Source organism: Pararge aegeria, chromosome 26 (assembly GCF_905163445.1).
Source record: "Pararge aegeria chromosome 26, ilParAegt1.1, whole genome shotgun sequence".
Lineage (NCBI taxonomy): Eukaryota > Metazoa > Arthropoda > Insecta > Lepidoptera > Nymphalidae > Pararge > Pararge aegeria.
The window spans coordinates 4,908,676-4,980,764 of NC_053205.1; the positions used below are offsets into that span (position 1 = coordinate 4,908,676).

Here is a 72,089-nt window from a genome sequence, read left to right on the forward strand (position 1 = left end):
ATCTTAACTTTTTTTATGTGTAACATCGTGTTGCCTTCAACCATTATTTGTTACTGACATTAATCGAGTGCTGCACACCATATTTAAATCCCTTCTTGGGGACATATACTACACAGTCATTAGTAGAGGGGTCAATTTTAGTTTTAAAACGACATGTGTCATTTGTATTTTGTTTCAAATCAACCATTAAGTAGCCATGAGGTTCCACAGTTGCATCTTTATAGGCCTCTTCAACAAATTTTGAATTATCTGGAAACACCTGGCGTGCTAAATGACGTATTTGCGTCCGGTCTCTGGGATTTTTGAAGTAAATAATATAGCTTGTATTCAGAGACATATCTCGTTGTCCTCTACCTTGATGAAATAAATTTTGTGTAATGTAAAACACGCATAAATTTCTGTGATGACTACCTTTAGTAAAAATATCAACGATGCGGCCATCAGACTCTCGCATGAGATCGTCAATTATTACTAAACGTGGTTGATGACCATCAAACATACTCATTTCAGGAATTCCTTGTACATACGTTACATTTTCTAAATTATAAAGAGGTTGCGGTTGGAGGTTCATCATAACACCATAAAACTTGAGAAAAATGTGTACTGCATACATTACTACAGTTTTTTTTAATTATTACAAAGTTTGATTTACCACAACCACTTTGACCTGCTACTATAGCAGTAAATGGATATAAAAAATGATTCATTTGTGAAGTGGTACGTGCTGTCTTGGTTATGGTAGAACAGGGAATGGGTAAAAAAAATAATAAAACAGCATTTTAAAGTCAACTATAATATGCTTAATAAAATGTTAATATTACAATGAAATCGATTTTATACACCTTTAATACATAATACAGTACGCGCGGCGAGAGTTTGGCTTTGACCTTCGGGTGGAGGGGATTACTGCGCATGGGTACTGTCACGCACACAATACTTTTCCTTTTTTATGTACCAGGTTGGATATTTGAGTGGGTCAAAATTCATGTACAGTGGTAATAATGCTAGAAAATAATACGAAATAGATAAACTTCTTCATTTATTAAAACTATTGATAGTTATTTTACTTATATAAAATGTTTATTTCCTTTTAAAGTTTACAGAGACAGCGATGAAAATTCTAAATAATTGTTTTTTAATAAAATTATTTATTCCAAGATACATGTAAAATTGGTACATACAAACAAATAAAACTTAAAATAATTATTAAATACAAAAGTTAACATTAAAAAAAAGTCTTAGCAGCAGTGCTATTCAGATTCTGAATCAGTTAAAGGTTTAACGCCTTCTATGAAATCACCGCATGGTCCAGTGGTGCTGCCGCGACACGAAATTGTGCAACGTCTTTTGCTTGTTGAGGGTCCGGGTTCAGGGCTTCCTCGGTTGCAGTTGTCATCATCATCATCTTCATAACCATCATCAGAATCATCGTCTTCGGAACTATCATCGACGCGAATTATAAATTGCTCGGTAAGTAAATCAACTACATGGTCACTCTTGACGTACTCTTCTTCTATATCTTTTACCTTTTTACATATTTTTCCCCATTCCTGAGCACCCATTAAGGATACTTTTTCTTTGATAAGTTTGGTACATTCTTGTAAATTCCATTTAACATTTTTGCTAGCTACATATTGTTTAATAGTAGCCCATGCCATTTCTATGGGGTTGAGGTCTGGATGGTAAGGCGGTAATCTCAATATGCTATGGTTTGCTTCTGCTAAAATTTGATCTATTGAAAAAGTTTTAAATCTTTCTTTATTAGCTTTTATCAAGTTGTACAATTGTGGCTTGAGCATTGTTGAATCATATTGTATGCCTTTATCAGTTAGCCAATTCTGCATATCGGCTTTTTTGGTATTGGAGGACGGTGCTAAATCCCATTGTTTATTGTGGTATGAAGCGTTGTCGACAACCACTACAGAATTGGGTGGTAAGTTGGGAATTAATTGTGTCCTAAGCCATTTTTCATAATTCTCGTAATTCATGTTGTCGTGATAGTCCCCTGTTTTGGTGGCGGCTTTAAAATTTAATAAAGCATTTGGTATAAACCCAGCTTCAGATCCTGCGTGGACTATCACGACTCGTTGTCCTTTAGAAATGGGTTTTTTAGTCCTTCCGTAGGGCCATCGCTCCAGGCATTGGTTGTTGAGTGCGATGAATCTACGTAGGATTCATCTGTGTAAACAATGGGTCTTCCTTCTTGTCGATATTTTCTTATTTTACTTAAATATTCAATGCGTTGTAATCGGATATTCGATGTTTCTATTAGTAATTTACGGTTGTTTTCTGTTTTTTACCAGCGAAATCCTAACTCCTTTACAATTAGTGGGAAGTTCATTATTCGTCTTGTGAAAATTGTGTATACATCTTTTTATAATACCTTGGTCAAAATTATCAATATTCGTAACTGGTTTAGCTCTGGGACGTTTTTTTCCAGGTGTTCTGAAAGTAATTAGCAAATCGGAACTCTTGGCTTGATTTGCGATATTTTTTACAGTTCCAATTGAAGTCTTAGTGGCCTCCGATGTCCGTTTTTGAATTTTAGCTAATTTACTGACTACACAATTTAATTTAGAAACAGTTTCCGTTTTCATTACCTGCATAGTCTGTATAGTTTGGTTATTCTCCGACTGACTGAGTAAAGAAGCAACTTCCTCAATCTGACTTCGAATTTGCTTCAATGAATCGACACATTCGTCAGCTTCTTTCTTTAAAAAACAATTCACGTCATATATCATTTTCCGTGCTTGCCTTTTTAAAACAATGTTTTTTTTACGCATTTTCAAATCACTTTTTAATATTTAACAAAAAAAACTTAACTGACAAACTTAAACTAACAAACTCAACAAATAATAACAATCGACAACAATAAACAATTAACGAAAATAGCAATTCACTTGTGAACGTGATTGTACAACAGGAGTGCGCGGTACGTCGTATCGATGCGAGAGGCAGGGAACGACTGGAGCGCCAATCAGAGCACCGCGTGCGCCTACACACCCGCCCCACACCCCGCTAATTGCCCGTTGATACCCAATTTCTGATTTCTGCGCAATAACGGTCAAAGCCAAACTCTCGCCGCGCGTACTGTACAATTATTTGTAGTCTACATTATTTACAGTTTTAATACATCTCTGTATGTCAGCTAAATTATTCATCAATATTAACGATTAAAGAACTTTATAGCTAACACGGCTTTCCTTTTATTTATTACTAGCTGACCCGACAGACTTCGTCCTGTCAAAAAGATTTGTAATGTGGCAGTTCTTGTGCCTACGTACTTTAAAAAATTCTCCTGAACAGAACCGTCACCCTGGTGATAGGGCGTTGTGAATAAAAAATAATTAAATAAAACATATATAAGGATTTAAAAGTAAGTAATCGCTTTATTGTAAATCATGTGAATCATAATTATTATTATTATCATTGTAGTGCTTTGTGGTATACGATGTTTTTTGTTTGATTACCTTGCGCATAGATAAACAAATCTGATGGTTTTCCAACACGGGAACAGGCAACATACAATTGACCATGTGAGAAACATGGGTTTTCTAGATTAATACCACAAACACTTAATGATTGCCCCTGGGACTTGTTTATAGTCATAGCAAAAGCAAGCCGCACTGGAAACTGTAGTCGTTTAAACTCAAATGGCACATCAGTCGGAATAATTGGGATGCGCGGTATAAGAACATCTTCTCCTTTATACTTTCCTTTGAGTATAGTTGCTTCTATCACATTGTTTAGTAATTTTTTTATCGCTAACCGTGTACCGTTGCAAAGACGCGGTTGGTTGATATTTCGCAACATTATAACCACCGATCTAACCTTTAATTGAAGATTGTGAGGTGGCAATCCTGGCAAATCCAGCGAGTTTAAAAATTCCGGTGGATAGTTGACTACATCATCTTGATTAGTAGCCGAATCAACTGATTTATATATCCTCAATTCGCCTGTAATTTGTTCTTGAATTTTGAAATTTAATTCATTTACATCTATGTTTTTTGCAGCCAGTATAGCTCGTTCGCTCAACCAATCATGGTTTTTGTAATTTTGAGAAACATCTGGAAACACCTTCTGAATAAGTTCATCTTTTGATCGAGTTAACTGACAAAAACTTTGAGGAAAGTTAATACAGCCAGTCAACATGTCTATAGGAAATTTGCCATTACCAATGTCAATGAGTTGTTTAGAGAATATGTTTCCAGATTGGTCATTTTGCAACTCGACACGCATATTCTTGCTTAAATGAAGTACTTTGACATGTTTCCACAAATTGGAGGACTTTAGACATGCATTGAGTTCATCAGCTGGTGTTGATTGTGGAATCACTGGCAATTTTTGACGAAAATCTCCTGCTAATAAAATCATTGCACCACCAAATCGGTTATTATTGCTCCGTAGATCTTTTAAGGTTCTGTCTAAAGCCTCCAAAGATTTTTTATGTGCCATCGTGCATTCATCCCAAACAATCAATTTACATTGCTGCAAAACCTTTGCCATTGCAGAGTTCTTCGAAACGTTGCAGGTTGGAGTTTCATTGCTTTGCATATTTAATGGCAATTTTAGTGCTGAATGGGCTGTTCGACCACCTTCAAGCAAAGTTGCTGCGATTCCCGACGAAGCGAGTGCAAGTGCAATTTTATTTTGTGAGCGAATTGTTGCTAATATTAATGAAATCAAAAAAGTTTTTCCTGTACCACCAGGTGCATCTAAGAAGTAAATCCCTCCAGTTTCATCATTTGTTACTTTCATAAGAGTTTCAAATACATACTTCTGTTGTTCATTTAACAGTGGAAGATTTGTTTGAATTAATTCTTTCAAAGCGTTGAGATCGTACAGTTTTTCTCGATGCAACTCTTGGTTATAAGCGTCATGCATTGGACGATTGGGCGCGGTCAGGCCTAATTGAATTAATAGTTTGTTTGACATTATCAAGCACATGTCCTCAATTGAAATCAATGCTTCATTGTAAATTTCTTCACTGATTTGTATATTTGGATTTCCCATTCTATTCCGTATTTGATACAAAATATCATCACACATATAATCTTTGTACTTGATCCACAAATCAATTGGGTTTGATGGGAAGCATGTAGATATGATTATAGAAAACAATGTTCGTATTTGATGAGCGTGTGATGATATTACAGCATCATTGAGAGTTTGATCCCAATGAGCGTCATTTTCAAGCAATTGCAAACGTTGACAGGCTTCTCTGTAGGATCCACACAATTCACCATCAACAGTTCGTAACTGTTGGAATGATGTTGGGCCACGTACATTGACTAATAGCAGTCGTAAATAAAAACATTCATCATTGCTTGGATGTACTGAATAAATCCGACCAATCGCATCGGTCTAATATACATCTGTATATCCTAGAACTGGTTTTCCTTGTTTCCGTCGTATAAATCTCCTTGAGGATTGATTCCAGGTATAATATTTTGGCATTTCAGAATATAGCAATGTTTTTGCGAAATCATCGTTTTGGCATGTTTCAAAAAAACTGGTTAATGTAGTAGATGGTGGCTGAGCAGCTCTTTGTACTGCGTTCTGTGCTGTAAAATACACTCTTTGTCCATTTTCTAAATGCACAGCTAAGTGAACAACAGAAGGGTGTCTCTCATGAATAGGAAAAGAAAATATTCGCCAAACTGCTTCATTACTACTGACATAGCGGCCCATTTGGTATTGGGTAACTTCATCATTGGAATTCTCTGCACCAATTCCAATCACAGCCATATCACTCCCTTTGGTTACATATTTGCAAATGTATTTAATAGATTTCACTGAATGGCAAGATTCAACGTTGATGTGTGCTTTGAATGTCTTTGATAAAATGGGTGAATATGGAACAATCCAACGATTATCTATTTCAATATCTTGTTGATTTAATTTGACAATTGTTGATTTTCCATTGTCTGCTGTCGATCTGCGACGATACAATGGATAACCGTCATTACCAGTAATTGTTTCCGATATTAATGTCCGTGGATATCGTTTTGAACATTTACCATCCATCATACACGGTGAATTTTGATTAAGAGTTCCACATGGACCATGTATCATGTTTTTGATAACTACCTCATGCAATCCAGGATCTACTTGTACATTAGGGATTTCAGCTGATATCACTGCATCAACTTCATTTGGCCTTATCTTTTCAACCAACCAAATCAAAATGTGTGCATGTGGCAATCCTCGTTTCTGCCACTCCACAGAATACATCCAGCAGCGTGTCTCACCAAACACATTATGTTTTACGATGAAATCCATTAAAGATTTCAACTTTTGTCTAAAGACTCTGGCTGTAATATCATGACGATCAATGGGTGATTGCCCAGGGAATAACTCCTGCTTGATTTCTATCCATTGCGGATTGCATGTAAATGTGATGATCAAATCTGCTGTACCATAATGTCGAACATACGACATGGCATCTTGAGCATATTCGTGCATATGCCGAGGGCTTCCGATGTATGTCGCTGGAAGAATAGTCATCCGACCGACATTCTGTGCATTTCCATCAGTATTAATCGCATCTCGAAGGTGAATATACTCTTCAGATCGGAGTTTGGTTTGATTCAACCTGATGAATGTTAATCTCTCCGTTTCAATTTTAACATTCATGTCAACAACATATTTGTGATATAATCGCCGACATTTCAATATGTGATTATCTTCATTTTCCCGAATCATTAGGCGGTATGAATAATAGTTCATTGAACTGACTTTTTTGTTGGTTTCAGAACCTGTAAATAGATTTTGTTTTAATAACATTCAAATATAAAATTAAAATACATAATATAATGACTGAGATATTATCGCCATAGCTAAACTAATATTTTAGTTACCTGTAATGGGATTTATCATTTTTATTGAGAAATCGTAGCCATCTTCACCTTGCCAAAATATAATGGGATATTGCAGTGCATCATATGAGCGGTGTGTTTCCTTTATACGTTGTAATTGATCATTCCGACGATGTAAAACAATATCACGGGATTCCAAGTTTTCTCCAACTACAACGATAGCAACTTCATCAATAGTTGGTGCATTAAAACGTCTTGTATGTTGACCTGCAGGTGTTTTATCAGCTCTGATTACAATTTTGTGATTATCGGATGGCATCAGATCCAGGGCAGTTTTAAACAATATAATCAATTGATTGTGTTGATGAAATAAAGTTTGTAATTGTTCTACAATAGACCTCTTTACTAAATTGTTATGTGCACAACGCAGATCAATTTCTTGTGGTGAATTGCCCATAAAATAAATTTGCAGGAATTTGTTGTCGCTATCTGACACTGGTAACAGTGAACCTGCTCTGTGATATATTTGCCCTTGTATCTGTAAATAAAAAAAAAATATTATGGTGTGGTATAAATTAATGGATTGTCAGTGATCAAACTTAAATAATATTTGATCTTAAAAAGTATATATTTAGTTTTAACTAATATGTATCAAATATAAAATATAATAAAAGTGTCACTGAAACTGAATCACCATATAATATGATGACTAAGTGATATATAAGTGATTAAGAAATTGAAGATTAGTGACACATCTTAACTTTGGTTACAGAAAATTTTGTTCGCTAAAATAATTATGAGTAACTGCTATAATACATACTTTGAAAGTTGGCATAAAATTTTCCCGAACTACATTTGTTGCCCCCAAATGAAGTCATTTGAAAGCAATTGTTATATTGTTGGATATGTGTCAAAAAGTGTATAGAATCTGTTCCTATTCCTGAAACCAATGAGTACAATGGTTCTGGTGGTGGATCCAATGGTATCAATTTCACTTTACCATTTGCGCAACACAATCCATTGGCTTCGTTTTTGTATTTTAATGCCTTACAGTGTGAGCAAACTGAGTTCATAGAACCAATAACAACACATTGATAGTTACTGTAGTCAATAGACACATCGTAACTGAAAGCAGCTCGATTCAAACTTTCGCGATTATTAGTTGTATCTCGCGCTCGCGCTTCACGCGTTTGTGATATCCGAATTCTTTCACGTTCATTTCCGTCGTCACGTTCTTGTGCAGTACGATTAGATCGGTAATTAGCTTGGTTTGTAGCATTTCTGGTTCTTCTACCTAAATTGCTTCGTCTTATAGGAGGCATATCGAATATAAATTATTTTTTCATTAATCACGAACTAAACAAACACTAACTAACTAAACACTCTGCACAAAACACGATAACGAATTTGTTTCGTGTATCAGTTGACAAAAGCAAACTCATTAGATTAGGTAACAGACAACTTTTTTTTTTTTAAATTTGATATGACTTGAAGTCAAATCCTTTTAAGCCGTACGAATTGTTTTATATTTATTTAAAATTTGGATATTAAAAATAGCAAAACACTGTTGGTAACGCGATTTTTGTTTGACTGATGTAATGACGTGGAAACTGATGCATTTTATCTCGCGTGCCGAAACTAATAAAAAGAAACGCGAGTTTCGGAACGCGACATTAAACTCCTCCAACTATGTATTCTGTGCTCCAACGCACACACGCACATTGTTTTGATAGATATGATCTTTTACGTTAGGAACACACCTACATTGCTTAGACAACAGTGAGTGCTTGTAATTTAATATGAACTTTATACCATAGCAATAAAGCTCAAATTGACTACGTTTTAGTTACAAATCATTTGTATGGGAAAAAGAAAAGGGCTATTTTTACGGTTTTTCAAGCAATAATTCTAATTTTTCTCGCCGTAAAAACCATCCTTGAACTTCAACGAACATTTTAAAAAAATATTTGGCCAAATTGGTCCAGGCGTTGTTGAGTTATGCGCTTACCAACACATTTTGCGATTCATTTTTATATTATAGATATTTTTCATAGCCTTGCTCTGTTGAAAGTAAAAAAAAATACATTACTAATAATAATCAATTACATTATATAATAATAGTATATAATTTTATATATTTTATTAATACTTACTTTATCAAATACATTAAAAAAAAATTATAACAAATAAGTTTATTAAGTATAGAGAAAACTTGTTCTACAAACAAATACCATCGATAAAACTCATGATTCAGTATTGAGCAAATTAATTTTGTAGTGACCCCAAGCTAATGTTTCAGTAGAGTTATTGATAAAAAATCGTTTTGTATCAGAATGTGAAAGTGATATTTTATTATTTTTTTGGGTAAATATAACATGTTTTATTGATCGAAATCTATACATTTCACATATCTCATTTTTCTTTTCGAATAGAACTGTTTTATAATTTTCCATTTGGAATGTTTTAGTAACTGATTTGTTAACTCCTTTTGCTTTTGCAACGAATTTATCTAATGAATTTATGACATACATTTTTGATCTTAAACCAACAAATTCTGTGAAAATTGTCCCGTTATTATCATCTTTAAAATAGCCAATTTTTTTTTTATTTAATAAAGGAAAACCATATGTGTTATTAGAACAGTAGTTTGAAGTATCAAAATATTTGTTTAAATCAGGTATAATATCAGCATAAAAATTGTCAGTAAAAATTTGATATATGAAGCTGTCAGTGTCAGTATACAACATTTTACAATTGGATCCATATTTTTTTTTCATGTAGTTATAGTGGAAATCATACATGAGGGTTTTAGAAATATCTACAATGCAAAGTCCTAAATATATGGGTTTATTGTAAAATAGTTTTGTTTTTTTAAGTTGAATAGCGACAAAATTTTCTGAGAATATTGAAAGGCTATGAAACTCAGGTCTCGCAATAAGTTTTTGAGCACCTCTGACTTTACCCCTATCTTCCCAATGCATACATAATTTAACATCCACTCGTTTTTCAATGTTTTCCATAGTTTTTCCAAATATTGAATTATTCATTAGTTTATAATAGTCTTTTTCAAAATCGGAATGAGCAGATGTACGTAGTTTTGTATTTAAATCAATATATTTTTGTAATCAAGGACTCTGTTGAAATTTTTATATTCTATGGACTTTTTTAGTTTTAACCCCATTTCAAGAGATTGTTTAAGGTTTCTGTAATGAATAACATATTTATTTTTATCATATAAATTTGGAACTAATTTTAAATGCTTGCTCCCTCCAGCTAAAATATTCTCTGGGCATAGTGGAAAATCGGAATGCAGATCAAGCAAATCTTGTGGATATTCTAAATCGACTTCAAGAATATATCCTACATCAGAATCAATCGGAATATTAAAATCAGTATTACAATCCACCCATTCAAAACCACACGTAGGAAGATACTGAGACATAGCCCAACCATATAAATTGTTAGCATCTAAGTATGTAATATAAGATGATTGAACTTTCTCATCAAAGTTAGGCAAAAATTTATTATTAGCTTGTGCATAACGGTTGCTGCATTGGGAGACACCACCATGTATACCGGATTCTAGAAAAGCTATTTTATCAAAATCTGTTAGTAGCTCTAATGTCACTTGTGTATACTTCAACATTGCATCCCAACTAAGTCCCGGTGCTGTATAATATTGAACGGGATCTAAATCATATGTTTTAATACATACGTTTCTAAAATTTTCAAATATATCTGTTAAAAGAAGTACATCTGTTTTTAGGTATAAGTCTGAATAGTCACCCATATCACGACATTTAAAATGAACCCAAACTTCCGTAGCATGTCTATAATCCTCATTTGATACTGCACTGTTAGTGTATTAAAAAACTGTTCTTGTGTGGGAAGTGACGTTAACTTTAAAGATTCAAATGAAGTCATAAAATCATAGGGATATATACCTTTACGTTTTAAATAACGAAGATCATCAATATTTTGAAAATTCCTACTCAGTTCAGTAAGAATTTGAATTTGAGGTCGGGGCTTTAAAATTCTCCAAGATATCAACTGTAGTTTATTGTAAAATTGAATACAATTTCCTTTAAATGTTTTTTTTTTTTTTAATAACTGAAATTAATATTTATAATAAATATAAGCAGTCTAACGGTTCACTTATGGGCATGGTACCCAAAATGCTGGCGCTATTGCCCCTTTTTATAGCTAGACTTAGCCGTTGGGCTAAATAAGCGCCAGCTCTTGGGTCACCAGACGTAAGGACCAATTTTTGTGATACTATGTTAATAAAATTTTTCGTGTCCGAAGAACATGGCCCTAGAGTCTCAAACGCAAGCGCCGCAAAAACGTAGTCATTACAAATAACGGAGTATTTACGGCGCTTAAGCATTTGAGCAGATTCGGCAGCTGCTGCCGCTTTTTGGGACGTACTCGGCAAGTGTGAAGCTGCCAACGTATCAACGCAGGTCGCATCCCACACCAGCGCACGCCCCATCGACCACGGTACTATAGTCATACCGTCTGGTCTCTTGCCATCATCCCTGAACAACCCGGGAGGTTCCAATTGTGCAGGAATAGGCGCAGAGGCCAGAGCGCGACGGACTATATCATTGATAGCGCCGTGACGATACAAACGGCCAGCACTTCGATTACAACTGAGCCCATGGTGACCCAATTGATCCACACGAATGCCACAAGGGCAGTAATGAGGCTCGCATACCTTAATTCCCAAGCGTAAATATACGGCCACACGAAGCGATGTCCAGTCGAGTATCGTCCCTAAGCTGTGAGATGGCAAAGCGTGTAGCCAGTGACCTGACTCCTTTTCGGATACCACTGTAATTCGCGCCTCATCCGATGCCGACGTGCACTGTGCGACGAGACCCGCGTGTGCTAAGATAACACGCGGTTTATCCCAAAGGCCTTGACATTCACCAGCAGAAAGCTTTCACCAGGACAAGAAGCACTCCAGGCTGACCTCGCATCCACAAGACTCTGCACCACAACATCAGACGGACATGACAGATTAAGGATCTGACTGATGAGTGGGGCAGAACCAGAAGCGGAAGATAGGAATGCTGGGAGTGCTACGCTTGTAATGGAGCGTATGACTAAGCCCCCGTATTTAATAGGAAGGCTGGCTTGAGTCCAAGCGCGGTCATCGAAATGTAAATTTAAAATTTTGCATAGAGTGTCCTTAAGAGAAGCATCTAAAATGGATGTCAAAACAGGATATTTCCAAAAGGGACAGCAACGTGAGAGGTACATAAATTTTGGGGCAAACAAACATAAACGTAATATATAAATGGCCATGTGTGGTTTTATGTCCAATAGGCGGTACGAATATGTCTTAAAATAAAGCAATTTAGAATTTAACAAAGGAGAAAATGCATCGTCGAAAATAGGGGCACCAAGAAGAGATAATTTATTTTTGGAAACTAATGAAATGTTTGGAATTAAAGAATTTAAACTATCAATGATCTTGTTTTTGTTGTCCAGTGAAACCAAATCCGAGAAGTATACCTCACACTTCGAGGAATTCAGATTTAAACCGATCTTGGCAAATCTTCATTGTTTTTTACATTAATTATAGCCCGCTTATGTTTAATGTCTAAAGGTAAATCTATATAAGAAGATCCTTTTAATGGGTTAAATTTATTAATGTTTATATCAATTGCGAAAGTGAATTTTTCTGGTATTCCGCAAGTCACTTTTGATGGGTCTCTGCTGCCTTATAGCAAAACTGTGAAAAACCTAGGCATTCTCATGGACAGCAGTTTATCTTGGAGGCCGCAAGTAGCCCGTGTAAGCCAGAAAGTTTTTAGTGCCTTTGGGTCCTTAAAAAGATGGAAAAATATCAAGACTAAGATTTTATTAGCCAATAACCTTCTTCTTCCTATTTTAGATTATGCCGATGCCTGTTATTTAGACTTGACTGAGGACCTTCTGGATAAGCTGGAGCGACTACAAAACTTATGCATAAGATTCATATTTGGTCTCAGGAAATATGATCACATCTCTGAGTATCGCAAAAAATTGAAGTGGCTTCCTATTAGGCATCGGCGTAATCTGCATGTCCTTTCAATCCTGTATTCTACTCTTTTTCATCCTTGGACACCACTCTACCTTAAACAACGCTTTCATTTCCTTTGCCCGTGTCCATCTCAAGGATCTCAGCGTTCTGCTAGGGAGAATATTCTCCGAATGATGAAATGTAAGTCTCAAAGTTACTCGGAATCCTTCACAATAAAAGCTGCAACGCTGTGGAATGCACTCCCTGACGATATTCGTCGCTCTAAATCCCTAGCTCTTTCAAAAGCCGTGTTAGACATCACTATTTGTCATTATAATTTTGTTGTTCGTATATGTGTACTTATGTATCTATAGTAAATATATATAAATATTTGTTAAAATATATATATATATATATATATATATTTATTTATATCTTATTTTATTTATCTCTTTTAATAATTTATTATATTAGTTATTAGTAGTATGTACTTAAGTGTGTAAATTTACATTAATTATAGCCCGCTTATGTTTAATGTCTAAAGGTAAATCTATATAAGAAGATCCTTTTAATGGGTTAAATTTATTAATGTTTATATCAATATACTTTATTTTTTTAAGACTCCATCCACTGTCTTTCTTTTCAAAATTACTTACTTTATTTGAAATTTCTGTACTGCTACTAGAATAAATAACACTAATGTCATCACCTAAACAAAACATATAATTAAATGTTTGAAAATCAAAAGTATTTTCTATATTTTTTGTTGGTTGTACAAAATCTCCTTGTAAAATAAAATTTACTTTTATTGTAGTATGCTCTTTTAAAGCATTATCAAGCAAATTATATACAGTATTTTTAATTATGTTAAGAAAGAGCTCAGGAGTTTCGAATATAGAATTAGTTTTAGTAGAATTGGGGATTCTGTACGTTACTATCCGCCGTCCGAAAGCAGTTTCTATTGAAGATTATTTAAGTTGGGATTTAAACTTAGAACATTTTTGCTATGAGTCTTGCTTTTAAGATGATTGGTATAATATTTCCTGTTAACATATACTTTGCAGTTAGGGCATTCGATAGTATTATTGTTTGTAGAACTTACAGATTTAGTTGTTTCTTCCTGTATTGGGTTCGTTGTTACCACCGCAGCAGATGTTGAAGGCTCTTGAGAACATGGACGCTTACTCGAAGAATATTTAGTGACAGCAATTTTTCTTTTTACACCTCCTCCACTTTGTCTTGATCTGAAAATAATTAAAATGATAAAATCAAATAACATATCTTAAAACGCAATAGCATTACTAATACACTAGTAATAATTTACCATTTTTTATACACATTACGCAGTACGCCATCATAGGAAACACGCCATCAATTTCATCGCTTGAAATGGATCACGCGGAAGTAAAGTGATCCGTACAAGGGGTATAAAAAGGTTTTATGTCTGGATCTTCTAACAACCAACTCGGAAGTTTATCACTTATGTACCACAATCGTATATACCTATGCATCTTATTAACCACAAATGGTTTAGTGAATACACTAATGTCATCGTTGGTTAAAGATTCCATAGTGATTTTTTGCTTTCACAGTTTACCACTCAATGAGTAAAACTAAGAATCATCCGAACATTTATATAAGGCACGCCCCACTCTCAGAACAGACAAGATGCAATAAGTATTCTTATGTAACTTAAACAATAATGAAAATATACTCACAAAGCAGCTTGATCGGTTTCTACTTGTATACACAGGTTCACTAAGTCAAATTCAACTTCCGCTGCTTGACATAGCTCAACCATTTCTTCTTCGTAAACAAAGTCGTTGAGTTCGACAGTCATTGTGCAGTTTTGTGTGGTAACTTAGAATATGAAGTACATTTAGTGTGTGTGTGGATTCGAAATGTTAGTAGCTGTGAACCTTAAGATGCGATTCCACCAATGTGCCGAACTGTGCGGCACTGTAACGCACAGTGTATGACACAAATGTTCACGCTTGTCGACTCACTCCGACAAACAATAACAAAATGTGCGCGAACATTTTAGAAATGTTCGCGCACATCTGTATACTTTTGTGCGCGCACACATGCATGCAATGGACTCCTGTCGACGCGTACACGCTTGTTGTTCGCGAACTCAGTCTTGCTTCCGCTACCGGAGCGAAAACATTTATGTGTACGCGCACATTGTTTGATTAAGTTAAGTATGGATTGGACGAATGATAAAATTATAAAATTTATTCAAGCAATTGAAACTTATCCTCTACTATGGGATTCCAGTCACAATGATTATAAAAATAGAAACAAAAAACACGATGCCACTCTAGAGTTGGCTCAAAGTTTCAATTGTGACTCGATTGAGATAATGAGAAAATGGAAAATTATTTTGGCTCAATATCGAAGAGAAAAGAAGAAAATCGCGGAATCAAAATCTTCAGGTTCTGGTATATCAAACATATACAAGCCAAAATGGTTTGGTTATGCATATTTGAATTTCTTTCATGGAAGGGACGAACCGAATGCCAGTGTGAACTCACTGGACGAAATAAATGAACAGGTACGTTTAAATTTTTTATTTTCAAACCTCTGCTTTTATTTTTAGTTATGCTTTTTACGCTAGTGTTTCTTGCCATGCCACCATTCCGATGCCAGTTTGGAAATAATGTGCAAATTCTTCTCGTATGTCTTTCGCATCACCAGATGGTCTTCTTCCGATATGTCTTAAGGGTAGTAAGTTTGCCATGGGTGCATCGCGCCGCCAACTTCCATCGATAGTGCTATGAGTAATTTGGTTCTCAGTATCAAAACTGCCAAAAGAAGTATAAAGTTGCGCAGACGACTTTTGTGTCATCAAAAAATTATGCAAGTAACAACATGTCAATGTTATTAATTGTGCCTTTTCTGGAGCTAACAGTATAGGTTTTCTGAGTACGCGAAATACAGCGGACAAAATGCCAAATACATTTTCCACAACACGTCTCGCTCTGCTCAACCGATAGTTAAATGTTCTTTCTTTTGATCTTTTGTCATGTTGACCGGGATATGGTTTCATTAAATTTATATCTAATGCAAAAGCATCATCTGCCACAATGACATGTGGAATTGGTTTGTTCCTTCCGGGTAGCGCATAAGGTGGAGGCAAATTTAATTTTCCTTGCTGAAGATTAGCATAGAATCCAGTATTTTTGAAGACACCACCATCCGATATTCTTCCTTTACAACCGACATCTACGTACGTAAATTTATAATTTGCATCAACCAGTGCTAAAAGTACAATGCTGAAATCACCTTTGTAATTAAAAAAGTCACTTCCAGTATTCTTTGGAGCTTGAACAACAACATGTTTGCCATCCATAGCCCCAATGCAATGAGGGAAATTCCATAGATGGTCAAATTGACGTTCTATCATCATCCATTCTTCTGAAGTGTTAGGCATCTGAAAAAAGAAATCTTATTATTATTTCAGCTAACACAAGATATCCAGGAACACACAGTGAATGAAGATCAAGAATCTCCTCATGAAAGGCCAGTCGAAAAGTTTAAAGCTCCGAAGAACTCGCAGAAACGTCGTGCTGTCGATGAAGACCCGAGAATTGCTCATGCTTTGTCCATTATGGATAACGTAAACAAGCAGATGGAAGCAAAAAAACATGATGATGACGACATTTTTGCTGCAGCCGTCGCAACGAAGTTAAGGAAAATTAAAGATGAGCGGACGAAGATTTTAGTGCAAAGAGATATTGATAATTTATTGTATGATGCTATTATTGGTACTGGAAAATATACTGCGACTCCAATGCCTTCACCGTATTCAGATTCGTCGAATTCTCAGATCCGAGTTTCAAGTTTTCAGATCCGTGATAATGATGACTCAGATCTTTTACGCCAGAATGACAGCGAAATATTAACTTGGCATGATATGTAATGCAATAAAAGTAACTAAAATTAAATGTCATTTTATTTTCTTACCTTAATATTTTCATTCAACACGCTTATCAACGCCTTACAGGTTTCAGGTACAATCCGAGCAATAAGTTCTTTTGAAACTTTAAATAAATACATTAAACTTGCAAAAGAATCTCCAGTAGCAAGATATCTTAAAGTAATTGCAAGCCTTATTGAAACAGGGACACATTTTCTGTAGTTTGTATCTTGCTTAGCAATAAGAGGACTAACTGCATTGACCAGCAACTCAAAATCTTCGCACGATATTCGAGTGAAATTTTTAAATCCACTCAATGGATCTATTTTTATTTCTTCTACAAATCTATTCGTTTCTTCATTTCGTCGCTGTAGGAAAGGCCTCACCCAACAACGCGGTTTCTTTCTTCGTTTCTTTTTAAGAAGACTTAATAAAACACAAGCTGCAGCACAAAGCACTACGTTTTCCCGCCCGTCCATATTAACAACTGAAGACAGACAACTCTTCTCAGTGAACATGTTCGTGCACAAGTGTGCCATATTGTGCGTTTACAAAAGTTACGCACAACCTTGCCGGTGGAGACAGCAGCTAGACACGATTACCAGCTTAGTACGTGCACTGCTGGAGTTTTGCACAAAATGTTTGTAAACAAATGTGCTGCACACTATTTTGGTGGAATCGTACCATTACGGGTTACAACAGCGTCACCGGTGGGTCGGGGCGAGCGCGTAGCGTGATGATGAAGGGTTTTGAGCCCCAGGGCTCGATGAATATCGGGGTGACGTCTACCTAGGGGCGTCTCCTGCGAGACTCGGACCTCGGCTTAGGCGGACGTCGGAATTTGGAGGACTGATCGGACGGTGATTAGTCCTTACGTCCCCGTGGCCGTGGATTGTGTCCACGTCCGGGTAACGTAAAGCTTCATACATACGTAACGATTTATCGTAGCGATTTCAGACTGTGCAGATAAATCGAACGTTCCTAGTGCCTCCACACGCCTCCGATATCGACGTCCTCCACTAATAAAGAAACAAGACACTGTAATGAGAGAAGCTATAAGTCCTCATGAAAGATTAACTGCTACACTGCGATTTCTAGCTACAGGACGTTCCTACCAATGTATGAAGTTTTCTACAATAATATCACCGCAAGCTCTTAGCCAAATAATCCCTGAAACCTGTGATGCTCTGTACGAGGTTCTACGGAAAGATTACTTAAAGGTAAGGAATGAAAAATACTATATTAATCAACAAATTATTTATTAATTAAGCTTTTAGGACGTATTGAAGAACATTTTACGAATAAGTTAAGTACTTTTTTATTAATCATTAACATTACGTAAATAGGAAGTAATTGTATTATCAGATTGTGTATGGTCTGGCTCTAATGGTGATGTAAATTCTATTGATGATTGAGTGTGTGGTTGAGTGTAAATGATTTGAGTGTGTGGTTGAGTGAAAAGATTTTGAGTGTGTGGTTGAGTGTAAATGACTTGAGTGTGTGACTGAGTGTGTGACTCAGTGGAAAGGTTTTGAATTTGTGGCTGAGTGGAAAGGTTTTGTATGTGTGGCTCAGAGGAAAAGTTTTGAATGTGTGGCTGTGTGGAAAAAGTAGTATTTGCAAAGTCATCATATTTTCTTACAGTGTGTGATATAGTTAAGCTACCCATTTCAGCCAAGAACAGAGTTTCATTAATTATTTTTTCTGCTATAATTCTCTGTTCTTTTGGTAACTCTTGTAGTTTCATCCCAACATTTTTGCCAAAAACTTCAAAACGATTATCGGGTTGTTTAGGCCTTTTAAAATGATCATTTACGGACTTAAGTACGTCTTCAGTTAATGTATTTTTTTTTGGTCTTGGCCGAACACGACCCGAGATTGATGTAGCTCGTTCGCTGTCAGAACGGTTTGCCGGGGTCGGTGTGTCTGATTCGTTGTCGGAATAGGCCAGTGTTGGTGTGTCTCGATCGGTGTCTGGACAATCGTAGCTCGTTGAGCTAATGCCGGTGGTTGACTGCGTCTGTAAAATAGAAGAACTATTATATTCCTGAAACTACTATACTAATCATGTACTCATTTTGTTACAGTTTCCAAAAAGAGAAGAAGAGTGGAGAATAATAGCGAGAGAATTTGAGCAGAAGTGGAACTTTCCTCACTGTTTAGGTGCTATTGATGGCAAGCACGTTGAAATCGTGCCCCCAAGTAACAGTGGCTCGTTTTATTATAACTATAAACATAGACACAGTATGGTATTACTAGCAATCGTTGATGCAAAATACAGATTCCTGTTAGTTGATTTTGGGACAAATGGAAGGGTTTCCGATGGCGGAGTATTGTTGAATACAAAATTTTATGAAAAACTTGAAAAAAAGGCGTTAAATATTCCTACAGAAGAAAGGTTACATAATAGTCCACGAATACTGCCATATGTATTTGTAGCTGATGACGCGTTTCCTCTAAGAAAGGACATGATGAAGCCATTTCGGCAAAGTGACTTAGATAGTAGAATTAAGAAGATATATAATTATCGGACATCGCGAGCACGCCGTATAGTCGAAAACGCTTTTGGTATACTAGCGGCGAGGTTCAGAATTTACAGAACACAAATGAATATGTCGCCTGAAACTATTGGGTCAGTCGTAAGAGCAACCTGTGCTTTGCATAATTATTTGATGTCATCATCGCTTAATTCATACGCTCCTTCAGAATGTTTCGATAGTGAACATTATGAGGAAGGTACGATAACGTCAGGATTCACAACCAACGACTCAACACTTGAACCATTACAAAGAACTACACAAGGCCGTACAATTCAAACAGCAAATCAGATAAGAAGTCAATTTATGACGTATTTTGTAACTGAAGGGAAAGTTCCTTGGCAAGACAATTTTGTTCATTAATGTCAAAATACAGGACTTGTATTCGAGTAATATAATTAAGCAATAAATATTTTTTCAGAAATAAAAACTTACCTCATTTTCGTCATCATCAATATTCGATGTAGATGGTCTTGGTACTTCTTGATCGTATAAAAAACTCAATAACTCAAAGTACCATAAACGAGGTTTATAAATCTCGTCAGTCCCTGCTCCAGATTTACACGATTTTTTTATTTTATTGAGCTCTTTTTTATATGTAGTTCGAAGATTATTAATCTTCTTAACCACTGTATCCCTGGTGGCATTTGGATCTATGGGTTTGTATTTTTCGATTAGCCTGTCGTAGGCGGCATTTTTTTTGTTGCGGTCGTGGTAATCCTTACTTGTAGTCTTCCAAAGGCAAGTTTCGTTTCTGTAGCTTTCTATAAAATCTTGAAGTAGTTCGCGCTGTCCAACTCTTTCGTCTTCCGACATGTTTCTGTGAAAGCGATGTGCACGTGCGCACACTAGCAAGCTCCGTGAAGTACTGCCGAACTGAGCGATCGCCGTCCACACGCAACGATAAAACTGTGCAAATGTAATCGACAACGATTTATCTGATAGAAATTGCAACTGCCACCGACGAACGATTATCGACAACGATTTTTCATACACACGATCGACAAAACTGCGCAAACTGGTCTGCACAGATTTATCGCTACGATAAATCGTTACGTATGTATGAGGAAGAAATCGGGGACCTCGTCTTCGCCGGCGAAGACGCTGTGTCGTTGTAAAGGTGGGTACAGATTGGTGCAATGCAACATGTAATGTAATATTCTGCCTTACATTGCATGTTCCCTGCTGCCTTGTACGTGTGGCGCGCGCGGTACGCGCATTGACTACGAATCATTCGAGAACATCTGTTCCCGCATTTCGTAACTGGCCCTCGTCACACGTGTTCTTTTCTTTGGCCACATCACTCTACTTAAGTCGATATACTTACGAATCATGGAGTCTGAAGACAGCCTTCTTGCTCTGACGATTATCAGTGCTTCATTGTTAATCATTCATCGACTTTTAAAAAAACCCCAAAGACCCCGACGTTGGTGGCGCACAGAATTATATAAACGGAGAGAAGGCAGAGAACTGCTTACAGATACGAATTTCCAGCATATAAGTGGTCAATACAAAAGTTTTACTAGGATGACGCCAACAGATTTTGAAAATTTACTCGCGATAGTCGGACCAAGAATAAGTCGAAAATATTCAAATTTAAGAGCTCCAATTTCAGCCCAAGATAGACTAGCGATTACTCTTCGATTTTTAAGCTCCGGGGACTCTTACACAAGTCTACAGTATACATTTAGAGTATCTAAACAATCTATTAGTGGAATTGTTCCTGAAGTGTGCTCTGCTATAATTGAAGAATTAAAAGAAAACATTAAGGTACGTATAATCAAAATCTTTATTTTTCTTTGTTAACTAAATTAAATCAGTAAAATCATCTATAGAAGAGTGCTGTGAGTCTTGTGAAGAGACCGACGAAGGCTGCTGGTTGATTGAGTAGTCAGCAGCGTCTACATTTTCTGCTGTGGTATAACCGTAGGATACTGAAGTTGAGGGACGATTGGAGTATGGTTCTGTATATGCATTTGGTTGATGTTGCCAAGATTCATAATATCCCCTGTCGGCTTTCATAATAATTTCAAATATTGCGTGTTCAACCGAAATCCTAGTCTGAGAGGAATAGTTACTCATTTTAGCTCCTAGAAATGAAACAAAACTTTTAGTTAAGTCAGGAATGCTTGATTTACTGTCCAATTTCTGTGCAGTGGTTTTCAATATCCCCACTACATCGGTAAGAACATTGTTTTCGTCTCTTCTGGATCGTTTCGGTTCCTGTAGACCATGCTCATTTGGTGGTGCTGGAGGGGTGAACTCATGTTGCGTGGCTTCGGTGGCATTGTTTTTGGAGACTGAGCGTTGAATGGACTCCTGGAAATAATTATAACGATATAAGTATTTTTTTTTAAGGTACCCACGACTGCCAACGCCTGGTTGAAGATAAGCAAGGAGTTTGAAGACCGGTGGAACTTCCCACACTGTATAGGGGCATTGGACGGGAAGCACGTTTTACTTCAAGCCCCTATTAAAAGTGGAACCGAGTTTTATAATTATAAACAACATTTTAGCATCGTTTTGTTTGCTCTAGTTGATGCAGACTATAATTTTCTATTCGTAGACGTTGGTTGTCAAGGGAGGATTTCTGATGGCGGAGTTTTCAAAGATACCCAATTATATGATAAGATAGAAAATCGAACATTAGACCTGCCAGTCACGTCCCCTATCCGATAGAAATGTTTCTATACCATATTTTTTTTTAGGCGATAGTGCGTTTGCTTTAAGTGAATACTTGATGAAGCCATATGCTGGGATACATCCAAAGGGTTCATCGAAGAGAATATTTAATTATAGATTAAGCAGAGCTAGACGGGTTGTTGAAAACGTATTTGGCATTGTATCGTCTGTGTTCAGAGTTTTAAGAAAACCAATGCTTTTACAACCCCATAAAGCTGAATTGGTAGTTATGGCAATCACTCTTTTGCACAATTATTTAAAACGTCACTCTACAAACGTGTACATGATTCCAGGGTTAGTTGATAGGGAGGAAGATGGAAATTTAAATGAAGGTACGTGGAGGCAAAATAATAATAACATCACATCAATACTGCCTGTAAGAAATATCCCTAGACGATCACCTGCGCATCTTAATGCTATCAGAGACGAATTAGCTGATTATTTTATGAATGAAGGAAAGGTTTCTTGGCAAGACAGATGCTCTTAGTTTAAATCTTACCGTATTTTTTCTCTTTCTTGGTGTGTTTCTATCGTCCAAGAACTTTAAAGCATTGTAGGCAAACCATCGACTTGTGTATGTGTCCGAAGTACCTGCAATAAAACACACATACATTAATACACTTTTATTTATTTACTAGCTTTACTTTAATTATTGACCTATAGTTAGTTACTGCACATAATTCTTTTAATAATAAACTATGTTATTTAATGCATAATAGCAATACTATTCTAGCTCCTACAAAACGTACAATATTGAATTTAAACAAATAAATTAAAAATAAATCCCTTGGCAGCCACATTTAACTATCAACTTTTTATTATTTAATCGGGTTAAAACATCCTGTATAAATTGAATATAAATATGTTTTTATTCGCTAGGTACCTAGGTATAAATAGTTTATGCTACTACCTAGATTTATAAACTCCATTGTACTTTTTTTCTAATTTGATTTTATTATCTAAGTAGGTACCTTAATTTTTTGATGACTTAAATTGTAATAAATACCTATATAAAAACAAATAAAATGCGTTATTCTTACCTTTTCCAGTCCCCTTGGATTTTTTTTCCTTTCCTTTTTCACGGCGGTAAGAAGAGAGAAGACTTATCATTTTGTTATTGCACTTTTCTGCTGTTATTTTCAATACATTTCCGATTTCGTCCCACGCATCTTTCTTTAAATTTTGTTTATAAAAGTTTTCATTTTGAGGGTTCCATAAAACTTCCCTTGTTCTGTATTCCTCTATCAATAAAAGTGACTCGTCATCACTCCACGCACCCTCTTTCACCGCCATGATCGTTGCGCATGTGAACGAAACGAACGACCGTCCACGGCTGAGTCCTGCGTACACTGCGCGCCCCTTTGTGTTCGTACTAAAAACCGACAAATCTCGGATCGAGCCGCGCACAAGTTGTAACGCTCGGAACGTGCGCGACCCAGGCGCAGTACGTGCGCGCGAGGCGTCCACAGTATGGGAATTCTGTTACATTACATGATACATTGCAGCAATGTGGACCTCAAATTCTTACATTGCATGTTGCATTACATGTTGCATTGCACCAATCTGTACCCACCTTAATTGTGTATTCGGTGTGTAGCCCTAAGGCCCTAACATAAGGAGCGTTGTCCGTCGTTATGTCGTCGTCGGGGTCGTCAAGGACGTGTCTGGGTCGTCTCCTATTAGGATTGACGTTTGGATTGGGCGTGTAAGAACACGCCTTCACCACTAAGAGCCTGTCCAGATGAGGCGTTTTACGCGCGAGTGAACTCGCGCGTTTCAATTTATATTGCGTCCAGATATCACGTGTTACGCGCGTTCCTACGCTGGGAGGCATTCAGTTATAAACATGGACTCGGACACAGCGGTTGTGTTGTGGCTTGCATACTGTCGATGGAAACGTCGTAAACGAAGAGAAAGTCGACGATTTAACGTGCATCCAATTCTACGTGACAGAATGACGCATAGTATGTTCATAACATTATATCCAAAGCTCAGAGAACACAGCGAAAAATTTTTCAACTACTTTCGAATGTCAATAACATCTTTTGATGATTTACTGGAAATTATTCAAGAAGATTTAACTCCATGTCAAAATTATGTGGTACGGGATACTGTTTCTGCAGAAGAAAAACTCGTGATTACTTTAAGGTAAGTGATAATTTTTATTGTTTTATTATAAAATGTATGAATAATAGTTTTGTAATTTAGAGGTACTTAATACTTTTAATTATTTTAATATCAACCTAACTTTTGTACTTTTGACGTAAGAAAGAATCAATTTAACAAAAAATTATGAATCATTAAAAAACATTCTAACAAACTAGTAGGTTATTTAACCTTAATTAATTATTGTATAGCTCCATTAATTCAGATTCTTGCGAATCTTGTGTAGATGCCGGTGATGGTGTTGTTGGAAGAGTGTTTTGGGCGAGAGTATTCCGTGGCGTAGTGAAATAACCTCGATTATAAGTTGCAGGGGACAACGAAGATGTTAAAGATTCTGTTGTGTTATATCCTGTTTCTTCAAAATAATCTCTCTGTCCACGTTGTGTTAGCCCTACTTGGTAATGATATTGTGTAGAAGGTTGGTAGGCAGATCGAACAGCTGAAGGTTTATCATACATGGTTTGTTGAGCTTGAAGCACTTTCATTAATTCAATTTTTGTTTGAAGTCTGTTTTCCTCTGGTATTTTAATAAGCTCCTTGTGTAATGACATGCAGAATAATTTGTCATCATCTGACTCCATTTGGTTTGATGTCTGTGGCTGATTTCTAGATGTTAAATTTTTGTTTATGATGGCGAGAAATTCTTCATCAGCTGCGTTCAGCTTTTTTTTTCTTTTTCACCTGACTAAGCGGAGGTCTCATTACATCTTCCCCATCGCCAGAAAATTCTTGTTCTTCAGCTGTTACAGACGTGGTGTTGATATTGCTTTCAGTAGCTTTATTCCGTGTCGATCGTTCGAGGAACATCAAACGTTCAAAATAAATATATTTGGCTTTGCTGGAGGCTCCTGATCCAGACGGTGTGGTTTTCATCTTCTTCATTTCTCTAACAAAGCCATCACGCAATCCTTTCCACTTCTTTTGCAATGAAATGCCTGAAATCAATAATAAACGTATTGAAATGGTCAAAAGAAATATTTATGTTTGTATATGTATAATTTTTTGTATCTACAAAATAAATAGAAAAATACAATTACAAATAGTGCTATTTAAAGGGTGACCGGTAATTCAACCTATTCCTTGAAGGAGGTTAAACTAGGGATCATTTGCCACAAATTAACCCATATCTCCCAGTTGATAAAGGTTAATTTGTGGCAAATGATCCCTATTTTAACCTTCTTCAAGGAATAGGTCAAATTACTGGTCACTCTGTATGCAGACATGCATATAAATACATGAATATAAATAAATACTGTACATATTATAAGAATTTAATGGACAATATTTAATAATATTAACTTTTTTTCAGATATTTGGCCACAGGATGTTATTTTGCGGACCTGCATTATGCCTACAGACTAGGAAAGTCTACAGTTATCGGAATAGTACAGAAAACCTGTTACGTTATGTGGCAAAAACTACAAAATATAGTAATGAGAGAACCCACGAAGGCTGAATGGGAAGAGATTTCAAAACAGTTTCAAAAATATGCAAATTTCCCAAATTGCATCGGTGCCATCGACGGCAAGCATATCCGTATTATAAAACCCAACGATTCTGGGTCTCTTTTTTATAACTATAAAAATTATTTTTCGACTGTTTTACTGGCTGTATGCGATGCAAATTATTGTTTTATTTCAGTAGACATCGGCGCATATGGAAAAAGTAACGACTCCTCAATTTTTAAAGACTCAGTTTTGTATAAAAAACTTGTCGAGAAAACTTTAGATATTCCAGATCCAAAGCCAATATCGCAAACAGATTCAACTCCCTTACCCCATGTGATAGTAGGAGATGAAGCGTTCAGTCTGTCTGAAAACATTATGCGCCCTTATTGCGGTAAATCTCTAACAATCAAGAAAAAAATATTCAACTACCGCTTATCCAGAGCCCGGCGTTACATTGAATGTTGCTTTGGTATCTTGGTAAATAAATGGAGAGTTTTTCATAGACCGTTGAATGTAGACTTAGAGTTTGCAGAAAACATAATTAAAGCTTGTTGTGTTCTTCATAATTACGTCAGGTTAAGGGATGGTTATAGGTATGACCACACTCTGTACGAAACATCTTTGAATAGTTTGAACACTGAGGTAGTAAGGCCTAATGCAAGATCGCGAAATACAAGAGACAAATTCGCGGATTATTTTGTTAACGAAGGCAAACTCCCTTGGCAAGATAAAATGCTATAGTAAAATTAATGTTATCTAAGAAATAATATTATTAAATAAACTATCGTTTACTTACCTAAAGCTTTTTTCTTTTCTTGGGAATCGCCAGGTTCACAAAAAATTTCGACTATTTCTTCCCAGTTCCTACGTTTTATTACTCTATTGGAATAGTCTGAAGATTCCATATCCCATATGGCTACTCTTTTTTCAATTTCGTCTATAAAAAGTTCAGTATCGAAGTTATCACGCTCCATTTTTAGTACGTCCACTCGCTACAGATTCGCGCGTAGTACTGGACGCAGTAACGGCGTTCGAGTACCTCGACTCGCGCGTTCTACGCGCGTAGAACGCGCGAGTCGAGAGTCTCGCTCGTTACCGGCGTTTTACGCGCGAGTGAGGAAACGCGCGTCATCATCTGGACGGAATATATGTAGCTGTAGTATCTCGGGAACGCGCGAGTGTCTACGCGCGCGTCGACTCGCGCGTAAAACGCCTCATCTGGACAGGCTCTAACGGGTTGGGATGAGACTCGGTTCTCTTAAAGTAACTTTTAGAGAGCCGTTTGAAATAACTAGCTATCGTAGGGAGGTCTAGGTCCCTATGAAGGTCCGAGTTGCGCACGAACCACGGGCAGTTGGTGGCCATGCGCATGAATTTGTTTTGCAGCTTTTGTAAGCTGCTAAACGATCTGTGCGGGAGATGTGCAAACACGGGACTCGCGTAGGTCATTATAGGGCGAATACAGATTTTATACAAGGTGACCTTGTGTCTGAGGGACACTTTTGCCGCTAATCATAGGGTAGAGACGACTTAGCACAAACGCGGCCTTTTTACGGACCCTGCGAATGTGCGCTGCGAAGCTCATATGCTTATCGAAGGTGACTCCTAGGTACTTGACTTTATCTTGCCAAGGACGGGGCGCCCGTAGAGGGTTATCTGTTTGCGATTCCATAGGGGATACCTTCTGAAACCAGAGAAGAGCACCGCTGCGCTCTTCTCCGGGTTCACCTCGATCCTCCAACGCTGGAACCAATCGCCTAGGCGGTCGGCCGCGTTCTGGAGGCGAGACCTAATGGTGTTGGGATTAATGTCTGTGGCGTAGACGGCGGTGTCGTCCGCGAATTGGGCGATGTGGACTTTGTGAAAGTCCTGTGGAATGTCGCTAGTGAAGAGTGCATAGAGTAAGGGGGAGAGCGAGGAGCCCTGAGGGACTCCCGCTCTTATCGGCCTGGCAGTGGATAACGTACCGTCTATTATTATTATTATTATAGCCTCTTTATTTCCATAATACATTTTTGACAATTATTAATACATTATAATATATGCATGTGCTAAAAAAATATAAAGAATGGAAGACCCAGGTATTCAGATATTCACTATAATACCCACAATGTTCAGGATGGCACTTAGATCTTTCATTAATTAACAGTATTATTGAAGCTAAATACCTAGTTTCTTAGCAGTACTTATTTATTCTCATGACTATTATTCTTCCTTCCTATTAAGGTATTAAATTTATAAAAGACATCATTAAATCCCACCAACCTGCTTTAGAGCAGTGTTGTGGGTCTGTACTCTATAAACCTGACTTCCCAAGGAGTGAAATAAAACAACTGGACTGACTCTAATACTGTATATTAGGCTTCTCTATAATTCATATTACTTGTTACCTTCAAATGACTCTACTACCAGTTCGGAATGCTGTCTTCGGCAGAGAAGACCACTGGCAAGAAACTCTACCGTTGCTCTTTTATTCAATCAATTAAAAAGACTTATAAACACAATTACAACATTGTAAGGGCACAATAACAACAGGGCCTAGCGTTATATGTAATAACGCTAGGCCCTTTGATACAAGACATATTTTAAGACAGTTAAAACATAACTACTATGATCACTTATAACATCAGGACTTTTGGAACAAGTTGTTTGTATAGAGCAACCTCTGCTACATAAACTGTGTGTGTAAAATAATGCTAGGGCTCCATATATGATACCAATAAATAACCCAAAGGATGAGATATACTTATCTGATGCAACATCAGGTACAACCATAGTACCAACAACTTTTAACAACTTATCTCAACTCCATCACCAGTATATATTGGGTTGTTCGGAAAGTCATTTCGTTTTTTTTGGGGAACATGAAAGACAGTTTTCGTATAATGAATAAATATTTTATTAAATTATATATTGGCCATTCTGGTCCAACACCTTTTGCCATCTTTCTGGCAGTAACATAATTCCCCTCTCATAAAAGTTTTTGTCCTTGCTGGCAAAAAACTCGTCCAGGTGGTTTTTGACATCTTCATTTGAGGTAAAGGTTTTGCCATCCAAAAAATTTTGCAGGGACCGGAACAAATAGTAGTCGGAAGGTGCCAGATCTGGAGAATATGGTGGATGTTGCAGTACGTCCCATTCAAGCTGTAAAAGTTTTTGGCGAGTGACCAAACTTGTGTGAGGTCTCGCATTATCCTGGTGGAACACTACACCCTTCCTGTTGATTAATTCGGGCCTCTTCTCTTTAAGTGAATCATTCAATTTGTCCAGCTGATGACAATAGACTTCTGAATTAATCGTTGTATTGTCCGGCAAAAGCTCAAAAAAAACGATTCCTTTGACATCCCACCAAACGGAGAGCATCACCTTTTTTTGGTGAATGTTGGCTTTTTCAAAGCGTGCTTTGAGCCGGTTCATCTTTTCTGCTCCATGACCTCTTGCGTTTAACATTGTTGTATACAACCCATTTTTCGTCCCCAGTAATAATCCGCTTCAAAAATGGATCATTTTCTAGACGTTTGAGGAGCGAATCACACGCGTCAACACGACGACACAAATTTCGCTCGGTAAGGACATGGGGCACCCACACATCGAGCTTAGAGGTTAAGTCCATGCCTTTCAAATGGCCATAAACAGTTGAATTCGACAAATTTAACCTCTCACCGATCTCTCGTGTGGTGATTCGCCGATTTGCATCAACTAATGCCTTTATCGCATCTTTGTCAGCTTCGACCGGCCTTCCAGACCGTGGTGCATCTTCGACATCAAAATTGCCGGATCGAAATTTTGCAAACCAGTTCTGGCACTGGCGTACTGTTAACACGCCTTCTCCATACACATCCGTCAATTTTTTTCTCGCTTGGACAGCATTTTTACCTTTTCTGAAGTTAAAAAGTAAAATATGACGAAAATGCTGCTTATTGCTCTCCATATTTAAAAGGGCACCAACCAAAAACTACTGGGTAGAATTAATAGAACTTTTTCACACACAAGCCTTGCAATATCAGCTCTCAAGACATATAATGGTTATGGGGCTTAAGTGTGAAGTTAGTTTCGAAAAAACGTAATTAAGTCCTCTGGCGGGAAAAAACGAAATGACTTTCCGAACAACCTAATACAACTCTTGTTCCGCCACAACAGTATTTCGTTACGTTTATCGTTTCCATTATAAATCATCTATTCCCAATTTGTAACGTTCTATCCACAATACTTTACTTAATCACCTTTTCTCAATTCATTACTTTAAATCCGTCCTCACTTTTCTTTCCCGCCAATCTAACTTGTCAAACTCGCGTCTCCCGCCATAGATCCTATATTTTTCTTTGACAGTCTACTAAAGGCCATTATTCTATTTTCTATACACTTTCAATGAGTATACAAACTATGATTTGTTGATATATTTAATATAATCATCGGGTTTATCATAGATAAAGTGCTATAATTCCCTATTTCCTAACACATGCATAAAAATGATATCTATATATATATATATTAAATTCTTAGTTATAAATAATAAAATCAATTTTCACTATGGACCCCTATACGGGTGAAGGCCTCCTCCATTTTTCCCCACGACTGTCTGTCCTTTGCTTTAGTTAACCAATATTCACCGGCTTTTCTTATTATTTCGTCAACCCATCTTTCTTTCGGTCTACCTCTTTTCCTTTTGCTTGTTGGACCTTGCCAGGTGGTTACTCTATTTGTCCATTTTTCCTTGTCCATACGTGCAATATGACCCGCCCATTTCCATTTTAGTTTTTGAGAATGTTCTAAAGCATCTATTATTTTTGTTGTTTTTCTTATTTCTGTATTTCTTATTCTGTGTATTCGTTTTATATTCAGCAAACTCCTTTCCATCGCTCTCTGACATACTTGTATTTTATTTTTAGTTTTATTATTATAAATCCATGTTTGGCAGCCATACGTAAGACAGGGTAATAAACAAGAGTCCATTATTTTTTTCTTTAGCTTTAAAGGGATTTTTGACTTTAAAGTTTCTTTATTGCTCCAGAATTTATTCCAAGTTATGTTAACTCGTCTTTTAACTTCATCTTCGAGTCTGGTCTTAGAGAAAGATATTAGTTGTCCCAGGTAAACATAGCTTAGAACGTATTCTAAGGTGTTGTTATTAACCTTTATCGGTATAACTTGGTGATTTGTCATGACCTTGGTTTTCAGAGTATTTAGTTCTAAGCCGATCGTATTGCTGACATTATTTAGTTCATTAATCATTTCCTGTAATTGAGATGCTGTTTCAGAGAAGAGTATGATGTCATCTGCAAATCGGAGATTACTGAGTAGTTTCCCATTAATATTGATTCCTTTTCTATCCCAGTTTAAAGTTTTCATTATACTTTGGAGCACAGTTATAAAAATTCTAGGCGAGAGGGGGTCACCCTGTCTGGCGCCTCTACAAATGTCTATTTCAGGGCCATGTCTCTCTAACTTTACGCGGCTTTTGCTTTTGCAGTATATGTCCTTTATGAGATCTATAGTTTCCGATGGTACCTCGCACTCCTGTAGAGCCTTCCATATGCTTTTATGTGATATAGAGTCGAAGGCTTTGGCATAGTCAATAAAAGCTAGGTAGAGTGGTCTATTTTGCTCTATATATTTCTCTATTATCAAATTTAAAGTGTGGATGTGATCTGTTGTTGAGAAGTTTTTTTTGAAGCCTGCTTGTTCCGGTGGTTGAAACTTCTCTGTGAATATTGCAAGGCGGTTCTCAAGACAAGAAGCAAATAATTTGTACATGTTTGGTTGTAGGCTTATTGGTCTGTAGTTACTAATATTGGCAGGGTCTCCTTTCTTATAAAGCAGGATTATATCAGATTGTGCCCATTCGTTGGGTATTGTTCTGTCATTTAAAATCTTGTTAAATAAAGTTGTTATATATGGCGCTAGTATAATTTTTCCCAATTTTAGTGCTTCATTTGGAATTCCATCGGGTCCGTTGCTTTTGTCGGTTTTTAGCGATTCAATTTTTTTTGTTAACTCATGTGTAGAGAATCTATCAAGAGTAGTAGAGTTCTGGTTGGTCGTTTCGAGTTCAGTGGGAGCATCTTTTGACGAGTATAAGTTGCGGAAAAATTTTGTTGCGTTTTCTAATATTTTAAATCTTGTTGATATTTTCGTGCCAGTTATATCTTCTTTTATATAAGGTATCCAATGTTTCGAGGTATCAAGATTTTTGAGACCTCTCTTTAAACTTCCGGTTGATTCAAGATGTGTTTTTATTTCCTTTATTCTGCGTTCCAGGCGATCCCGTTTCAATAATTTGTAGATGTTTTTGTAGAGTTGTACGTTCAACTTTTTCTTGTTTTGTCAGATTTTTCTTCCGAGTTAATAAATTTCTTCTTTCGATAAGACATTTTATTTGTACAGGGATAACGTACCGTCTATACGGTAACGGAAAGTGCGGTTCGTGAGATAGTTCCTCAACAGGTGCACTAAATGGTGGAGCTTGTAAAGCAAGCCTTCGTGCCATACTCTGTCGAACGCTTTGGCCACGTCGAAGAATATAGCGCCGGTCGGAATGTAGCTCGTTAGGCTGTGGAACGCGTGTAGGACGTGTTCCGTGAATCGGTGCGCCTGATGGACGCAAGAGTGTTTGGCTCTGAAGCCGAATTGCTGGTCGTTGAGAAGCTTTCGCTCCTCTACGACTGCCTTTAATCTATTGAGAATTACCCGCTCAAACACCTTTGCCAGTGAGTTGAGTAGGCTTATGGGGCGATAGCTGGTGGGAAGATTGCGGGGTTTGCCCGGCTTCGGGATACCTATTACGTTTGCTTCTTTCCACGAGTCGGGAAAGTAGCAGTGTGCCAGGAATGTGTTGAAAATAACAACCAGTAGGTTTATTATTTCACCGGGGAGTAATTTAAGCGTTTTGTTGTTGATGGAATCGGGACCGGGGGCTTTTTTACTGTGAAAGCCCTTGATAATCGTATGAACCTCCTCGCAGGTCGTGGGTGAAAGAGGGTCACCATCGGGGGGCAGGGAGAAGAGTGTTTCAAATTCGCTTTCGACTTTCATCACTTGGGTCCTATCTATTGAGATTGTGCTAGGGGAGAATTGTGCTTCTAAACTATCGGCCAAGCACTCGGCCTTATCGATATCGTCAAAGGCGGGCGGTTGGTCGGGTCTGAATAACGGTGGGGTTGCTGCGACTCTATTACTCTTTGAGAGCGAACGGGCGAGCTTGTAGTACTCTACATGCGATGGCCTGAGCTCTCCCTAAAAGCGGTCCCATTTATCGTCGCGTAGTAACTTGAGGTTCTCCAAAAGTTCCCTTTGGGCCTTCCAGAGAAGTCTCAGGTTACGTCTGTTTGGACATTTGTCATGGGCTCTTTGAAGGCGGTTCTTGTTGGTGATCAACTGTCTAGCTTCGTCCGGGAGAGGCCTACGGACGGGTCCGATCGGCATTACCCGGGAGGAGATGCTGACAGAGTGACCGATGTGGTTAACCAGGTGCTGTGAGGCAGCACGGGCGTCTTCTAATGAATCTATGGTGTCAGGGATTCGAGAGAGATGCTGCGATTCTTTCGACTTTAGATGCTCTGCGAGCGTCTTGTAGTCGATGATCGTTCGGGACGGGGGCGCCTCTGTAGGCAGGGGACCTAGCTGGAGCTGAACGGGACGGTGGTCTGAACATAGTTCGGATAACACTTCCAAAGAGTATACTTCCAGAGCGATATTCTTGAGAAGTGCTATGTCTAGTATGTCCGGTCGGTCGTTGGGTCTGTCGCTGTTAGGGACAGACCGGGGGTCGAATGTTGTTTACACTACTGTTCCAGTTAGTGTGTTTGGCATTGAAGTCTCCGGCCAAGATGACCGAGTCTCCTAGGGAGAGGAGTGCTCTAAGATCGCTCTCTAAGAGCAACTTTGTCGGGGGGAGATACACTGATGCTAGTATGATCGGCGGATGGCCGGTCATACCCACCTGACATATTGAGACATCCATGTAGGGGAGAGCAGTGAAGAGCCCTTCTGTAGTAAATGGCAGTACCACCGAGCCTATTGGTGGTTCTGTCATTTCGGACTAGGTTATAATTAGCGATTCGCGGATCGTTATTGCACGGTTTTAAAAAGGTCTCTTGCACTAAGAGGATATCGGGTTGGTGTCTAACTATAAAATCGCGGACTAGCGCCATTTGATCGATAAGGCCGTTTGCGTTAAAGAAAGTAACGGCCAGGGAATGGGGTTTGAGTCTACCGTTTGTTGTACTAGGCGTTGTTGATAATTTCTTGGACTCGCCTTATGGTGCTAAGTAAGCCTTGATAATTTTCATAGGCTCCTAATAGGTTTAACTTAGCCTCCGCATAGAAGGCTTTGATTTGTTCACCGTCGATTGAGTCGACGATGAACTGGGTTCCCTGCATTGCCGAGGCTCCGACAGGGAGAGAGTTCTGGGGACCGGCGGCGGACTCGGCCGCCGACGTCTGGGAGAGCAGTGAGGCTGCAGACGGGGGGGCTGACAAGGCCCCGGATGCCTGGGTGGCGGTGGTGAGGGGAGCTTTGTTCGCTCTATAAAGAGGTCTGTTCCATGCACTGGTAGCTGGTACCGGTGCCGGAACGAAGACCTGTTCGGGCTGAGACCTAGCTGCGGCGGGTCTACGATCGTTCGAGTGACCCCTTCGCCTGGTCGTCCGAGGTGCCTTCGGGCAGCCGCGATAATTCGCGGGGTGCCCTTGGGTCCTGCAGAGTACGCAGCTAGGGGGCTCTTCGACGGTCCTATCCCGCCGGGAGCAGTCGGAGGTGCCGTGGTCGTCCAGGCACTTTACACAGCGGGGGCGGGCGAAGCAGTTCCTTGCGGAATGCCCGTAGAGCTGGCAACGATGGCATTGGCCGATCTTGCCGCGGTTGTTTGGCCGTTCGACATTAATGCCGGATAGCCTGCAGACGGTAGACAAGTTGTAAACTTGTTTACCTTCCGGTGTTAGTTCTATAATGGCTAGAACCATGTCGTAGGGAGCCCCGTTGCGGGCGTTGTACAGCTTGTGTACTTCTAGGACGGGGATTTTCTGGACAGAAGGTCCTCTTTGATATGTTCCGTGTTAATCTCCTTGGGAATCCCGCGGATGATTACACGAAGAAGTCTCTCCTCTTGGAGAGCGTAGGTGTGATAGCCTATTGATTGCTCTCTGAGGAGAGTGGTTAACTTCCGATGGTCGTCGCAGGACGGGCATTGCACCTTGAGCCAATGGCCGTGGAGCGGGCGGAGGAGAAACTAATTTCTCGCCCAGCGAGTTTTGGGAGGAGGTTAATCCACGCGAGTTTCTCTCTTATAAAGAGAGGTGGGACTTTTTCCCTAGCGGGTTCCTCCATGGGGGAGTCTTCGGACTCCTCCTCGGGGGTTGCCTGGGAGTTTGCATCCGGGTTGCGCGCGCGTTTAATTGGAACGGGTGTCGGGACGGGGTCGATGGTGACCTTCTACGTGGGGTTTCCTTTCGATTTAGAAGGTTTTAGTTTCCTCTTGTGGGAGACGGTGGTGAAGCCATCGTCTACCTCAGAAGAGGCTGGGGAGGTCGATTCTAAGGTTAGTAACGGAGTTTCCTCCGCATTGCAGGGCATTGATTGCCCTGAAGGGGCTGGGGCCGCGGTTATTATGGGTCGGGCTAGTCGGGGGTCCCGGGGGGACGCCTGCGAGCTTATCATACTGGACGTCTGATCGAGGGGGTTAGGGGCGATCTGGAAGCCATATAGTCTGCGTGGTTCCTCTCGAGGTCGGCTAGTAGGGCTGCCAAGTGGTGGGATCGCGCTCCGTCGGCGCGCGTGAACATTAGCCGGGTCCCCACCAGACGATCCAAAATGGATCGGCGATCCCGCGATCCGCGATCCAAAATCGTGATACGTGGAGCGTGGATCGTACTATGCCGATCAGTTTGTTTTAACTGCGATCCTAAACTACGCTCCAAGCGATCCATAGGCGATCCGTGATTCAGTCGAACTCTTGCTGGAGATGGAGTCACACGTACAGCGGCGGCGTCGAATTGCCGTGGCAGCAGCAACCTTTATTTTACTTAAATATTTGCGCAAAAAAACACAAAAAAGAAAAAGACGGTTCTGGATAAAAACAATATACAAAAACCGCTTGGAATCTGGGACTCAGCTTTACGCAGAGTTAGTGTCAGATAAAGTTGAACACAATTTCGCAAGAATGGATGTTAATAAATTTGAGGTATTGTGTTCATTATTGAATAACAAGCTAAGAAAGAATGATACAAATTATAGAGATGCCATTACTGTGAAGGAAAGATTACTACTAACATTGAGATTTTTAGCAACTGGAGATTCGTACGTCAGTTTGCAGTATCTCTTCCGCATTTCCAAACAGTCTAGGTCGAAAATTATCCCTGAAGTTTGTGAAGCAATCATTGACCTGTTAAAGGATTATGTGAAGGTAAGGAAAACCATACTTTATTACTCAATAAAAAGTAATGTATTAAAATAATAATTTAAAGAAGTAACATGTTTACAATTATTAATCAACATACTTTGAAAACAATAGAAAGTCAGAAAGGATATAGGTAGGTACTTATTTAATTCGATGGTGAATGTGGAATTCAGTAGACATATACTGTCCGAAAGTGATGTAAGAATCTGTGTCTGGTTGTGATGGCTGTGCACATTGTTGCAGAAGTTGGAAAGCTTCTGAAAGAGTTTCATCTGATATTTCATCTGCATTATTAGAAGAAGTTTTCTTTCTTTTTTTTGTTCGTTTGCTTGTTGTTTGTACATTGAATTGTACACTCTGATCATTCTGCTCTCTACTCTGATCTGTGTGGTGGTTGGCTCCTTCCGGTTGTGTGTCACTACTAATAATGCTACTGTTCTCGTTTTCGCTCACTGTAGCATTTACTTCAAGTTCCCGTTCCGTCGTATCAGATTCTTCCTGTAACAAAATTATTATTATTACTACTTATTCTTATTTTCAGCTTTATAATATGATTATATAGCTATATAATTGACCGAGCGAAGCGAAGGTCTCTGAGTCTACTTGAGTGAATTTGCACTTGTCCGTCCGTCCGTCTGTCAGAGCCTTATACTTCTGAATTACTGAACGTAATTACTTAAAATTTAAATATAATATGTAAACTGATGGCCTCCCGCCAAATATGGCTTAAAAAGTTATATAAATATTTATTTCAGGGGGGCTCTCATAGAAGCGAAAGCGAAGTAAAATATTTTTATAGCGTTACATAGGGTTGCGGTAAATTATTTTAACGATAATTAAGAATACATTCCAAAAGTATTTTTTTTTTTTAATTTTTCCCCTAAAATTGGCGAAATGGGGGGCTTTCAAAGTGGAGATTTTCTAACGTCCAAAGTTGACCTCAGAACTCTCAATTTTCTGAAAGGCTGAGCCTGAAACTTGATCAATTATATGCATTATATCCTGTACTTGAACAACAAAAACCAAAATTAGATAAATATCATAAGGAAACGAAATTATTTAATTTTTAATGAGCTTCCGTATTTTTAACAGAACTTCACAATGATGTCAATAGATGGCGCTCTGTACAAGTTTACGGATACCGCGAGGTCTCAGTTCGGGGCGAACCACTAGTATTTATAATGTGTTGAGGATCTCACGGCATCTTTCTTTTCAGGTGCCGTCAACTGAAGAAGAGTGGCGTACAGTTTCTCAGCAATTCGAGAATAAATGGAATTTCCCACACGTGATAGGAGCGATGGACGGCAAACATGTCACTTTGCAATCGCCTTTTAATAGTGGAAACGACTTTGATAATTACAAATTATTTCCTAGTATTGTTCTTTTTGCATTAGTCGATGCAAATTATAAGTTCCTGTATGTGAATGTTGGGACTAAAGGCAGAATATCAGATGGAGGCGTGTTCAAAAGCACAAATTTATATAAAAAACTGGAAAAAAAAGAACTAAACATTCCACCACCGGACATATTGCAAGTTCCCTATAAAATTGAGGTACCCTATTGTATATTAGGTGATAAAGCTTTTCAGCTGAATAAATATACAATGAAACCATACGATGGTACTCGGGAAAGGGGTTCGTGTGAAAGAATTTTCAACTACTGACTGTCAAGAGCACGTAGAGTAGTAGAAAACGCGTTTGGAGTATTTAGTTCTGTCTACAGAGTTCTGCGTAAACCTATGCTTTTGGAACCAGAAACTGCGACTAAAGTCGTGCTGGCAACGGTTCATCTGTATAACTACTTACGCAGTAATTCTAACTTTACATCGCCAGGAACGTTTGATATAGTACAGGAGAATGGAGATGTTATACTTGGAAGCTGGCGAAATGAGCCACCATCACAATCACTACAACCGATGGCCTACCAAGAAGAGCAACAGAAAATGCCAATACAATACGGTCCCACTTAGCAAGTCACTTTGTTACAAACAATACAATAATTTGGCAAAATGAATATCAGTAAAGTAATGACTCACATGTTCCAAAGTATCGCGAGTGATACCGGGTTCATTTTTATCCGCCATTAAGTCGAAGTCATCATACTCAAACCACTTTGATTTATACGTATCTTGAGCACCTGAAATAAACAAGTAACTCATTAAATAACCACGTGTATTTATTTCCTATTAGCTTATTTACTACCTACTAATTATTACTCTGTTATTTCGACGTGTTATTTAAATAGACGGAAATAAAACATTATTTTCTACATGCTTCCACGCTTTTTTCACAAATAGAATGCTGTTAAAATATATATGTAAAACTTTTTAGTGCGGTACCTACTGATAACAAGTATATGTTCAATTTTAAACGCTAAAAGAAATCGAGTGAAAATTCCTTAATTTTACTTAAACATATAGTGTAATAAGTATAATAAACCATAAGTAGTTTGTTTTCTTACCTGATCCAGTTATATGGCTTTGTTTCTCTCTGAATTTTTCCCTTCTGTAGCCTCCCGCCAGAGACCGCATTTTTTTCTTTAGGTCTTCTATGGGTTTGTTCTCCATTTCGCGAGAAATCTGACGCCACGCATCTTCTCTGACACCTCTATTGGTATAATTAACATCTTTTGGATCCCATAAACATTTAAATTCCTTATAAAGCGATATTAGACGGCGACTTTGCGAGATGTCCATGGTGTGGTGGATCGCGCGAACAACACACAACCGTCCACATCGCGCGCGCCAAGCAACTGAGGCACCTTTGAGGCTGACAAAAAACCGACAACGTACGGATCGGGCGCAGCAGGGAGCGCGTGCTCCAATACGAGCGCATGGATCGCGCGCGGCACGTCCACACCGCCTGCTCAAATAAAGGAAACAAAAATAGTATAAAACAGATCACACAATTCTTGAATAGCAAAGAATTGCAAAATACATTAAACCAGATTATTAAGATTGATCAAACAATAGATTATAAAGAAGAAATGACAGATCTGAAGGAAAAGAATAAAATTAAACTGCGAAGTAAACATGTCGAATTATCTCCTTACCTAGACGACATTGGATTGCTCCGCGTGGGAGGTCGTTTGCAAAGCTCTAGATTAGTAGGAGAAATTAAGAATACAATTATCTTATCTCAAACTTCTCACCTCAGTTGGCTTCTCGTAAATGATGCACACATAAAGTTATTACATGGAGGATATGCTATGATGATGAACTATTTGAGGTCACGGTATTGGATTGTTGGGTTAAAACAATTGGTGAAGAAATGTGGTCGCCAATGTGTCACTTGCACTCGACACAAATCATTAACAACTCAACCTCAGATGGGAAACTTACCTGAGGTGCGAGTCAACCCAGGACCCCCCCAACCCTTTAAATGCTCTGGGGTCGATTATGCAGGTCCGATCCAAATTCGGACGTCTAAAGGAAGAGGACATAGGTCGTACAAAGGCTATATTTGCCTTTTCATATGCATGAAGACAAAGGCAGTTCATTTAGAAGCGGTGAGTGACTTGACGTCTTCAGGTTTCCTGTCAGCTTTCAGAAGATTCACGTCTCGACGGGGAAAGTGCGCAGAAATCTGGAGCGACAACGGATTGAACTTTGTAGAAGCTGCCAGAGAGTTAGCCCTCATGCTGAATCAAACCAAGAGTGATTTTGGTCGAGAAGTTGCAGAATTGTTAGCCAATGATGGAACTTCTTGGCATTTTATTCCACCTCGGGCTCCAAACTTTGGAGGTCTTTGGGAGGCAGGCATTAAATCTGTCAAAACACATTTGGCCTAAGTAATTGGAAGTCCAACCTTAACTTTCGAAGAAATGAGTACATTGTTGGCACTAATCGAGGCTTGTCTGAACTCTCGGCCTTTATGTGAAATTAGTGATCATCCTGAGGTTTTGATGCCACTTACTCCAGCTCACTTCTTGGTGGGAGAACCATTGATTTTGATACCAGAACAAAATTATGATGATACATAAATATCGGCTTTAGACAGATGGCACCTGGTACAAAGAATTACACAGCACTTCTTGAAACGTTGGTCTGCAGAATATTTACACACTCTTTAAGAGCGTCACAAATGGTATAAAGAGCGATCCACCCAAGCCAGGAAACCTTGTTATAATTAAAGAGGAGGACACACCACCAGCTAAGTGGCCAATGGCAAAGATACTGCAACTACACCCTGGACAGGATGACATCATCCGCGTGGCGACAATAAGAACAAGGACATCCACGCTGAAAAGGCCACTAACAAAGTTGGAAAGTGAACCCGACATGATAATCATGAAAACTACAACTTTCTAAAATAAATTTTATCCAGCTCCCATCAGTAATGTTCGATGGTACCAAATTAGAATTCAGTAGTACTGTAAAAAATCTAGGTGTTACTTTTGACAATACTTTGTCCTGGGCCCCTCAAATTTCTCATTTGAGCCGTAAGATTTTTGGTGTTCTAGGTAAATTGAGGAGATGGAAAAATCTACTACCACTTAAAACTAAAATATCTCTTGCTCACACTTCTTGTTTCTCAGATTTGTCACAACAGTTACTTAACAAGCTTGAACGAATTCAAAACCTAATAATAAGATTTGTGTTTGGGCTCAGGAAGTTTGACTATATAACTCAACACCGAATTAAACTCCAATGGCTCACTATTAGACACCGACGAAACTATCATATTTTAAGTTTTCTTTACACTATTCTTTTTCATCCACATACTCCGACTTAACTTAAAGATAGCTTTACATTTCTTGGTGCTATTTCAATTCTTTCACTTACTCTCCGTTCTCAGAGTGACAATAAGCTGGAAGTGCCAATCAGCCGTACGCACTGTTACAATGAGTCATTTACTATCAAGGCAGTTAAATTGTGGAATGATCTTCCACGTGACATTCGTTACGCTTAATCACACAGTATTTTTAAGACTCGTCTAAAGAATTATTATTTAACACTGTAAGTATGATTATTATATTCCACATTTACTTTCTGTACCGATAACATTATTATATATAGTTTTAGTATTATTTATTTTACCATATAGTATTTTATTTTATTTTATATATGTACTGTTTTTGTAATTATTAATATGTATGTATATTCTTAGAGTTTTGCGCACCGCTATAAGGATTTATATGTGAGCCAATTCCTCATAATGGTTGCCTGGAAGAAATCACTATAAGTGATAAGGCCGCCTTTGTTACACAAATTTAATTGTTGTACCTTTGTTGTTTTTGTCTCTTTTATTTATTTTTTTCTTGTGTGCAATAAAGTATTTTTGATTGATTGATTGATTGACCATAGTACCATACTATTGCAGATAGGTAAGTAGGTGCGTAAGTACAGCCCTAGAGTAGAATGCTCAGGCAGAAGATGCAATAAAATGTGTTTGTGATGGCTGCGCCGAGCATAACCTAGTTGTTCATAGTGCTACCTCATATTACAATAAAAATATTGCTCATTTAGAGGTCCCTGAACACAATTCATACAAAAATACCAGTCATACAAAAAAATGTTTTAAATAATATTTCATTATCTTTCTTATGTTTTTTGTTGCAAAACACTTACTTCTACATTTCAGGAGATATTGTTATTTTAAAAGCGTGGAACATTTTATACATAATGACGTCATTCCGATTTCACATATTTCATTATCTTTCTTATGTTTTTTGTTGCAAAACACTTACTTCTACATTTCAGGAGATATTGTTATTTTAAAAGCGTGGAACATTTTATACATAATGACGTCATTCCGATTTCACCACTATTAATCCTAAAATGAGTAAATAAATTAGTTTTTAGAAATGTCAAAATCAACTGAGCGTTCGCCGGAATAGCAATTCAGGTTCTAAATTTAAAATAACGTAGGTAATTCTAAAACATAATAGAGTGTTAACAGAAATTACCACCAATGTCATTAATTCTCATTAAATGTGTGATTTCTATTATTCAGGAACTTCGAAAAGAAGAAAACAAAATGAAAGTAGTAGTGAAAGTGACAGTGCTGGTGAAAAGATAGAGAGTATAGCACAGAGCTCTTTCACACCTGTGGCTCACACTGAGCCATCTTCGTCTTGCACTGACACAGCTGAGGCTGAAAGTATTTGTGATAATGACCTAGGCCTATGACCTAGGCTAGGGTAGGACACGCTTCTTTAATGACTACAAGTGAAAAAACGGAAATGCTAAAACGCTGCTGGGTACCTCCTACAAATTATGACTTTGCCGAAGATGCCAAAGCCGCTAACTTGAAACGAAAGTTCAATCATTGTTGGTTACTGACTTACGCGCCTTGGCTAGTATATTCTAAATACTTAAAAGGGTCACTGTGTTTATACTGCGTATTATTTTCTGCCATTGGTTGAATTGAAACAAAAAAACACAAAGTTTCACCCGATACTACGGGTTAGGTTAGGTTAGAATCCTTCGATAATGAAGCCGAACTGTGGTATAGAGAATGGAAAGACGAGGAGGGTATGCCAAGAGAGCACCTAAGAGAGCTGAAATTTGCGGAGTTGTTACAGAATGCGGAAACATTCTTTCCTGCAACCAAAAAAGCCATACTAAATTACTTTGGCTCTGCCTTGCGCCACAAGCAATATAGACAGGTCCTTTTCTACATTGCGGCGAGTTAAAACGTGGCTGAGATCGATTATGCTCGAGGACCGCTTAAATGGCCTGTGTATATTAAGTGTACACCGAAAAATGGAGCAAGAAAATTCACACGCAATTTCTAGTGAGGTTTTGAAACGGAAAACCGAGAAGATTGCTGTTGTAACTTATACCTACCTAAATAAATATAAATTTTTGTAGCAAACGTATAAGTTTTACTTATTGTAGTGTGCCCCCCCTGAACTAAATCCTGACTACGCCCTTGTACTTCATATTAATCGAACTATTGCACTTTATTTTAAATTACGAAAAAAATAAAATTATTTTTTCGTTTCCTTTGGATTATATTGTATGCTATAGATAGTGCAAGAAACGTGTTTTTTTGCGTTTATTTAACGTTGAAATACCAGACAAACAAAATTACAACGGGAATCAATAAAATTTTAGAAATGCTAAATATTAATTAATTAAGAAGAACAAAGTACACAACAAAAGAACACAAACTTTACGAATTCTCAAGATCGCTCTCTTCGGACTCCAATTCAGAATCAGTTTGTAAATTGGAGACGTCAACCAAATCAATTTGATTTTCTTGAAACTTGATTAGTTCAAGGGTTCCAGTGAAGAAATGATATCGTTTTTTTGCATTCAATTTAGGTCCATGTTCCATATAGTTTCATCACCGTCTGTTAGCTTAGAGGGGACTAGAGGTCATAAATATGCTCGAGTCGTCTTGCTTGCTGTCCATTTTCTGCTTGTATCGGCTTTGGTTAGATGCACCATCAAATCCCCACTGCAGTTGACACAGTTATCCAACCAGTGTCAAGTGCTTGTCCTGGACCCCAAGTCTGCTATTTTACAAGATTTACCATTATGACACCATTCCATTGCCGTCCAATTAGCATTGTCTCAAAAGTTCGTAGTCTACTAAATTCACAATTGTCTTACAATTGGATTGTAATTGGATGATAATAGCATTGTGGTAGAAAGGGAATCAGTGTTGCCATTTGTTCAAAATGTGTTTGTAGAAGTGAAATTCAAAAAACTACCATTAATTAATAATGTCTAATTAAGCGAATTTTTGATTATAAATATTGTTAAATGTTACTGACGTATGTTACATCCTGCATCGCTATGCTATCGCCAGCCCGCACTGGATCACCTACTTATGCCCGCTTACGCTGGATCACATACCTAGCGTACAAATTGTGCAATTGAGGGCATTGCTGAGTCCGCAACACGAGTCGCGCGGCTCGGCTTACGTGACCGGCGAACGGACACTTCTTTACCCACATCGAAAGACGTCACTCTCTCTATAGTTTTAATAATTATTTGTAATTTATTTTTATTCAAATTAAATTAATATAAGTATATTGATATTTTCCTGAGTCCTCCTGCGTCGGTCTACATAAATGGCGCAGTCTCTGTAGGGTTCTCGGGTCGAGTCGCGAAATTAGGAAATAGCCAAAATCACATCCTCTCACGCCTCGATAGACTTTCAACGTCGCACCGGGAATACTTGAAACGAGTGGCCACGTGGGAGATTCGTGGAAGAGAAGTCAATTATGTTCATGTAAGTACGCTGAATTTTTTCCAGTGATTACTTCCCTTTCACCTAAATATAATTTTATTTTACCTTTGTCTACATTACACCTAGCAAAATTTTCCACCAAAGGAAAGACCCTAAACCTAAGTTAAGTAGTAGTAGTAGTAGACAAGTAGATTTAGATTCAAGACGTAAGATTGACGATTCGTCAAACATGTCCGACTTAGATAACATTTTTAAAGCTCTCCGTTTAGTACCGGAATTTGACGGAAATTCTAATACTTTAACCAGATTTATTAAACTTTGCGATCAATTAGTTACTCAGTATGCGAACGGACCTGAAATAAATCAATTAGGACTTATTAACGGTATTTTAAATAAAACTTCGGGGCCCGCCGCCCGTTTGATTAACACTAACGGAATACCTACAGATTGGGCCGGCATTCGTAATGCTCTTATAAATAATTTCTCGGATCAGAGGAACGAGATTGCTCTCTATAACGATTTGTCCCTTCTCACGTTAGCTTCACGAAGTTAACACCATGTATTTGCAAAGTAGAAATGACCATATGCCTGAAAAGAAACCTACATCGCAACCCTTGCCTCTATCAAATCATCCTATTCGTAATTTTAATAGTAACCCTATTGTACCATTTTTTAAGCCTATGAATTTAAATATGCCTAGTCCCTCTAGACCGCAATACATGCACCAAGCACCACCCCAGTTTAATCAATTTAGGTTACCTATCAGTCAGCCACGTGGACCCACACGTACGCAGCACATGTTTAGCGCGCCGTTGCCTGGTAATAACCAGCGCAGCGCTGTGTTCAAATTGCCACCGAAGCCACATGGTTCCACGGCAATGAGTGGCGTTAGCCACTTTGCAAACAAGCCACTACCACATTCCGGCTGGAATTGGGCGAAACAAGGTAATCCGCCACCTTCTAATTACTTTAAGGCTCGCGATGTTAATCTGAATGAATGTTCGAATTATGTTGACTATTATAAATATCCCGATCATTACGATTACTATTATGACCCTAACGATGGTATAGATTATAGTGACCAGTACTATGACTGCTACCCTTATGAATTTGACACCTCTCATGACATGATCAACAATTGCAATGCCCAGACCACCAGAGAGCCGCAGCAACCAGAAGCGGAAACCAATGAGGATTTTCGAGAGGAATCGAAATCAAACAGGTTAAAATAGAACTTAATTAACAAACTCAAAGAAAGTTACCATATATACGAATTTCTGATCCACCCTTAAATTTCCTGATAGATTTTTTATTTTTTATTAACGATAGGCCAGCGTTTGACGACAATCATGCCCGTTAGAAAGCAATGATGAGGTCTAGGTTGGAGCACGCTTGCCTAGAAAAAGCCTATTCACTCTAGCCTTGAAGGTACTTAAATTATACGTGGCAGGAAACACAGTTACCGGGAGGGCGTTCCACATCTTAGCGGCACGTATCAGAAACGTGGATAAAAAACGTTTCGTGCGTGTTGATGGGATATCAACCACATAAGGATGCCACCGCTCTCGGTGTCTCGCTGTTCTGTGGTAAAACGGGGAAGGGGGAACAAGATTGTGAAGTTCCTGAGCACACTCACCGAAGTATATCCGGTAAAATACCGATAAACAGGCAACATTGCGTCGGTGCTGGAGACTATGTAGTTTCGCCTGCGTTAACGAATTGTCGCCTATAATTCTCCTGGCGCGACGATCCACCGAATCCAAGATACAGGGGCTAATCAATCTTTTAATAGTCCCGAGGCAGTTGAAAATTATTTTAGCAACGTGCAGTTAAATTATGACCCGTTTGAAGTTACAAATGTTCACGCAACAAGTAAAAATGATTATTCCATCACTTTGCCGTGTTTTTCAGAAATCAATGATTCGAACGCCATGAAGTTGTTCGTATATAAGTTTCACGATCATTTTGACGAATTAATTGGTATGGATTTACTCACAAAGTGGGAAGCTAACTTAGATCTTAAAGAGCTAAGCTTAATTACTAAATTTGCAGTCAATCCAATAAAATTGTATAATTCCAGGAATTTAAATCTCTACGAAGAGATAATTCCAGCCCAAAGCTCTAAATTACTTAGGTTACCAATTAATGCACCCGATGGTGAGGTTTTAGTTGAAGAACAGATTGTGTGTAACTGCATAATAGGAGAATGCCTCGCTACAGTCAAAAACTGTCGTGGTATTGTTGAAGTCGTAAATCCAACTAAAAACGACATTATATTTTCGTTACACTGCGCTACGCAAGCAACCGTATTTAATGTTGAGTACGCTAGTACCGAACACCTTTCGCCGCGCGCTAGTGAAGTCTTATCGCGATTACGAATGAACCATTTGAATGAGGAGGAAAAAGCAAATTTAAAAGCGCTATGCTCAAAATATTCTGACGTTTTCTATATCGAAGGCGAAGCCTTAACCTTTACGAATAAAATCAAACATAGTATTCGGACTACTGACGAAATTCCTATTCACACTAAAAGTTATCGTTATCCTTTATCCGTCGCGAGGAAGTTCGAAATCAGATTAGTAACATGTTAGATCAGGGTATTATAAGATCGTCAGAGTCTGCCTGGAGCTCACCTATTTGGGTTGTACCCAAGAAGGTTGACGCGTCGGGAAAAAGAAAATGGCGTCTGGTCGTTGACTTTAGAAAACTGAACGAAAAGACAATAGACGATAAATACAAGTAGCGGCACGAAACTCTAGCGGTGACCTTCATTGCGCAGAAGTCGAAAGTAAGGTATCATGGGGGAATAAGTCTCGATTCTGCAGCAGCAAGCAGGGAACAAATAACAGTTATAGTTATTTTAAAATAAAATGTGTAAAGTACCAAGGATGGGGTGTATAGTTTTGATAATGACCACAATATACGTCCTTGAATCTGTAGCAGGGGCTTCTAGCCCAGAGCTAACAGTAATTGATGGGGAAGTCACAATAAAGAACTTTTTCAAATGCATCATAAACAATAACGGAAATGTCATGAATGTTGAAAATGATGGAACTAAAACTTTTGTCTCATTGGAGACGCCATTGTTTGGGCTGATAACATGGACTTGTGATGAAAATTACAAAGGTGAAACAATATCCTTCTTCACATGTGGTTCTTGTGGTATTTATTGTGTATACAATCAATACATCAGTAAGTGCCAAAGTAAAATATTGCCTATAGTGATAGGCCTGGTCAGTGGCATAGTTATTTCAATGGTCATATTATTATTATGCCTCACTATATTCAAGAGAAGAATCAATGTTATTTATGCAAAGATAATAGTTCATTTCTTGATGAGGTCTGATAGAAGAAGAGTTCAAAGAATCATTAGGTATAACAAAGCAACTGGACTGAATATAGATGTCAAGCTTAAACAGGTTAAATATAACAATGAGATTATTGACAATATAATTGAAGAAAACAGGTTGAAGTTGATGAGGCAATTATGTCCTGAAAATAAAGATCCAATATACTCAGAAATTGTATACAATCGTTCGATAGAATATCGGCAAGCAAATGAGCTCCTTGAAAGATCAGAAAGTAGGCTTAGGATGTTAACTGAGCTAAGGGACAATGATAGATATAAGTACATACGTTCAAGACAAATTAGCAAAACAATTGTAGCAGGACTTGCAATTGCATCAGCAGTACCTAAGGACACATATGGGTGTGATCAAATGCTATATATTAAGAGCAATGGTAGGATATGTTATAGCGGGAAGTGTTATGATTTATCAACCTACTCACTATCTTTATCTGATGGAGAAACTGCTTTCTTTAATGACTTAAATAATGAAAGGTTGTCCATTAAACTAGACTCAATATATAATATTGCAAGGTTTTCATCATTATATGATACTAGTTCATACACTATCTCAAATGAAATGACATGGAATTGCTTAGGATCAGGTAAGTGTTGGTATGGTTCAGAATGCAGAAATGGATACAAATTGAATGTATTGTCTAAAGACACGAAGGAACCTCATGGGTATGGATGCCATATGACATCAGTTAGCTGTGTAGGAGCAATGTGCACTCATGGAACATCTTGTGTTTGGTATAGATGGCAAATAACCCCTACTGGGCCTAAAATACCAGTATATTCATTGGTATCTGAGATTTGGGAAGTTAAATTGACTGTTAAATATAAAGATTTAGTCAAGACTATACTACTAAACACTAACAATCCTAAATATGACATGAATAATATCCTTAGTGAAGTGATGAATCATATGCCTATATATATAACTGGTGTCAATTATGAAAAAATACATCTTAGAAATTCTTTATTAGGTATAAATGGGACATATTTTAACATAGATTCAGCACCTCACAACATGCCTCAAAAAGGTTTAATAGGAGACTTACAAATTGACAAACATGATACTAAAATTTTATTCCATGACAATGATATTGACTGTAGTGTAGATTCTTGTACAGTCAAATGCATCACAAATGAACCAGCAATTAATAGGTTGACCAAAACAAGCCCATATAAAGTTGATAAATACAACGTAGAGCACCTGAAAATGTACAATGATGGTTGGATAAATTATAGATATAGATCTAGTGGTCATGGTACAATCTCCTTTGGAAAGGTTGAACTTAAGGAGCTTATCGTCGAGAAACCACATTGTATTATTGAAGTTGGTATTTCTTATGCTTGTGAGGCATGTAATGACCAACCAAGGGCTACATTTATATCAAAAAATATCAAGACAGAGGGCATGATGGATTATGAATCAAACTGTACATGGGATAGGTCTTCAGTGTCATGCAACAATGGAATGTATGATATGATACAGATAAGTAAGAATAAGTACTGCAACTTGTATATACCATTAATAAATCAAAGTATAGACATCACATTTGAATATGAATATAGAGGTGTGTTATCAGATATGAAGACAATACGTGCTGAGACAACAACAGATATAATAGGTGACATAATTAGTGATAAGACATTTATAACAACTTTGCTCACATCATTAAGTGGCTTTATGATATTGACTGGGATTGGTACTATGGTAATTAAAACTTTCAGAGTTGGAGTTATTGCAGTTGGGAGAAAAGAGATACAAACAGCATAAAAAAATGCTATTTATAGATTATAGGTATTCGTACTATCAAAACTATTTTATCTTATCTACCCCTTAGGTTACATAAGTTTATAATATAGTTTGTAAATAATTTTGTAAATAAGCGGGTTGCGGGGCGGGCGTGCGTATCGTTTGCACGCGCTGATTGGTTCTCCAGTCGCATTCCGTCCCCCGTACCGATACGACGCCCCGCGCACTTCCAGTGTACAGTCGCGTTCTAAATTGTTACACTTATTAGCCAATCCAGCTTTATTTTACTTTGTTAAGTTTAATTGTATTGTTATATCTGTTAATTTTTGTTGTTGCTGTTTGTTAAGTTTATGTTTGTTAATTTGGTTTGTTTGTGACTTTATTATATTCACTGTTGAATATGCCTAAAAGATATAATACTGTTTTGAGAAGACAGGCACGGAAAATGGTGTATGACGTGCATTGTTTTTTGAAAAAAGAGTCTAAGGAATTAATTGTTTCTTTACAACAAATTAAACGTGAGATAGACGACGCTACGAGTATTTTACTCAGCCATTCCGACAGCAGCAGCCAGATGAAACAAACTACAGAAGTTATTAAGGCAGAAAATATGTAATTAAATAGTTTAATCAGTGACTTAGGGAAAATCCAAAAAAGGACAGCAGAGTCTACAAAAACTTCAATAGCAACGGTAAGGAATATCACCAATCAAGCCAGTTCCGATTTAATTACAGTGTTCAGAACACCTGGCAAAAAACGTTCCCGAACAAAACCGGTCACAAATATTGATAACTTCGACCAAGGAGTAATAAAGAGGTGCATTCATAATTTTCACAAAACAAATAATGAACTTCCTACCGTCGGAAAGCTGAAACAAAAACTAGAGGAAGACATAAATTTCAACGGCTCAGAACGAAGTCTTCGGCGAATAATTAAGGGTTTGGGATTTCGGTGGAAAAACACCGAAAACAATCGGAAAGTGTTGATTGAAACATCAAATATACGTTTTCAACCCATAGAATATCTACGTAAAATAAAACAATATCGTCAAGAGGGAAGGCCTATTGTATATACGGACGAATCCTATGTAGATTCATCGCACTGTTCTCGAAAATCCTGGACCGATGGTTCTTGTAAGGGCCTCAAAAAACCAATTTCGAAAGGACAGCGAGTTGTCATTGTCCACGCAGGGTCTGAAACTGGGTTTATACCCAATGCGTTGCTCACTTTTAAAGCTGGTGCCAAATCAGGCGACTACCACGACAACATGAATTACCAGAACTATGAAAAATGGCTCAGAACTCAGTTATTGCCCAACCTACTACCCAATAGCGTCGTGGTAGTTGACAACGCGTCCTATCATAATAAACAGTGGGATCTCGCACCAACCTCTAATTCAAAGAAAGCTGACATGCAGGCTTGGCTCACTGATAAAGGCATACAGTATGAGGAATCACTTCTAAAACCTCAGTTATACAATTTAATAAAGGCAAACAAGAAAAGATTCACAACATTTTCGATTCACCGAATCCTAGCTGAACAAGGCCATCAAGTGCTGAGACTACCACCATACCACCCAGATCTAAATCCTATCGAAATGGCATGGTCCGATATAAAACAATATGTAGGCAGCACCTGTGGAAATGGAGTGTTACTAAATGTATAGAGCTAATTCAAGAAAAAGTTTTATTGATGGGTGCATGGGATTGGCAAAAATTATGCAAAAAGGTGAAGGATATAGAAGAGCAATATGCAATGAGTGACTGTGTCGTGGATTTGGTAACAGAAGAATTCACTATTCGCGTTAATGAAGATAGTTCAGAGGATAGCCTCGACCGAGTCCGATGACGATGACTCTGCTAGTACCGACGACCGGAGCAGCCCTGAGTCCCGGCCATCAACGAGCAAAAGGCCCTGTCTAGAAACCATTGAAGGCGTGATACCATTATCTGATTCAGACTAGGAAAAGAGCAGCTTAGGTTGTGTGAATGTATGTGATTGTCATTTTGCCCATCTTTAGTTCAGAAACTAGTTTTTTATATCTAAAATAAAAATTGAAAATTCGTGAATGTTTTTATTTTTCTACTTTTAAACTATAAACTTGTTAAAAATTATTATATCATAGGTAACATGAAACTTAGGAATTTGAATTTGGAACTATAAACTTTCATTAATATTACAAACACATACACTCATACACGCACTCACACCACACACACGCGCACACATTACAGTAAAATAATATCATTATCATTAACAAACAAACATTACTTATTAGTAGTTAATTTATTAAAGTAGCGATTGTATTGCGTGCGCGACAGTCCCCATGCGCAGATATCCCCTCTACGTTTCCTTCAGCGCTAAAGTTACGTGCCGCGATCTGTACCCGATCCCTAATATCACAGACGTTCTAGACAAGCTAGGCAATTGTCAATACTTCACCACCCTTGACCTTGCATCCGGATTTTACCAAGTAGAAATGAACCCTGCGGATATTCCAAAGACCGCATTTAACGTATAACATGGGCACTTCGAATTTTTGAGAATGCCCATGGGACTTAAAAATTCACCTTCCACTTTTCAGCGCGTTATGGACAATGTCCTTAGAGGGCTCCAGAACGTGATCTGGCTAGTGTACTTGGACGATATCATAGTCTTCAGCATGATACATTCAGCATTCATGGACATTATCATGAACATTATCATGTGCCGCTTCGCGGCACGATAGTTCGATAGTCCATTATCAGTACTGAGAATAATTTGTGTTGGTGTGGCGGTGGTGAGGTATAGGCAGATTAAAAATCTGGCTAGTTATAAAAAGACGTTTACCGGGCTCTGTTGCCATTCGCTTTCAAGCTTCGGTCGAGTGAAGACTCAAAGAAAAAGATGTCGAACAACGTAGAATCACAAAATATATTAAACGACGAGGACGATTGTGTGAAAATTGTGGCCTTAAACGAAGGAGCGGAGGAAACAACGGAGAATTTGTTGGGCCAGAATACTCAATATGTTCTGGAAGTGAACGATGTAAACAAGAAAAAGAAGAGTACGAAAGGAAAAACTTTATTGACATCTCAGAAGAAAACAATTATGAACAACGGTTTAATAAAATGGATAAACAATTTCTGGCAAAGCGGAAGTACGTTGAGAGTGATGAAGCCGTTTTTGAAAGCAGTAAACGACGCGGCATTGAAAGACAAGAATATGAACCTATTCAATGTGGGTCAGACTCTGCAGAAGATAATGAAGGAATTTTTCATTCACATGAAAACACAAAAGATGGACTTAACAAATTGTTCCTTCAATACTTTCGAGGAGTGGTGTGTAAACGAAGGATTATCCACGACATATGGGAAGCTCCAATCGATGGTTTGGGCAAACGATTTAGGGAATCAATTATTCGACCATTACTCAACAGTTCTTATGGAATTAGAAGAGCGACAAGAATCGATGGACGAAGTGGAGGTGGAGAATACAACATCCCGGGAATATTCATCATTGCCGAACATGAAAAACATCTCCATGTCATCCATGACTGCTCATACTCGGGATCAACATGCCGGTGCGTCCACATCCAAAGAATACGAGACTATGTTACAGATACCAGCGACGCCGAAGAAATCAACCGATGGGCGAGTTCCCAAATCAGCGATGTTCCAGAAGGAGAACTCTCGCTCTTCGAAGCGGAAAATAGTGGAATGGAATTCGGACGTGGAGGAATACGAAGTGGGAACCCTGTTTCAACAACAGCGAAACGCACAGAAAAAGACTGTGGAAGAGGAAAGCGAACCAGAAGTGGACATAGCTCCGCCGACGAAGCGCAAGTTGAGGAAACCATCGTCGGAGAGCGAGAACGAGGACTCACCAACCGAAGACGACTTTTCATCTATGGTCGCCAATCATGCTCGAGCTCACTCCTTGACCACAAGTACTGGCAAAATCTCACAACATATCTTAATAAAAGAAGACGACGGATATATCAATATATCGTCGCCGGGAGAGCGTGGGTCGACGCTTATAAAGTTAGAGCTCTACCCATTCAAAGAGTGTGTAAAATTAGGGAAAAATCAATACTGGACGAAGCGGACGTTCTCATGCATGGGTCTGAGCTCTGGAGAGGATTCGCGTGTGCACAATCTGGCAATGAAGCTGAAATACGAATTAACAAGACAAATACTTCGTCTAAAAGATGTAAAGGTGGAGAAAAAGGCACTAACCGGTTGGAAAGGTTTTTAGAATCTTTTATAATTACGCCTACAAAAAATATTCTTTACACTGGCCATTGGACAAACGGTCCATTTAAATATATGCCTAAAAATAAAGCGATATTGACTACATGTTTCCATAATGTTAATCAAACTATCGTGGACTTAACATATCGAGAAATATTTTTAAAATCAAGAAAAATTTCTTTAAATAAACTTATATATGTAGCGCCATGGAATAGTGTAGGCGATTATTATTATAACATTTGCGACAGTGTAAATGTTTTGGAAGAATTGTTGAAGTTGCAATTTGATGGAAACAAAGATTATGTTTTTACTTTTTTGAAAAATTTATACTATCTTATAGACAAAAAAGTACCAAAAAAGAATTGTATATCGATTGTGGGACCACCTAATTCAGGCAAAAATTATTTTTTTGATTGTGTTATTCATTCATGTATAAACTATGGCCAAATTGGAAATTTCAACAAATATGATAGATTTCCATTACAAGATGCTGTACAAAGAAGAATACTTATATGGAATGAACCAAATTTTGAACCAGGATCAGAGGAAGTACTAAAATTACTATTTGGTGGCGATACGTGTCCAGCTCGAATTAAATACGAAGGTGACGCAAGTATTCAACGAACACCTATTGTTGTACTCTCCAACACCGATGTCATCCCTAATTCGGCAGCGTTTGAAAGTCGTGTGTGGAAATATACTTGGAAGCAAGCGGGTTTCTTAAAATATGTAACGAAGAAACCGCATCCTTTATCTATGTTCTATTTAATGTTAAAACATCGTATTTTAAGTCGTAAGAATTTTAACTTTGAAAAATGGGAAAAGGATATTTTAAATAAAAAATAAATGTATGGTTTTACAAATATATTTTCTGTTTTATTAACATAATGGCCTACACTTTCCTTATCACTAGGTTTAATAACAATGTTATCTGCGTTACTAATGGTATTGTTCGAACCGGTCGTTATCGCTGTGCTCTGATTGGCTCTAGGTACATTGTGGTTTACAATAACAATGTTATCATATAACACTTTGGGAATATTCCGTTTGATAAAAAAATCTAACTGATTCGATAGAATATCAACCTTATATTGTAAAGATTTAAGGTTATTCTCAATTGATAAAATTTCATTGTCACAAGTACATTTATTAATTGTTTTTGTAAGCAATAATGAAGGGTTCGGTTCGTTAATAACAATAAATTTTAAATAAGCTATTAAATACCATAAACGCGATTCTTTAGTATTAGATTCAAGATTTAAAATAAAATCGTAAGTATATAATAAATCTTGACCATATGAATTCCACCAGTTAATTAATTCTTTATATCTACCACCTACTTTATTCCAATAACAATTAGTTGGTGCTATATAAAGAGTTTTACGTTTATATAAACAATCTTGATAGTTTCTAAAATCACCAGATATATATTGTTCAACATTAAATATATTCGATAATACAGAATCAAAATTACGTCTAACAATAGTACTTGAATCTTGTGGTAAAGTATACCAAATATGATTAATAACACACCTTTCAAAATTATTCTGTTTGGTAATCGTCAAACTGTTCATAGCTGTAGAGGTCAAATTCGTCATCTCCGGATTCAATCGATACAGGCACTGTTCGGCCTTGTTTTTCCCGATGGTGTCTATTATCGTTTTCAATGCCTGTTCGTTGAAGTCGCTTTGCCAAATTTGATCTGGGACTGGCTGGTCCGCTACGAACCCGTTTTCCTTTAAGTGAAACGTTGTCGGTTCTCCCGACCATTCTAGACTCTGGTCGCTCTCGCTCGACTCTACCAGCTGTAGTAGCAGTAACGCCAAATACATGAGCACCATACCCTTGGAATCCTTTTTCTTTATTAATAAAGAATTTGACATCTTCTGGCCATTCATATGGATCACCTTTGGTACACATCGATTCCATATCAAATTCCACATCACAATGCGTATAACTAACCGTGTATAACGAAGAATTCAAAAAGTTGGCAGCTTCAGTAGCTGGATTTAGAGCGGGCGTTGCCAAAATTCCAAGATGAACTTGTGGCTGATTTCTAAAATTAGAATGTTCGCCCGAGTGTATGTGTACGTAAGTATAACCTTCAACACTTTGATAATAATTATATGACGCACGATTTGTATAATTATAAGTCGTGTTTCCAAGCGCTTGGCTAGCTACCACAGTACCACGTTCATTACCTTCCGTCGACAATTTTAAAAGGTGAGGCACTTGATGCTTATATATAACATTCTTGTATGTGACGTCATCGGCAAATCCATCATCTTTGTTGTACATTGGTAGTAATACTTTTTTTGTTGGTTTTATATAACCATTTGACGGAGAATAAGAGTAATTTATAATCGCCTTATCCATACACTTATTAGCCAATCCAGCTTTATTTTACTTTGTTAAGTTTAATTGTATTGTTATATCTGTTAATTTTTGTTGTTGCTGTTTGTTAAGTTTATGTTTGTTAATTTGGTTTGTTTGTGACTTTATTATATTCACTGTTGAATATGCCTAAAAGATATAATACTGTTTTGAGAAGACAGGCACGGAAAATGGTGTATGACGTGCATTGTTTTTTGAAAAAAGAGTCTAAGGAATTAATTGTTTCTTTACAACAAATTAAACGTGAGATAGACGACGCTACGAGTATTTTACTCAGCCATTCCGACAGCAGCAGCCAGATGAAACAAACTACAGAAGTTATTAAGGCAGAAAATATGTAATTAAATAGTTTAATCAGTGACTTAGGGAAAATCCAAAAAAGGACAGCAGAGTCTACAAAAACTTCAATAGCAACGGTAAGGAATATCACCAATCAAGCCAGTTCCGATTTAATTACAGTGTTCAGAACACCTGGCAAAAAACGTTCCCGAACAAAACCGGTCACAAATATTGATAACTTCGACCAAGGAGTAATAAAGAGGTGCATTCATAATTTTCACAAAACAAATAATGAACTTCCTACCGTCGGAAAGCTGAAACAAAAACTAGAGGAAGACATAAATTTCAACGGCTCAGAACGAAGTCTTCGGCGAATAATTAAGGGTTTGGGATTTCGGTGGAAAAACACCGAAAACAATCGGAAAGTGTTGATTGAAACATCAAATATACGTTTTCAACCCATAGAATATCTACGTAAAATAAAACAATATCGTCAAGAGGGAAGGCCTATTGTATATACGGACGAATCCTATGTAGATTCATCGCACTGTTCTCGAAAATCCTGGACCGATGGTTCTTGTAAGGGCCTCAAAAAACCAATTTCGAAAGGACAGCGAGTTGTCATTGTCCACGCAGGGTCTGAAACTGGGTTTATACCCAATGCGTTGCTCACTTTTAAAGCTGGTGCCAAATCAGGCGACTACCACGACAACATGAATTACCAGAACTATGAAAAATGGCTCAGAACTCAGTTATTGCCCAACCTACTACCCAATAGCGTCGTGGTAGTTGACAACGCGTCCTATCATAATAAACAGTGGGATCTCGCACCAACCTCTAATTCAAAGAAAGCTGACATGCAGGCTTGGCTCACTGATAAAGGCATACAGTATGAGGAATCACTTCTAAAACCTCAGTTATACAATTTAATAAAGGCAAACAAGAAAAGATTCACAACATTTTCGATTCACCGAATCCTAGCTGAACAAGGCCATCAAGTGCTGAGACTACCACCATACCACCCAGATCTAAATCCTATCGAAATGGCATGGTCCGATATAAAACAATATGTAGGCAGCACCTGTGGAAATGGAGTGTTACTAAATGTATAGAGCTAATTCAAGAAAAAGTTTTATTGATGGGTGCATGGGATTGGCAAAAATTATGCAAAAAGGTGAAGGATATAGAAGAGCAATATGCAATGAGTGACTGTGTCGTGGATTTGGTAACAGAAGAATTCACTATTCGCGTTAATGAAGATAGTTCAGAGGATAGCCTCGACCGAGTCCGATGACGATGACTCTGCTAGTACCGACGACCGGAGCAGCCCTGAGTCCCGGCCATCAACGAGCAAAAGGCCCTGTCTAGAAACCATTGAAGGCGTGATACCATTATCTGATTCAGACTAGGAAAAGAGCAGCTTAGGTTGTGTGAATGTATGTGATTGTCATTTTGCCCATCTTTAGTTCAGAAACTAGTTTTTTATATCTAAAATAAAAATTGAAAATTCGTGAATGTTTTTATTTTTCTACTTTTAAACTATAAACTTGTTAAAAATTATTATATCATAGGTAACATGAAACTTAGGAATTTGAATTTGGAACTATAAACTTTCATTAATATTACAAACACATACACTCATACACGCACTCACACCACACACACGCGCACACATTACAGTAAAATAATATCATTATCATTAACAAACAAACATTACTTATTAGTAGTTAATTTATTAAAGTAGCGATTGTATTGCGTGCGCGACAGTCCCCATGCGCAGATATCCCCTCTACGTTTCCTTCAGCGCTAAAGTTACGTGCCGCGATCTGTACCCGATCCCTAATATCACAGACGTTCTAGACAAGCTAGGCAATTGTCAATACTTCACCACCCTTGACCTTGCATCCGGATTTTACCAAGTAGAAATGAACCCTGCGGATATTCCAAAGACCGCATTTAACGTATAACATGGGCACTTCGAATTTTTGAGAATGCCCATGGGACTTAAAAATTCACCTTCCACTTTTCAGCGCGTTATGGACAATGTCCTTAGAGGGCTCCAGAACGTGATCTGGCTAGTGTACTTGGACGATATCATAGTCTTCAGCATGATACATTCAGCATTCATGGACATTATCATGAACATTATCATGTGCCGCTTCGCGGCACGATAGTTCGATAGTCCATTATCAGTACTGAGAATAATTTGTGTTGGTGTGGCGGTGGTGAGGTATAGGCAGATTAAAAATCTGGCTAGTTATAAAAAGACGTTTACCGGGCTCTGTTGCCATTCGCTTTCAAGCTTCGGTCGAGTGAAGACTCAAAGAAAAAGATGTCGAACAACGTAGAATCACAAAATATATTAAACGACGAGGACGATTGTGTGAAAATTGTGGCCTTAAACGAAGGAGCGGAGGAAACAACGGAGAATTTGTTGGGCCAGAATACTCAATATGTTCTGGAAGTGAACGATGTAAACAAGAAAAAGAAGAGTACGAAAGGAAAAACTTTATTGACATCTCAGAAGAAAACAATTATGAACAACGGTTTAATAAAATGGTTAAACAATTTCTGGCAAAGCGGAAGTACGTTGAGAGTGATGAAGCCGTTTTTGAAAGCAGTAAACGACGCGGCATTGAAAGACAAGAATATGAACCTATTCAATGTGGGTCAGACTCTGCAGAAGATAATGAAGGAATTTTTCATTCACATGAAAACACAAAAGATGGACTTAACAAATTGTTCCTTCAATACTTTCGAGGAGTGGTGTGTAAACGAAGGATTATCCACGACATATGGGAAGCTCCAATCGATGGTTTGGGCAAACGATTTAGGGAATCAATTATTCGACCATTACTCAACAGTTCTTATGGAATTAGAAGAGCGACAAGAATCGATGGACGAAGTGGAGGTGGAGAATACAACATCCCGGGAATATTCATCATTGCCGAACATGAAAAACATCTCCATGTCATCCATGACTGCTCATACTCGGGATCAACATGCCGGTGCGTCCACATCCAAAGAATACGAGACTATGTTACAGATACCAGCGACGCCGAAGAAATCAACCGATGGGCGAGTTCCCAAATCAGCGATGTTCCAGAAGGAGAACTCTCGCTCTTCGAAGCGGAAAATAGTGGAATGGAATTCGGACGTGGAGGAATACGAAGTGGGAACCCTGTTTCAACAACAGCGAAACGCACAGAAAAAGACTGTGGAAGAGGAAAGCGAACCAGAAGTGGACATAGCTCCGCCGACGAAGCGCAAGTTGAGGAAACCATCGTCGGAGAGCGAGAACGAGGACTCACCAACCGAAGACGACTTTTCATCTATGGTCGCCAATCATGCTCGAGCTCACTCCTTGACCACAAGTACTGGCAAAATCTCACAACATATCTTAATAAAAGAAGACGACGGATATATCAATATATCGTCGCCGGGAGAGCGTGGGTCGACGCTTATAAAGTTAGAGCTCTACCCATTCAAAGAGTGTGTAAAATTAGGGAAAAATCAATACTGGACGAAGCGGACGTTCTCATGCATGGGTCTGAGCTCTGGAGAGGATTCGCGTGTGCACAATCTGGCAATGAAGCTGAAATACGAATTAACAAGACAAATACTTCGTCTAAAAGATGTAAAGGTGGAGAAAAAGGCACTAACCGGTTGGAAAGGTTTTTAGAATCTTTTATAATTACGCCTACAAAAAATATTCTTTACACTGGCCATTGGACAAACGGTCCATTTAAATATATGCCTAAAAATAAAGCGATATTGACTACATGTTTCCATAATGTTAATCAAACTATCGTGGACTTAACATATCGAGAAATATTTTTAAAATCAAGAAAAATTTCTTTAAATAAACTTATATATGTAGCGCCATGGAATAGTGTAGGCGATTATTATTATAACATTTGCGACAGTGTAAATGTTTTGGAAGAATTGTTGAAGTTGCAATTTGATGGAAACAAAGATTATGTTTTTACTTTTTTGAAAAATTTATACTATCTTATAGACAAAAAAGTACCAAAAAAGAATTGTATATCGATTGTGGGACCACCTAATTCAGGCAAAAATTATTTTTTTGATTGTGTTATTCATTCATGTATAAACTATGGCCAAATTGGAAATTTCAACAAATATGATAGATTTCCATTACAAGATGCTGTACAAAGAAGAATACTTATATGGAATGAACCAAATTTTGAACCAAGATCAGAGGAAGTACTAAAATTACTATTTGGTGGCGATACGTGTCCAGCTCGAATTAAATACGAAGGTGACGCAAGTATTCAACGAACACCTATTGTTGTACTCTCCAACACCGATGTCATCCCTAATTCGGCAGCGTTTGAAAGTCGTGTGTGGAAATATACTTGGAAGCAAGCGGGTTTCTTAAAATATGTAACGAAGAAACCGCATCCTTTATCTATGTTCTATTTAATGTTAAAACATCGTATTTTAAGTCGTAAGAATTTTAACTTTGAAAAATGGGAAAAGGATATTTTAAATAAAAAATAAATGTATGGTTTTACAAATATATTTTCTGTTTTATTAACATAATGGCCTACACTTTCCTTATCACTAGGTTTAATAACAATGTTATCTGCGTTACTAATGGTATTGTTCGAACCGGTCGTTATCGCTGTGCTCTGATTGGCTCTAGGTACATTGTGGTTTACAATAACAATGTTATCATATAACACTTTGGGAATATTCCGTTTGATAAAAAAATCTAACTGATTCGATAGAATATCAACCTTATATTGTAAAGATTTAAGGTTATTCTCAATTGATAAAATTTCATTGTCACAAGTACATTTATTAATTGTTTTTGTAAGCAATAATGAAGGGTTCGGTTCGTTAATAACAATAAATTTTAAATAAGCTATTAAATACCATAAACGCGATTCTTTAGTATTAGATTCAAGATTTAAAATAAAATCGTAAGTATATAATAAATCTTGACCATATGAATTCCACCAGTTAATTAATTCTTTATATCTACCACCTACTTTATTCCAATAACAATTAGTTGGTGCTATATAAAGAGTTTTACGTTTATATAAACAATCTTGATAGTTTCTAAAATCACCAGATATATATTGTTCAACATTAAATATATTCGATAATACAGAATCAAAATTACGTCTAACAATAGTACTTGAATCTTGTGGTAAAGTATACCAAATATGATTAATAACACACCTTTCAAAATTATTCTGTTTGGTAATCGTCAAACTGTTCATAGCTGTAGAGGTCAAATTCGTCATCTCCGGATTCAATCGATACAGGCACTGTTCGGCCTTGTTTTTCCCGATGGTGTCTATTATCGTTTTCAATGCCTGTTCGTTGAAGTCGCTTTGCCAAATTTGATCTGGGACTGGCTGGTCCGCTACGAACCCGTTTTCCTTTAAGTGAAACGTTGTCGGTTCTCCCGACCATTCTAGACTCTGGTCGCTCTCGCTCGACTCTACCAGCTGTAGTAGCAGTAACGCCAAATACATGAGCACCATACCCTTGGAATCCTTTTTCTTTATTAATAAAGAATTTGACATCTTCTGGCCATTCATATGGATCACCTTTGGTACACATCGATTCCATATCAAATTCCACATCACAATGCGTATAACTAACCGTGTATAACGAAGAATTCAAAAAGTTGGCAGCTTCAGTAGCTGGATTTAGAGCGGGCGTTGCCAAAATTCCAAGATGAACTTGTGGCTGATTTCTAAAATTAGAATGTTCGCCCGAGTGTATGTGTACGTAAGTATAACCTTCAACACTTTGATAATAATTATATGACGCACGATTTGTATAATTATAAGTCGTGTTTCCAAGCGCTTGGCTAGCTACCACAGTACCACGTTCATTACCTTCCGTCGACAATTTTAAAAGGTGAGGCACTTGATGCTTATATATAACATTCTTGTATGTGACGTCATCGGCAAATCCATCATCTTTGTTGTACATTGGTAGTAATACTTTTTTTGTTGGTTTTATATAACCATTTGACGGAGAATAAGAGTAATTTATAATCGCCTTATCCATACACTTATTAGCCAATCCAGCTTTATTTTACTTTGTTAAGTTTAATTGTATTGTTATATCTGTTAATTTTTGTTGTTGCTGTTTGTTAAGTTTATGTTTGTTAATTTGGTTTGTTTGTGACTTTATTATATTCACTGTTGAATATGCCTAAAAGATATAATACTGTTTTGAGAAGACAGGCACGGAAAATGGTGTATGACGTGCATTGTTTTTTGAAAAAAGAGTCTAAGGAATTAATTGTTTCTTTACAACAAATTAAACGTGAGATAGACGACGCTACGAGTATTTTACTCAGCCATTCCGACAGCAGCAGCCAGATGAAACAAACTACAGAAGTTATTAAGGCAGAAAATATGTAATTAAATAGTTTAATCAGTGACTTAGGGAAAATCCAAAAAAGGACAGCAGAGTCTACAAAAACTTCAATAGCAACGGTAAGGAATATCACCAATCAAGCCAGTTCCGATTTAATTACAGTGTTCAGAACACCTGGCAAAAAACGTTCCCGAACAAAACCGGTCACAAATATTGATAACTTCGACCAAGGAGTAATAAAGAGGTGCATTCATAATTTTCACAAAACAAATAATGAACTTCCTACCGTCGGAAAGCTGAAACAAAAACTAGAGGAAGACATAAATTTCAACGGCTCAGAACGAAGTCTTCGGCGAATAATTAAGGGTTTGGGATTTCGGTGGAAAAACACCGAAAACAATCGGAAAGTGTTGATTGAAACATCAAATATACGTTTTCAACCCATAGAATATCTACGTAAAATAAAACAATATCGTCAAGAGGGAAGGCCTATTGTATATACGGACGAATCCTATGTAGATTCATCGCACTGTTCTCGAAAATCCTGGACCGATGGTTCTTGTAAGGGCCTCAAAAAACCAATTTCGAAAGGACAGCGAGTTGTCATTGTCCACGCAGGGTCTGAAACTGGGTTTATACCCAATGCGTTGCTCACTTTTAAAGCTGGTGCCAAATCAGGCGACTACCACGACAACATGAATTACCAGAACTATGAAAAATGGCTCAGAACTCAGTTATTGCCCAACCTACTACCCAATAGCGTCGTGGTAGTTGACAACGCGTCCTATCATAATAAACAGTGGGATCTCGCACCAACCTCTAATTCAAAGAAAGCTGACATGCAGGCTTGGCTCACTGATAAAGGCATACAGTATGAGGAATCACTTCTAAAACCTCAGTTATACAATTTAATAAAGGCAAACAAGAAAAGATTCACAACATTTTCGATTCACCGAATCCTAGCTGAACAAGGCCATCAAGTGCTGAGACTACCACCATACCACCCAGATCTAAATCCTATCGAAATGGCATGGTCCGATATAAAACAATATGTAGGCAGCACCTGTGGAAATGGAGTGTTACTAAATGTATAGAGCTAATTCAAGAAAAAGTTTTATTGATGGGTGCATGGGATTGGCAAAAATTATGCAAAAAGGTGAAGGATATAGAAGAGCAATATGCAATGAGTGACTGTGTCGTGGATTTGGTAACAGAAGAATTCACTATTCGCGTTAATGAAGATAGTTCAGAGGATAGCCTCGACCGAGTCCGATGACGATGACTCTGCTAGTACCGACGACCGGAGCAGCCCTGAGTCCCGGCCATCAACGAGCAAAAGGCCCTGTCTAGAAACCATTGAAGGCGTGATACCATTATCTGATTCAGACTAGGAAAAGAGCAGCTTAGGTTGTGTGAATGTATGTGATTGTCATTTTGCCCATCTTTAGTTCAGAAACTAGTTTTTTATATCTAAAATAAAAATTGAAAATTCGTGAATGTTTTTATTTTTCTACTTTTAAACTATAAACTTGTTAAAAATTATTATATCATAGGTAACATGAAACTTAGGAATTTGAATTTGGAACTATAAACTTTCATTAATATTACAAACACATACACTCATACACGCACTCACACCACACACACGCGCACACATTACAGTAAAATAATATCATTATCATTAACAAACAAACATTACTTATTAGTAGTTAATTTATTAAAGTAGCGATTGTATTGCGTGCGCGACAGTCCCCATGCGCAGATATCCCCTCTACGTTTCCTTCAGCGCTAAAGTTACGTGCCGCGATCTGTACCCGATCCCTAATATCACAGACGTTCTAGACAAGCTAGGCAATTGTCAATACTTCACCACCCTTGACCTTGCATCCGGATTTTACCAAGTAGAAATGAACCCTGCGGATATTCCAAAGACCGCATTTAACGTATAACATGGGCACTTCGAATTTTTGAGAATGCCCATGGGACTTAAAAATTCACCTTCCACTTTTCAGCGCGTTATGGACAATGTCCTTAGAGGGCTCCAGAACGTGATCTGGCTAGTGTACTTGGACGATATCATAGTCTTCAGCATGATACATTCAGCATTCATGGACATTATCATGAACATTATCATGTGCCGCTTCGCGGCACGATAGTTCGATAGTCCATTATCAGTACTGAGAATAATTTGTGTTGGTGTGGCGGTGGTGAGGTATAGGCAGATTAAAAATCTGGCTAGTTATAAAAAGACGTTTACCGGGCTCTGTTGCCATTCGCTTTCAAGCTTCGGTCGAGTGAAGACTCAAAGAAAAAGATGTCGAACAACGTAGAATCACAAAATATATTAAACGACGAGGACGATTGTGTGAAAATTGTGGCCTTAAACGAAGGAGCGGAGGAAACAACGGAGAATTTGTTGGGCCAGAATACTCAATATGTTCTGGAAGTGAACGATGTAAACAAGAAAAAGAAGAGTACGAAAGGAAAAACTTTATTGACATCTCAGAAGAAAACAATTATGAACAACGGTTTAATAAAATGGTTAAACAATTTCTGGCAAAGCGGAAGTACGTTGAGAGTGATGAAGCCGTTTTTGAAAGCAGTAAACGACGCGGCATTGAAAGACAAGAATATGAACCTATTCAATGTGGGTCAGACTCTGCAGAAGATAATGAAGGAATTTTTCATTCACATGAAAACACAAAAGATGGACTTAACAAATTGTTCCTTCAATACTTTCGAGGAGTGGTGTGTAAACGAAGGATTATCCACGACATATGGGAAGCTCCAATCGATGGTTTGGGCAAACGATTTAGGGAATCAATTATTCGACCATTACTCAACAGTTCTTATGGAATTAGAAGAGCGACAAGAATCGATGGACGAAGTGGAGGTGGAGAATACAACATCCCGGGAATATTCATCATTGCCGAACATGAAAAACATCTCCATGTCATCCATGACTGCTCATACTCGGGATCAACATGCCGGTGCGTCCACATCCAAAGAATACGAGACTATGTTACAGATACCAGCGACGCCGAAGAAATCAACCGATGGGCGAGTTCCCAAATCAGCGATGTTCCAGAAGGAGAACTCTCGCTCTTCGAAGCGGAAAATAGTGGAATGGAATTCGGACGTGGAGGAATACGAAGTGGGAACCCTGTTTCAACAACAGCGAAACGCACAGAAAAAGACTGTGGAAGAGGAAAGCGAACCAGAAGTGGACATAGCTCCGCCGACGAAGCGCAAGTTGAGGAAACCATCGTCGGAGAGCGAGAACGAGGACTCACCAACCGAAGACGACTTTTCATCTATGGTCGCCAATCATGCTCGAGCTCACTCCTTGACCACAAGTACTGGCAAAATCTCACAACATATCTTAATAAAAGAAGACGACGGATATATCAATATATCGTCGCCGGGAGAGCGTGGGTCGACGCTTATAAAGTTAGAGCTCTACCCATTCAAAGAGTGTGTAAAATTAGGGAAAAATCAATACTGGACGAAGCGGACGTTCTCATGCATGGGTCTGAGCTCTGGAGAGGATTCGCGTGTGCACAATCTGGCAATGAAGCTGAAATACGAATTAACAAGACAAATACTTCGTCTAAAAGATGTAAAGGTGGAGAAAAAGGCACTAACCGGTTGGAAAGGTTTTTAGAATCTTTTATAATTACGCCTACAAAAAATATTCTTTACACTGGCCATTGGACAAACGGTCCATTTAAATATATGCCTAAAAATAAAGCGATATTGACTACATGTTTCCATAATGTTAATCAAACTATCGTGGACTTAACATATCGAGAAATATTTTTAAAATCAAGAAAAATTTCTTTAAATAAACTTATATATGTAGCGCCATGGAATAGTGTAGGCGATTATTATTATAACATTTGCGACAGTGTAAATGTTTTGGAAGAATTGTTGAAGTTGCAATTTGATGGAAACAAAGATTATGTTTTTACTTTTTTGAAAAATTTATACTATCTTATAGACAAAAAAGTACCAAAAAAGAATTGTATATCGATTGTGGGACCACCAAATTCAGGCAAAAATTATTTTTTTGATTGTGTTATTCATTCATGTATAAACTATGGCCAAATTGGAAATTTCAACAAATATGATAGATTTCCATTACAAGATGCTGTACAAAGAAGAATACTTATATGGAATGAACCAAATTTTGAACCAGGATCAGAGGAAGTACTAAAATTACTATTTGGTGGCGATACGTGTCCAGCTCGAATTAAATACGAAGGTGACGCAAGTATTTAACGAACACCTATTGTTGTACTCTCCAACACCGATGTCATCCCTAATTCGGCAGCGTTTGAAAGTCGTGTGTGGAAATATACTTGGAAGCAAGCGGGTTTCTTAAAATATGTAACGAAGAAACCGCATCCTTTATCTATGTTCTATTTAATGTTAAAACATCGTATTTTAAGTCGTAAGAATTTTAACTTTGAAAAATGGGAAAAGGATATTTTAAATAAAAAATAAATGTATGGTTTTACAAATATATTTTCTGTTTTATTAACATAATGGCCTACACTTTCCTTATCACTAGGTTTAATAACAATGTTATCTGCGTTACTAATGGTATTGTTCGAACCGGTCGTTATCGCTGTGCTCTGATTGGCTCTAGGTACATTGTGGTTTACAATAACAATGTTATCATATAACACTTTGGGAATATTCCGTTTGATAAAAAAATCTAACTGATTCGATAGAATATCAACCTTATATTGTAAAGATTTAAGGTTATTCTCAATTGATAAAATTTCATTGTCACAAGTACATTTATTAATTGTTTTTGTAAGCAATAATGAAGGGTTCGGTTCGTTAATAACAATAAATTTTAAATAAGCTATTAAATACCATAAACGCGATTCTTTAGTATTAGATTCAAGATTTAAAATAAAATCGTAAGTATATAATAAATCTTGACCATATGAATTCCACCAGTTAATTAATTCTTTATATCTACCACCTACTTTATTCCAATAACAATTAGTTGGTGCTATATAAAGAGTTTTACGTTTATATAAACAATCTTGATAGTTTCTAAAATCACCAGATATATATTGTTCAACATTAAATATATTCGATAATACAGAATCAAAATTACGTCTAACAATAGTACTTGAATCTTGTGGTAAAGTATACCAAATATGATTAATAACACACCTTTCAAAATTATTCTGTTTGGTAATCGTCAAACTGTTCATAGCTGTAGAGGTCAAATTCGTCATCTCCGGATTCAATCGATACAGGCACTGTTCGGCCTTGTTTTTCCCGATGGTGTCTATTATCGTTTTCAATGCCTGTTCGTTGAAGTCGCTTTGCCAAATTTGATCTGGGACTGGCTGGTCCGCTACGAACCCGTTTTCCTTTAAGTGAAACGTTGTCGGTTCTCCCGACCATTCTAGACTCTGGTCGCTCTCGCTCGACTCTACCAGCTGTAGTAGCAGTAACGCCAAATACATGAGCACCATACCCTTGGAATCCTTTTTCTTTATTAATAAAGAATTTGACATCTTCTGGCCATTCATATGGATCACCTTTGGTACACATCGATTCCATATCAAATTCCACATCACAATGCGTATAACTAACCGTGTATAACGAAGAATTCAAAAAGTTGGCAGCTTCAGTAGCTGGATTTAGAGCGGGCGTTGCCAAAATTCCAAGATGAACTTGTGGCTGATTTCTAAAATTAGAATGTTCGCCCGAGTGTATGTGTACGTAAGTATAACCTTCAACACTTTGATAATAATTATATGACGCACGATTTGTATAATTATAAGTCGTGTTTCCAAGCGCTTGGCTAGCTACCACAGTACCACGTTCATTACCTTCCGTCGACAATTTTAAAAGGTGAGGCACTTGATGCTTATATATAACATTCTTGTATGTGACGTCATCGGCAAATCCATCATCTTTGTTGTACATTGGTAGTAATACTTTTTTTGTTGGTTTTATATAACCATTTGACGGAGAATAAGAGTAATTTATAATCGCCTTATCCATACACTTATTAGCCAATCCAGTATTTAATACTTTATCAAGACGATAATTCATTATAGTAGGAATACCATCATAATCACCATCAGCTTTGTTATATAATATTCCAGCATACCAATTTAGATGTCGAGGTATTTCTGAGGCTCCTCCAATTGAATACATAGCTTGAAATTGTTCAGCTAAAGATTTATTTTTCACACCTGTCGGTACCATTGGCTCCGTAGAAACAGATTCAAGAGGACGATTATCCAAATATATCTTATTATTGAGTCCTACACAATATTTTATTATAGGTACATATTCTGTAGTAGCAGTTCCAGATAACGTTGTACCATGATCAAAAGCTGTTCTTGTACCCAATAAATGAATATCAGTAGACACTTTTACAATTTTAGAATTGAATGGTAATGACATAAATTCTTGTGGTGATAAATACCATGGTACCCAATCGACTGGATAATAAGCGTATGGAGTTAAAACTCTTAAAAGCTCTTTTCCATTTAAATTGGTATGTGCATACCCATATGTATATTGAAACCATTTTTTAGTAAATGAAAGATGCAATACTTTCAATTTTGGATTTGGTACAATCTTTGCTATCCCAGATCCCGTCGCAGTAGTAACACCTCCTCTTGATCCTCCGCTATTTGATCCCAATTGTTCGGTATCCATAGGCTCCTGCGCACTACCTCCCGGAGCGACCGACGAGGCAGAAGGAGCCTGAGGCAAATTATTTTGTATATCTGCCATAGCAGGATCTGGGAAATTATCCCAATCAATATTATTAAATAAATCGTCCAAATTGTAAGCGTCGTCGTCGTCGTTATTATCGGTCCGTTGTCTGGAGGTAGAGGGCTCACCGTCGTGTCCGGGATTGGCGGTATTGGATCCACTGAAGGCTGCGTCAAAATTCCTTTTAACCGCTTTTCCAGCATCACTTGCTCGCCAGTGATTATAAGACACAAATTGTGATCGTTCTGCAGCAGATAAATTTCTCCACGCACGACTATATGCCTTTTGTAGTTCACCGTAACGTTTTTGTCCTTTATGAACACCGCGGATGGGTGGCATTTGTTTCGCACTAACAATTTACACCCTTTATATACTAAGAGTGACGTCACGCCGCTCGAACAGGACCCGGTAAACAAATTTTATAACTAGCCAGATTTTTAATCTGCCTATACCTCACCACCGCCACACCAACACAAATTATTCTCAGTACTGATAATGGACATTATCATGAACATTATCATGTGCCGCTTCGCGGCACGATAGTTCGATAGTCTCCAGGAGCATATAGTTAACTTGGAGAAGGTATTCCAAAGACTGCAGGAATCTAATTTCAAAATTCAGTTGGATAAGTCCGAGTTTTTGAAACTCGAAACAGCCTACCTAGGGCACGTTATTAGTAGTGAGGGTATAAAGCCGAACCCGAATAAAATTGTTGCCATACAGAAATATCCTTTGCCCAGGACTACCAAGGAGATAAAACAGTTCCTAGGACTCTTGGGGTACTATCGCAAATTTATACCTGACTTTGCCCGCATCACCAAACCTATGACAAAATGTCTTAAAAAGGGTACTAAAATTACTTTTGACTCTAATTACGCCAATTGCTTTGAGAATTGTAAAACACTCCTTACTAACGATCCCATACTGAAATATCCAGACTTCGACCAGGACTTCGTTCTGACTACGGACGCATCTAACTTTGCAATAGGTGCAGTACTCTCACAAGGAACGATTGGGTCCGACAAACCCATAGCGTACGCTTCACGAACACTGAATGAAAGTGAAATTAACTACAGCACTATAGAGAAAGAACTATTAGCTATAGTATGGGCAACGAAATATTTTCGACCTTACATCTTTGGTAGAAAATTCAAGATAGTAACTGATCACAAACCTTTACAGTGGGTCATGAACCTAAAAGAAACGAACTCGCGACTTACAAGATGGCGTCTGAAATTAAGCGAATATGACTTCATTATAGTTTACAAAAAGGTAAAAATAATACTAACGCAGTTGCACTATCACGCGTTGAGATCTGTAACGAAGAAGTTAGTTCAATAATAGCAAATCCGACTGAGCAACCACCCTCTTTATGTAACTCGGAAACCCTTACAGCACATACTTCAGACGAAAATCCCATACTTGAAGTTCCTATAACCGATGACCCCTTAAACAAATTCCATAGACAGCTATGTTTGACTATTGTAGGAGACATAAAAAAACGTGTGACTACAACTAAACCTTTTGACACACATACTCGAACATCTGCTCAGATATCCAGCTCAAATCTAGAAGAGGATCTTGTAAACGCTATTAAAGAATACATTCAACCTAATGCTAAAACTGCCCTCTTGATAACCCCTCCGCTTGCAATGTACAACGTTATTCCAATCATCCAGAAAAATTTCAGAAGTTCATCCATGAATTTAGTTTTGGCCAAGAAGGAACTTGAAAATGTAAAAGAATTTCTAAAACAGCAAAACATTATTCGTCAGTATCACGAAGGCAAAACCAACCACCGTGGCATTAATGAATGCTACTTAGCTCTATCCGCAAAATATTACTGGCCTAAGATGAGAGACCAAATAACTAAATTCATCAATGACTGTACAATTTGTGGGCATGCTAAATACGACAGAAATCCTGTAAGACCTCTACTACAGTTAGTACCCCCCTGCCACTAGGCCTTTTGAAATAGTGCATATGGACAGTTTTACAGCGCAAAACGAAAAATATGTTACCTTTATCGATGTATTTTCTAAATACGGTCAGGCATACCTACTTAGAGATGGCACTGCGGTTAGCGTTATACAAGCTCTGCTAACTTTTAGCACGCATCATAATTTACCACTTACCATTATTACAGATAGAGGGACCGAATTTACCAATCAGATGTTTTCAGAGTTTTGCAAAGTTCATAAAATCATCCATCATAAAACCATGGCTCACTCTCCGAATGTAAACGGTAATATCGAACGGTTTCATTCGACAATATTAGAACATCTCCGCATTTTAAAATTACAACACCGAGATGAGCCAGTGATTAACCTAATGCCATATGCTGTTCTGGCGTACAATAACTCAGTTCATAGTTTTACCAAATGTAAACCATATGATCTTATATTGGGACATACCGACCATCGTGACCCGACTGACATTGACATTACAGCACATTTACTTCAGCAGTATGTAGAAAACCATAAAGAAAAAATGAAAAAAGTTTACGAGGTTATTAACGAAACCTCTTTAGCAAACAGGGCCACCCTTATCGAAAATCGTAATAAAAATCGCGAACCAGAAGTTGAATACCAACCTGAGCAACCAATATTTGTCAGTAATCCTTATGCTAGTAGATCTAAACTTGCTCCTAGATTCACTCACGATATCGTCTTGGCAAACCTACCCATTCATATATACACCTCGAAGAAAAAGGGTCCCGTAGCAAAAGCTAGGTTGAAACGTACCCCTAAAACAGCCAAATTGTTACAAAATACTCCTGGCGCTGCCCCTGAGCCTAATTCAGGCACACGAGATAAAACTTGAA

General features: G+C 37.8%; 6 protein-coding genes and 1 pseudogene across 6 annotated transcripts; 1 reads left to right on the top strand and 6 right to left on the bottom strand.

Moving 5' to 3' along the window:
* Positions 1 to 14,851: 14,851 nt before the first annotated feature.
* LOC120635471 lies at positions 14,852 to 17,334 on the bottom strand. The gene is made up of 2 exons (XM_039906493.1): positions 16,795 to 17,334; positions 14,852 to 16,261 (listed from the first exon to the last, which is right to left on the bottom strand). Exons 1-2 carry the CDS (start codon positions 17,284 to 17,286, stop codon positions 15,437 to 15,439), a joined length of 1,317 nt encoding a protein of 438 aa, XP_039762427.1. The 5' UTR covers positions 17,287 to 17,334; the 3' UTR covers positions 14,852 to 15,436.
* A 441-nt stretch (positions 17,335 to 17,775) lies between these two features.
* LOC120635215 (protein ANTAGONIST OF LIKE HETEROCHROMATIN PROTEIN 1-like) lies at positions 17,776 to 19,733 on the top strand. The gene is made up of 2 exons (XM_039906154.1): positions 17,776 to 17,967; positions 18,835 to 19,733. The coding sequence occupies exons 1-2, from the start codon at positions 17,791 to 17,793 to the stop codon at positions 19,645 to 19,647; spliced, it is 990 nt and encodes a 329-aa protein (XP_039762088.1). The 5' UTR covers positions 17,776 to 17,790; the 3' UTR covers positions 19,648 to 19,733.
* On the bottom strand, positions 17,996 to 20,761 carry LOC120635213. The gene is made up of 2 exons (XM_039906153.1): positions 19,720 to 20,761; positions 17,996 to 18,767 (listed from the first exon to the last, which is right to left on the bottom strand). Exons 1-2 carry the CDS (start codon positions 20,098 to 20,100, stop codon positions 18,069 to 18,071), a joined length of 1,080 nt encoding a protein of 359 aa, XP_039762087.1. The 5' UTR covers positions 20,101 to 20,761; the 3' UTR covers positions 17,996 to 18,068.
* A 294-nt stretch (positions 20,762 to 21,055) lies between these two features.
* Positions 21,056 to 23,303, bottom strand: LOC120635216. Its single transcript, XM_039906155.1, has 3 exons — positions 23,007 to 23,303; positions 22,466 to 22,557; positions 21,056 to 21,603 (listed from the first exon to the last, which is right to left on the bottom strand). The coding sequence occupies exons 1-3, from the start codon at positions 23,257 to 23,259 to the stop codon at positions 21,091 to 21,093; spliced, it is 858 nt and encodes a 285-aa protein (XP_039762089.1). The 5' UTR covers positions 23,260 to 23,303; the 3' UTR covers positions 21,056 to 21,090.
* A 1,477-nt stretch (positions 23,304 to 24,780) lies between these two features.
* Positions 24,781 to 26,897, bottom strand: LOC120635042. Its single transcript, XM_039905947.1, has 2 exons — positions 26,377 to 26,897; positions 24,781 to 25,067 (listed from the first exon to the last, which is right to left on the bottom strand). The coding sequence occupies exons 1-2, from the start codon at positions 26,552 to 26,554 to the stop codon at positions 24,781 to 24,783; spliced, it is 465 nt and encodes a 154-aa protein (XP_039761881.1). The 5' UTR covers positions 26,555 to 26,897.
* A 2,074-nt stretch (positions 26,898 to 28,971) lies between these two features.
* LOC120635043 (histone-lysine N-methyltransferase SETMAR-like) lies at positions 28,972 to 29,691 on the bottom strand. The gene has a single exon (XM_039905948.1). It carries the CDS (start codon positions 29,509 to 29,511, stop codon positions 28,972 to 28,974), a length of 540 nt encoding a protein of 179 aa, XP_039761882.1. The 5' UTR covers positions 29,512 to 29,691.
* Positions 29,692 to 36,093: 6,402 nt separating this feature from the next.
* Positions 36,094 to 38,914, bottom strand: LOC120635294 (annotated as a pseudogene).
* Between the last annotated feature and the right edge of the window lie 33,175 nt (positions 38,915 to 72,089).

What these genes read in the sequence shown, in the direction of transcription:
- LOC120635471 (XM_039906493.1), bottom strand. Translation starts at nt 17,286, where the DNA reads ATGGCACACTTGTGCACGAACATGTTCACTGAGAAGAGTTGTCTGTCT. An exon ending in TGTTGAATGAAAATATTAAG is followed by an intron (nt 16,262 to 16,794) that starts GTAAGAAAATAA and finishes TTCTTTTTTCAG; the next exon opens with ATGCCTAACACTTCAGAAGA.
- LOC120635215 (XM_039906154.1), top strand. Translation starts at nt 17,791, where the DNA reads ATGAGAGAAGCTATAAGTCCTCATGAAAGATTAACTGCTACACTGCGA. An exon ending in TACGGAAAGATTACTTAAAG is followed by an intron (nt 17,968 to 18,834) that starts GTAAGGAATGAA and finishes ATTTTGTTACAG; the next exon opens with TTTCCAAAAAGAGAAGAAGA.
- LOC120635213 (XM_039906153.1), bottom strand. Translation starts at nt 20,100, where the DNA reads ATGTCGGAAGACGAAAGAGTTGGACAGCGCGAACTACTTCAAGATTTT. An exon ending in TTGATGATGACGAAAATGAG is followed by an intron (nt 18,768 to 19,719) that starts GTAAGTTTTTAT and finishes TCTATTTTACAG; the next exon opens with ACGCAGTCAACCACCGGCAT.
- LOC120635216 (XM_039906155.1), bottom strand. Translation starts at nt 23,259, where the DNA reads ATGGCGGTGAAAGAGGGTGCGTGGAGTGATGACGAGTCACTTTTATTG. An exon ending in ATCCAAGGGGACTGGAAAAG is followed by an intron (nt 22,558 to 23,006) that starts GTAAGAATAACG and finishes GTTTTATTGCAG; the next exon opens with GTACTTCGGACACATACACA. An exon ending in CAAGAAAGAGAAAAAATACG is followed by an intron (nt 21,604 to 22,465) that starts GTAAGATTTAAA and finishes AATTATTTCCAG; the next exon opens with GAGTCCATTCAACGCTCAGT.
- LOC120635042 (XM_039905947.1), bottom strand. Translation starts at nt 26,554, where the DNA reads ATGGAGCGTGATAACTTCGATACTGAACTTTTTATAGACGAAATTGAA. An exon ending in AGAAAAGAAAAAAGCTTTAG is followed by an intron (nt 25,068 to 26,376) that starts GTAAGTAAACGA and finishes TATTGATTTCAG; the next exon opens with GCATTTCATTGCAAAAGAAG.
- LOC120635043 (XM_039905948.1), bottom strand. Translation starts at nt 29,511, where the DNA reads ATGGAGAGCAATAAGCAGCATTTTCGTCATATTTTACTTTTTAACTTC.